Below are 72,089 nucleotides of genomic sequence, written 5' to 3'. Positions count from 1 at the left end.
AAAAAAAAAAAGTGAAATGAATGGCCATAGGTGAAAGGTGAGATAAATGAAATATCAGGTTGTCTCTGAGCTACTGGTGCCAATTTTTTCCTTTGCTATCTTTTACTTTCTGTTTAACCTACGTTCAACAACCTTTAATGGAACTCCAATATCTACTGAATAAAATCCTAATACCCAGCTTTGTTGTAAGGAATGCTGTTGGGAATTCTTCCCGATTCCCCAGGCTTTGCCATTTCACAGTTTGCAAATCTGAATAACAAATATTAATCCTTGCATCTCTTTGCCTGGGAGCTTTGTCTAGCCACCAGCGTCCCCTCTGCTTTGCACATGGAAAGGCAGGAATACCAAGAGATTAACACTTACTATAGAAGTAGCTCTCAACCAATGACAATGACTGAGTGTTGATATATAAAATACACTTCTTTACTCCTGAGAAACAACAAACTTGAGGACTATGGTCAACACTTTTTTCTGTATTCCCTCAGTGATTAAGCTTCAGTTGCCTAGAGTAGTTTAGTAATTCACCCTACAGTGGCTTCCTCATCTTCCTCGTCTCACTTCCTTACTCTACCATTGGTGTTTCTGGAACTTTCTAAATTAACATCTTGCACTTGAATGCTTATCTAAGGGTCTGCTCTTGGAGAAGCCAAGATAAGACACATAGCATTAATGTCATTTTCATCAAGCCCCTTATTGTTCATTTTCAAATGCTGCACGTTCTGTGAAGCATACCACTAGCCCTCCAAAGAGAATGTATTCTCAAGGAGAACTTTGTGACTTTCATGATACTGAATCATACATACATCTGTTTCTGCCCAATGAGTGTGACCTTTTGGAACACAAGGAACTGTGTTCTATCCACATCAGTGAGCCTAATGTTTAGTACAATGCATAGTACATATAAGATGTGATGTTTTATTTTGTGTATTAACTTGACAGAGCCGTGAGGTATTCAGATATTTGATCAAATATTATTCTGTGTATGTCTGCGAGGGCATTTCTGAATAAGTTTAACACTTGAGTTGGCAGATAGAGTTAAAGAAGATAGCCCTCCGTAATGTGGGGTGGGGCGGTGGGAGGCAGGTTGTGCTCACCCAGTCTGTTGAAGGCCTGAATAGCACAAAAAGGCTGACCTTCCTGCAAGTAAGTGAGAACTCTTCCTGTTTGACTGTCTTCAATCTATAACATTGATTATTTTTCTTCCTGCTTTCAGAATCGAACTGAAACATTGGATCTTTCTAGGTCTTCAGTATACTAACATTTGGACTGTAACTGTACCATTGCCTCTACTGTTTCTCCAGCTTGCCAACTGCTTCTATTTCTCTGAAAGACCTAAAAACCCGAATGCAAATTTTGGTACCAAGAGAGGTTCTAAAGGAATATAATTTTAAAGATGAGTCTTCTAAATTGGATCTCTAGTTTTTAGAATTTCCTCTTTAATCTGGTTAGATTTAAAGATGCTAATGATTCTGCTTCCAATAGTAAAGACAGCACTGATAGAATATGACATGATTTGAAAGAAGATATGGAAAATTATCACCATTGGATCCTCCTAATCAACCACTTATAAGAAACAAGGACCTGGGGTATTATGTATGTGATACTTTTGAACATTTTTGTCAAACTAATGAATATAATGAGATTTGCTGTTTGCTTCTAATGTTGCAGGACAAAGTGGGAAAACAAAATGAGACAAGGATTCAAATTCTCAACTCAAGTTCTCCATGAATTACCTGAAAGTTTCTATTTGTGCCCTGAAGGAGGTCCTCATTTCCTGTACCTGCAGGGCTGAGTCTACTGAAACCAACCCATTCTATGACTGAATGAATAACAAAATTAGTTAAACTCACAGCCTTACATAGTGTGGAATGTTAACGTGAGGGCACTGATTGGAAAAGAATGAGATCATAAAGATGAATGGAAATCGTAAGACCCTGTTGGAGCTGGAGATGTTGAACAACTAATTCTTTTTAAAATTTATTTTTAATATTATTTTTATTGATATATAATATTTGTACATATTTGTGGGGTGCATGTGATATTGTATCACAAGCATAGACTGTAAAATGATCAAGTCAGGTTATTTGGGGTGGCTGTCACCTTCAATATTTATCATTTTAGGTATTGGGAATATTTCAAGTTCTCTCTTCTAGTTATTTTGAAAAATATGACACATTATTGTTAACTGCAGTCACCCTACTCTGCAACCAAACATTAGAACTTATTCCTTCTATCTAACTGTATGTTTGTACCTACTAATCAACCTCTCCTTATCCCCGACTCCCACTCATACACCCTTCTTAGCCTCTGGTATCTGTCATTCTACTCTCTACCTCCATGAGATCAACTGTTTTCATCTTCCACATATGAGTGACAGAGAATATGGAAAATGTATCTTTCTGTGTCTGGCTTATGATACTTAACACAATGACCTCTCAGTTCCATTCCTGTTGTTACAAATTACACAATTTCATTCTTTTTTATATGGCTGAATAGTATTCAATTGTGTATATATACCACTTTTCTTTGCCTATGCATTAACAGATACTGTAGTTAATTCTATATCTTTGCTGTTGTGAATAGTGCTACTATAAACACGGAGGTACAGATATCCTTTTGATATACTGATTTTTTTCCTATGGCTATTTGGGCTTTTTTTGGTTCCATATGAATTTTTGGATTATCTTTTCTATTTATGTTCAAAATGATATTGGTACTTGGTACTTTGGTAAGAATTGCATTGAATCTGATGATTATCTGGGCAGTATGGTCATTTTAACAATATTATTTCTTCCAATTCATGAGCATGGCATGCCTTTCCAAGTTTTGTGTTTTCTCCAGTTTATTTCATCAGTGTTTTGTAGTTTTTCTTATAGAGGTCTTTCACCTCCTTAGTAAAATTTATTTTTAGATATTTTATTATTTTTATAGCTGTTGTAAACGAGATTGCCTTCTTGACTTCTTTCTCAGCTAGTCCATTATTTGGTGATAGAAATGCTACTGATTTTTACATGTTGATTTTTTATTCTACTTTTTACTAAATTTATTTATTATATCTAAGAATTTATTGATGGAGTCTTCAGGTTTTCCTAGGTATATGATCACATCATCTGCAAAGAGGCACAGTTTGATTTCCTTTTTTTCAAAGTAGATGGCTTTTATTTCTCTTGACTGATTTCTCTGGCTAGGACTTCCAGAACTATGTTGAATACAAGTAAGAGCACTACATTGTAATGAGTTTCATCCCTAGTTAGAGTGGTCTCTCCACTTCTATCTGCGGGGATTAATCTGATTTCCAGAGAAATGGTAGTGGCCTCTCCAGAGGCAGTTGCCATGCAAGACAATGCTGATTTTCCTCAAGTCTCATCCCACTACCCTTTTCCTTCTAGACCTATAACCAGACTCACGTCTGATCAGGTCCTTAAAGGTGAGAAACAAAGTGGGACCCATGTGGAGATGTGCCATACTCCAAAAGAATTACTTGAGTTTCCTAATTTATGTAGACAAAAATTCAAGAAACATATGTGGAAAAGATATTAAAGGTGTGGGATAGTGATAGAAGACACATAAAGTTGTAGCAGGATGAATTTATTGATATGGACTTTATGAAATTTATTGATATGAACTCAGTAAGCAGACAACCTGCATTCACTGTTTCAGATTGGGGTGAACTTGAAAGGACTCTAACAGTTTGTTTGATTGGTTAGTTGGTTGAAAACTGAACCAAAAGGTGACCTACAGTAAACAAGTTAGAGATACCATACTTGCTTTGGTTTAATGTATAGTAAGGGATTCACAGGCTTAGAGAGATCGGAATGTTAGAGTGGGTTTGTCACTTTCAGTTTAATGTAAAGACACATGCACATGTATGTTCATTGCAGCACTATTCAAATAGTAAAGACATGGAAGCACCCTAAATGCCCCTCAAAGATAGGCCAGATAAAGAAAATGTGGTACATATATACCATGGAATACTATGCAGCCATAAAAAAGAATGAGATTATGTCCTTTGCAGGGACATGGAGTTGGAGGCTGTTATTCCTAGGACACTAACACAGGAACAGAACACCATATACCGCATGTTCTCACTTATAAGTGAGAGCTAAATGATGAGAACACATGGACACACAGAGGGGAACAACACATACTGGGGTCTTTCAAAAGGTGGAGGGTGGAAGGAGGGAGAGAATCAGGAAAAATCACTAACGGGTGGTAGCTTTAATACCTGAGTGATGAGATAATCTGTACAACTAATCCCATGACTCAAGTTTACTTATGTCACAAACTTGCACTTGTATCCCCGAACTTAAAATAAAACAAAGTCTATTTGCCCAGTCTGGGAAGACCCAGAAGACATACCTTTTGCCATGGCTGTGAGAAATAAATTTGTGAGTGGAGTCCTTTCATCCTTGAAGAGGTCTCTGTAACTCTTCTCTGTCTGCCAGACCTTACAGTGAGAGCTGTGGACAGTAGGAACTTTGGTCACTGAATTGGAAAATATAATTCAGCTGGAGTAATTTGATCCTGGCAAATTGGCAAGGGACCATTGGTGGCAATCAACCACTAAAAGTAAGATGGGAGTGGTTATTGTAATAGCAGAATCAAAGCAGCAATCAGAATAACCTGATTTTCTCAGACCCATGGTGTTGGAGCAAGATGAATTTATTAATACTGCCTAGTTTATCGTGGCATTTCTAGAAGTGAAACAGATAGGAAAAATAGTAAGTCCTCAATTTTGTTCTAGCAAAACAATTCTAGTTCAGTGAATACAAATCTAACCAGAATGATAAAACAGAGGGTCACTGCCCCTCAATCAATTCCCAGACTAAACATGTTTACACTTCCAAGACCTATTGTATGAATAGAAGGTCAAGTCCCCTTGAGAAAGGACACTGTTTTGGTCTATCTTGTGTTGCTATCAAACAATACTTGAGGCTAGGTGATTTATAAGCAAAAGTGGTTTATTTGGCTCACAGTTTTGCAGGCTGTACAAGAAGCATGGTAACAGCATTTGTTTCTGGTAAGGACCTCAGGAAGTTTTCAATTCTGGTGGAAGACAAGGGGAATGCAGGCACATCACATGGCAAAAAAAGGAGCAAGAGTGAAAGGAGGGAGGCCAGCCTCTTTTCAACAACCAGCTCTTGAGTGAACCAGCAGAGCAAGAACTCCTTTATTCTCACAAGGAGAACATGAAGCCATTTATGAAGGATTCACCCTCATGACACAAACACCTCTCATTATGCTCCACCTCCAACACTGGGGATCAAAATTTAACATGAGGTTTGGAGGAGACAAATATCTAAACTATATTAGACTCTGGTACACTGTCAAAAATTTGTGTTGCTATTTTTTTTCTCCTAGCCTTCACCAAAGTGATCTATGACCTTTTACCAGGATAACTGTGCATTAAGAAAAAAGATATAGTCTTTTTGCACTACTAGACAGTTATTCTGGACAAATCCTATTTTCAGGAGATCTAAGACATCACTGTTGTCCACCAGTCAGATTAGGGGCTTATGGAAGTCAGGTAACCAAAAAGGTTTCAGCTCAGATTCTTCTCACAGAGGGACAAGTATGTCCCTGACCCCAGCCTGTAGTTATTTCCCTGGTTCTGGAAGGCATAAGTGGAATAGGCATAGTTAGCAAATAACAGAATCCCAACATTTGTTCCCTTACCTGTGGTGTGAAGGCTACTATGGCAGGAATGGCCAAGTGGAAGCCACTAGAAAAATCTCTATCTAGGAAAGTAACAAATCAGAAGCAATCGAAGTATTACAAAGATTAGTGCCACCACAAGGAACTAGAAAAATGCAGGGGTGGCAATGCCCACTACATTCCCATTCCTAAGCATGACTATTTGGCTTGTGCAGGAGACAGATGAACCTTGGAAAACGACAGTGGATTATGGCAAGCTTAACAAGGTAGTGACTCCATTAGCAGTTGCTATACCAAATGTTATTTCATTGCTTGAGAAAATTAACACTTTTCCTGATATTTGATATGTACTATTGATCTGGCAAGAGCTTTTTAGTCTATTCTTTTCAAAAGGACCATAAGAAGCAGTTTTCTTTCAGTTGGCATGGCCAGCAATCCTTCTTCACTGTCCTATCTCAGAGGCATATCAACTCTTCAGCCCTATGGCGTAATTTAGTTTGCAGTGATCTCAACTGAATTTCCCTTGCACAAGGTATCATCCTGGTCCTTGACATCGGTAACATAATGCTGATTGAACTTGGTGAACAAGAAGTAGCAACTATAAGTCTATTCTAGACATATTGGTAAGACATTTGTGTGTCAGAGGGTCGTTTTACCACACTTTCATTACCTAGGGGCCCAGGGGTATGGGGCATACTGAGGAATTTCTTCTAAAGTGAGGGATAATTTGTTTCATCTTGTCCTGACTACAACTAAAGAAGAGGCACCACAAGAAAAGTGGACCTTATTGGATTTTGGAGGCAACACATTTCTCACTTGGTGTCTTGCTCCAGCCCATTTACCTAGTGATATAAAAGCTATTAGTTTTGAGTGGGACTCAAAATAAAAGATGCTTCTGCAACAAGTTCAGGCTACTGTGCAAGCTGCTCTGTCATGTAGGGCACATGCTCCAAAAGATCAAACAGTGCTTGAAGTGATAGCAGCAGATAGAGACATTATTTGTAGCCTTTGGCAGGACTCCTAAAGGTCAATCACAGAGCAGGCCCTTAAGATTTTGGAGCAATATCCTGCCATGCTTTCCTCTGTAGTTAACTACTCTTTGTGTGTGTGTGTGTGTGTAGCAGTTCTTGGCCTGCTACTGGGCCTTTGTAGAGGCTGGGTGCTTAACATGGGCTAGTAAGTTACCAGGTGACCTGAGCTTCCCATCAAGAACCAGCTAGTATTTGACACACTATTCCATAAATTTGGATGTGTACAACAGAGCTCCATCATCTAATGAAAGTGGTATATACCTAATTGGACCCACACAGGCCCTGAAGGCTCAAGTTAAGTTACACAAAGAAGTAGAGAAACTGTCCATGGTCCTCAGTGCTGCTATATTACTGTGTCTTTCCCAGCTTGTACCTATGGCCTCATGAGAAGCTTCCAAAGGATAAGTGGACAGGGGAAGAGAAGATTTGATGTCTAAATCCATCCATGCTGCTGTTAAAAAGTACCTGAGACTGGGCAATTTATAAAAAATAGAAATTTGTTTCTCACAGTTCTGGAAGCTGGAAGATAGAGATCAAGGCACCAGCAGCTTCAGTGTCTGGTGAGGGCTCAGTCTCTGCTTCCGAGATGGCTCCTTGTTCCTGTGTCTCACATGGTGGAAGGGCAGAAGGGCAGAAAAAGCCTAGCTGTTTTGTTCTAGTTCTTTTATAAGGGCATGAATCTCTTCAGGAGGGTAGAGTTTGCATAGACGAATCATCTCCTAAAGACCCCACTTTTGAATACTGTTGCATTATGGATTAAGTTTTAACATGAATTTCAGAGGGGGCACAAACATTCAAAGCATAGCAATTGGGATTCATTCACAGATGTTTCTGCACAATATGAATGCAGCATCCAAATGGACAATTAGAACACTGCAGTCAACCTCAAAGGCATTCCTGAGGAATAGAGGAGAAAAAAAATATCCTCCCAATGGGCAGAAATGTGAGCAATCTACCTGGTTGTTCACATTGTTTGGAAGGAGAAATGGCCTTATGTATGACTATACATCAATTCATGGGATGTGGCCAGTGGTTTCACTGGATGGTCACGGACTTGGGAGAAACATAACTAGAAATTTGAGGAAAAGGTATGTGAATAGGTATCTCTGAGTAAGCAAATAATGTGGAGATATTTGTGTCCCATATGGATGCTCACCAATGGATTACCTCAGCAGAGTAGAATTTTAATGATCAAGTGAATAAGATGACTTACTCTCTGCATATGTGTCAGCCTCTTTCCCCGTCCACTCCTGTCATTGCCTAATGAGCTCATAAACAAAGTAGCCATGGTAGTAGGAATGGAGGTTATGCATGGGTTCAACAACATGGACTTCAATTCACCAAGGCCAACCTGCCTATGACCACTGCTGAGTGTCCAATCTGTCAGCAACAGAGACCAACAATGAGCCCCCAATATGGCACCATTCCCTTTGTTGATCAGCCAGCTACCTGGTGACATGATGATTACGTTGGACTCTTTCCATCATGGAAAGGGCACTGTTTCCAGTACTTTCTTTCTGGAATATACACTTATTTTGGATACAGATTTGCTTTCTATGCATGCAATGCTTCTGTAAAAACTCATCTGTGGGCTTACAGAATTCATCAGCCACCACCATGATAATCTGTAAAGCATTGTGTCTGATTAAGGAACTCACTACCCAATAAATGAAGTGTGACAATTACCCATGCTCATGGAATTCACTGTTCCTCATCATCCTGAAGCATCTGGATGGACAGAACTGTGTAATGACCTCTTGTATACTCAGTTACAGGGCCAGCTAGGTGGCAATACCTTGTGGGACTGGAGGAAGATTCCCCAGCAGGCTGTGTGTTGTCTGAATCAGCCTCCAGTATATGGTACTACTTCTTCCGTAGCCAGGATTCATGAGTCCAGGAATCAAATGGTGGAAATGGGCCAGGTACTGCTCACTAATATCCTCTAGTGAGCTACTAGAAAGCTTTTCTTCCTGTTTTCATGGCCTTATGTTCCCCTGACCTATAGATTTTAGTTCCACAGTGGGGAACATTGCTACCAGGAGAAACAGCAATGATTTCACTTAACTGGAAGTTAATGCTACATGGTCACTTTGGGCTCCTCCTGCATCTGAATCATCAGAAAGAGGGAAATTACTGAATTACTGTGCTGGGTGGGGTGATTGGTGCTGACTACCTAGGGGGAAATTGGACTACTTCTCCACAATGGTGGTAAGGAAAAATATGTCAGGCATGCAGCAAATCCCTGAAGGCATCTCTTAGTTTTACCATGTCCTGTGATTAGGGTCAAAAGAAAATTATAACACCCAATAAAAGGAGGACACTGATATCCATACTTTTCAGGAATGAAGGTTTTATACCATCAGGTAAAGAACCACCACAGCTGAAGTGCTTGCTGAAGGCAAAGAGAATACAGAATGGATAGTAGGGGAAGATAGTTATAAATACCAGCTATAGCCAACTATGTGACCATTATCAAAATGACGACTGTAAATATCATGACTATTTCCTCCATATTTTGTTATGAATATGTTTGTGTGTATAAGAAAACAATATCATTTAACCTCCCTCACTTATTCCCTTATTATATAACATAAGATATATTGACTTCATATATTTGTGTTGTTAATTTTATGTTATAGTATTTAAGTTATAAGATATCAAAGAGAAGAGTAAAAATCACCCAACACTTTACCTGCTCTTTAGGGGAAGAAACTGGTGTGGTTTTAGTTATGTGCAGAATAGTTCTATCATGTTTTATGAAATTATGGCCTTGCTATGTTCTTTATTTGGAGATTAAGTATGTGTACTAGTCCATTATCAGACTGCTAAGAAGAAATACCCAGGACTGGGTAATTTATAAAGAAAGAGGTTTAATTGACTCACAGTTCTGCATTGCTGGGGAGGCCTCAAGAAATTTAGTCTTGCCAGAAAGCAAAGGAGAAGCAGACACCTTCTTCACAGGATGGCAATGTGTCCGGAATTGGTGGGTTCTTGGTCTCACTGACTTCAAGAATGAAGCCGCGGACCCTCACAGTGAGTGTTACAGTTCTAAAGGCGGCGTGTCCGGAGTTTGTTCCGTCTGATGTTCGGATGTGTTCGGAGTTTCTTCCTTCTGGTGGGTTTGTGGTCTCTCTGGCTCAGGAGTGAAGCTGCAGACCTTCGCCGTGAGTGTTACAGCTCTTAAGGCGGCACGTCTGGAGTTGTTCATTCCTCCTGGTGGGTTTGTGGTCTCGCTGGCTTCAGGAGTGAAGCTGCAGACCTTCGCCGTGAGTGTTACAGCTCATAAAAGCAGTGTGGACCCAAAGAGTGAGCAGTAGCAAGATTTATTGCAAAGAGCAAAAGAACAAAGCTTCCACAGTGTGGAAGGGGACCCGAGTGGGTTGCCACTGCTGGCTCGGGCAGCCTGCTTTTATTCTTATCTGGCCCCATCCACGTCCTGCTGTTTGGTGGAGCCGAGTGGTCTGTTCTGACAGGGCGCTGAATGGTGCGTTTGCCATCCGTGAGCTAGACATAAAAGTTCTCCACATCCCCATCAGATCAGTTAGATACAGAGTATGGACACAAAGGTTCTCCAAGGCCCCACCAGGGCAGCTAGATACAGTGTCGATTGGTGCATCCACAAACCTCGAGCTAGACACAGGGTGCTGATTGGTGTATTTACAATCCCTGAGCTAGACATAAAGGTTCTCCACATCTCCACCAGACTCAGGAGCGCAGCTGGCTTCACCCAGTGGATCCTGCACCGGGGCTGCGGCTGGAGCTGCCTGCCAGTCCCTCGCCGTGCGCTCTCACTCCTCAGCCCTTGGATGGTTGATGGGACTGGGCGCCATGGAGCAGGGGGCGGCGCTCGTCGGGGAGGCTCGGGTTGCACAGGAGCCCATGGAGGGGTTGGGAGGCTCAGGCATGGCGGGCTGCAGATCCCGAGCCCTGCCCCCGCGGGAAGACAGCTAAGGCCCGGTGAGAAATCGAGCGCAGCGCCGGTGGGATGGCACTGCTGGGGGACCCAGTACACCCTCCGCAGCCGCTGGCCTGGGTGCTAAGCCCCTCATTGCCCGGGCCAGCAGGGCCGGCTGGCTGCTCTCAGTGGGGAGACCCGCCAAGCCCACGCCCACCCGGAACTCCAGCTGGCCCGCAAGCGCGTGCGCAGCCCCAGTTCCCGCGCGTGCGCAGCCCCAGTTCCCGCGCGTGCGCAGCCCCGGTTCCGCTCGCGCCTCTGCCTCCACACCTCCCCGCAAGCTGAGGGAGCCGGCTCCCGCCTTGGCCAGCCCAGAAAGGGGCTCACACAGTGCAGCGGTGGGCTGAAGGGCTCCTCAAGTGCCACCAAAGTGGGAGCCCAGGCAGAGGAGGTGCCGAGAGCGAGCGAGGGATGTGAGGACTGCCAGCATGCTGTCACCTCTCAGCAAGATGGAGTGAGTACAAGCATGGGAAATGCCAGACACTTATAAAACCAGCAGATCCCAGTCCGTCCAACATGGTGACACCCCATCTCTACTAAAAATACAAAAATTAGTTGGGTGTTGTGGCAGGTACCTGTAGTCTCAGCTGCTCAGGAGGCTAAGGCATGAGAATCACTTGAACCCAGGAGGCAGAGGTTGCAGTGAGCCAAGATGGCACCACTGCACTCCAGCCTGGGTGACAGAGTGAGACCCTGTCTCAAAAAGAAAAAAAAAAAAAACAAAAACACCCCGAAAACAAAAAACCCAGCAGATCTCACATGATGAGACTCACTCATTAGCAAGAGAACAGCCTGGAAGAAACCACCCCCATGATCCAATTACCTTCACCTGGTCCTGCCCTTGACACATTACAATTCAAGATGAGATTTTGGGTGGAAACACAGCCAAACCGTATCAGTATGGTTTAAGGAGAGGCGTTATATGTGCCGAGATGAGAAGGGGGTAGAATTGTGATAGTAAAGTTTATGTATTAGCTTTGCTTGGCCATGGAGTGGCTAGACGTTAGGTCAAACATTCTGGGCCCTTCTGTAAGGGTGCCCCTGAATGAGATTAACGTTTGAATAGGAAGACTGAGTAAAGCAGATTGACATCTCTAATGTGGGTGGAACTCTTCCAGTTAGTCTAAGGGCCCTAGCGGAACAAAAAAGTTAATCCTCCCGCAAGTAAGAGGGAATTTCTGTCTTAGTGCTGGGACATCAGATTTTTTCCTGCTTTTAGACTCATATTGAGACATATTTTCTTTCTGGGTCTTGAGCCCACCAGCAGTTTGGACTGGAAATATGCCATAAGCTCTCTTCGGTTCCCAGTTTGCCAACTGCAGATTGTCAGCCTCCATAATCACATAAGTCAATTTCTTATAATGCATATCTATCTACAAATATATAATGAGTGTGTGTCTGTACATAGACACGCACACATATAAGTGCATCAAGAGATTCAGTCTACCCATTCAAATGTTAATTTCATTCAGTAGCACCTTCATAGACATGTCCAAAATGTTTGACCTACATGCATAGAGAGATTCATTATAAGAAATTGTGTACACAGACACAAACACACATCAGTTCTATTTCTCTGGAAAAACCTAATACAGATTTCAGAATTATTTTTTATTTTGAATTAAATGAAGTTCAGTTCCTTAGTTGGGATTTGCAGAAAAAAACTGTATAAGTTGAGAAGCATTTAGGGCTTTTTATTCTGGAACTTAAACAAGCTGATTCGAGTAGTAATTTTGTGCCTCCACATGTCCTGGAATTTGAGATTGAAATTCAAGGCTGCATTTGGTTTACCTGTGAAGCCTAAGTCCTAATCACATTTCAATAATAGAGATGAAAATCTGGGTGGGGAAACATCATCCAACAACTGCACACAGTGTGCCAACTTTGTATTAGATTCTGAAAGGTGCATAATGAGGAAAAGTGACCTCATGGAACACTGTACCTAGTGGGAAGGGAAGACCTTCTCCACATAAGTGCACAAGTAAATTCATAACCACAAATGTGAATACTATTTCAAGGGATTTAGTAAATCACCTGAGAGTATTTGTGATAGAGGCTTAATTGCCTCTAAATGATCAGAGAAAGCTTGTTGAGGAGGTGACAGGTAAAGTAAAATCTGAAGGACGTGGAAGAAGTGACCAAGTGAAAGGCGGAAGGAAGATTATCCTAGAACAAGAGAAAGTTTGTGGAAAGACCCTAGGGCAAAAATAGAAGGACAGAAAAAGTCATTAAGGCAACAACACAACAATGAGTAACTGGATATTTAATTATCAGAACAACTATTTCAGAAAGTCTATTTATTGTTGCATCTTCAATTTGCCTAATTATGAATACTTATATATAAATATATTTGTATGTGTATATATAAAATAACATATACGTAAATGTTATACAAGTGTTTGAGTAAAAATTGTATGGTTTATACAATTGCTCAGCTGTTTATTCATAGATATAGTTGTAATTATTTATACACATATTTGTAAACAACAAGAAAAACCACCCTCCCTGTTTTAAATATCTTTACTGGCAATACCTGAAAATACCACCAGATGGTGATGTTTCTCCTAAAAGAATGATACTTCCTATTTTTTTTTTTTTTAAAAAAAGATATTAATTAATTCAAAATTTAATGGTGTCCTTGTCTGCTGATTCTAACATCTGAGGGAGTTTAGGATTCATTGGGAAGGATTGATTGACTTTGTCATAATGAATTGTATCTTTCTGTTCTTTGCATGCCTGTAAATTGTTGGTTGGATATCAGATATTGTAAAGTTTTGCTTCCTGGGTGCTGAATATTCTTTGATTTATATTAATATGCTTGAATTTTGTTTAGGAATACAGCCAAATTTCTTATTTAACAGTAATAGTTTAATCCTCCTGAGTCTTGGTTTTGAAATGTGTTAGGTGGCATGAGCACACTCAGTCTGCTTCTGATTGTTTCCCATTACTAAGGCAAGATCTTTCTGTGCACTCTACACAGCGCCCCTTGAATCTTGAGGTTTTGTAACTAACCTGGCTGATGGGAATGGGCACTATTTCCAATCTCTTGTGAATCCAGTTAGAAAGGACAGTGGCAATTTTTTCAGGTGGTTCTTTCCTCAGTCTCAAGTAGTTTCCTCATATACACAAACAAATCAAATACACAAGGGAACCCTCCGCAGAACTCCAGAGTCCTCTCTCTCTACATCTCTCTCCTCTCTGGTACTCTGCCCTGCCAACTTCAGCTACGTTGTTCTCTGCAGACTCTCAAATCTAATATCAATAAGGAATTTGTTGAGATTTTCCTAGGTGCTCAAGGCAGCCATCTGGGGTAACTGAAAGACTCATCTCATTTGACTTCCATCGCTCAGCAATCACTCGCCCTTCTTGCCTCATGTCCAGTGTCTGGCAGACTTTTGTTTCGTATGTTTTGTGTTTTTCAGTTGTTCTTCCTTGGCCAGAAGTAGAAGTCACTTTCTTACTTTTTAACCAAAGATTTTTGATAACTTGTTTTGGGGAGGGGGTGTGTGTGTGTAATTTTAATTTTTTTTTTTTTTTTTTTGAGACAGAATCTTGCTCTGTCACCCAAGCTGGAGTGCAGTAGCACCATCATAGCTCATTGAGGCCTGGAACTCCTGGGCTCAAGCAATCCTCCTGCCTCAGTCTCCTAAGTAGCAGGAACTTATAGGTGCATGCCACTATGCTCGGCTAATGTTTTGTTTTGTTTTGTAGAGACAGGGTCTCACCATGTTGCTCAAGCTGGTCTTGAACTCCTGGGCTCAAGTAATTCTCCTGTCCCAGCCTCCCAAAGTGTTGGGGTTACAGGTGTGAGCCACCACACCTGGAGTCTGTTCTATTGTTCTTGATATTGACTCATTCAAAATATACTGTCCAATTGCTGTGAACTACAATAATGCTAGGCTGGGAATATCAATGTGATCCTGTAACTGGACAAATTAAACACAGAAATGTTTAGGTACAGAAATAGGAAGGTAGATTTTTTTTGCTTGCAATTCACAATCATGTGCCTCATAACAACATTTAGGTCAATGATGGACTTTATATACAATGATGATCCCATAAAATTACAAGACAGTATTTTTACTGAACGTTACCTATGTTTAGATATGCTTAAATACACAAATACGTACCATTGTGTTACAGTTGCCTACAGTATTCAGTACAGAAACATGCTATACGGGTTTATGGCTTAGGAGTAATAGACTATACCATATAGCCTAGAAGTACATCTAGATTTGTGTAAGTACACTTTAGGATGTTCATACAAGGGCAAAAATTACCCAACTGCACATTCCTCAGGAGGTATTATCCCCCTCATTTAGCAACAAATGACTGTAGTTTTGTTTTATTGGATTTTTCTAAATGATTATTAAAAAACTGAATATTTTATGAAGACAAAGGTAATGACACTAAAGTGAAGGCTTCTTTAGAAGACGGGTCATGTCACATAATTCTTTAGTTTAGAAGGTTGAAGTGGAAATATTGAGTGTTATAGACCAGAACTTCTCAACCTTTAACATGTATATGAATCATGATCTTGTCAAAATGCAAATTTTGGTTCCAGAGGACTTGGATGAGGCCTGAGATGCTGCATTTGTAATAAACTCTCAAAGGATACAGGTGATCCTAAGTGATGTACTGAATTCAGCAAATAAGAGTCATCTGTGGCCAGGCACCGTGGCTCATGCCTGTAGTCCCAGCACTTTGGTAGGCCAAGGGGTGGATCATTTGAGTTCAGGAGTTCAAGACCATCCTGGCCAACATGGTGAAACCCCGTCTCTACTAAAAATACAAAAATTAACTAGGCGCAGTGGTGCGCACCTGTAATCCCAGCTACTAAGGAGGCTGAGGCAGGAGAATCGCTTAAGCCTGGGAGGGAGAGGTTGCAGTAAGCTGAGATCGCGCCATTGCACTCCAGTCTGGGCAACAGATTGAGACCATGTCTCAAAAAAAAAAAAAAAAAAAAAAAAAAAAAAAAAAAAAAAAAAAAAAACCGTGAAACAGTATGCTGTTTGGGATTTATGTACTATCTATTTATGTTTTTCAAAAGCCTTACACAGTATATTGACTTATGGAAGTTTTCAATTATATTATGGCGATAAAGTTTCCTTAGAGAAATTTTATCCCATGACTCTTAATATTTTGGTCATATCTACTCTTGTAAAAATCAGTAAAAAAAAAACAACATGGTCTGACAAGCACCAAATTTTTATTCAAATACATGTATCTTTACACTTTCTAAATTCCTTCCATAGGGCTTCTAAGATTCTTAAACCCCTTAATTTTTATACATGCTGACACTGTTAATGAGCAGAAATCTTAAGTTATTACTGTAAATTCCAAAGTTGATCATTGGCAGAATTTTTATTATCTCCCGAGTCTGTAAATTTTGAATGATTTTTTCCCATGCCTTCTATTATACTGTACTCTTTTTCAGAAAGGAATACATTTTCCATTCCTAAAAAAGAGGATGGATTCTATTGCATAAGGCTAAATGAGCTGACTACTGGGAGTTATAATTTTGTCATGGGTTTACTGGCCTGGGAATGTACAGTATAAGCATGTGTTGTTCCCTAGGGGAATGGTTTAAGTGCAACTAGGTCCACCTGTTGCTAAATGCTTCCTTGAGTAGCTCTTAGTACCAAAGGGGATGTCACCATTAATGTGTAGTTGCCTTCAGTCAAAGTGAAGTGGGGAGTATATACTTTTATGCAGATGACATTAGCACATAGACATTTGCATCCTAAGATATCAAAAGAATTAGTGACATTCTCCCTTTCTCATTCTCAATAGGGTTATACAGCTGTAGCAATTGCCTGTGGGCTGTAAAAATAGACACTAGATGTTCTGGACCATGGGCTTATGAACCATGGGTATGGAAGAGTATTTTGAAAACCCTTCATGTGTAGAATCTGAAATAAATGTGCTTGTTGAGATTCAATAATGTTTGCCGATACCCATGTAGGTGCTGGGGGAACCTAAGGAAGAACCTTAGGGAGGCTGCCTTTTTGTGTGTGGAAGAGGAAGGAATGTTTCAGGAATTTTCCCAACAAAATTCAAAAGAAAATCTCTGAAAGTTGTTTTGCTGAACCCATGACAACTATTTCACTGTACTGACAATTTAGAAAAACAAGACACACGCACACACACACACACATTCCCCAGAGCAAAAGTGGACATGAGAGTATCTAGAAACAGAAAGTGATTTCTCACAACACTGCTTCCATAATGAACTCTTTAATGTCTTTTGAAAAGTGAGGTCTGCCTCAGAACCACAAAGGCATACAAGTGCTCAACCATTTGTTGGTCTTTTGTTAAGATATTGATTAGATTCTTGTTCATGTCTTGTTCAAGCTTCCCAGTTTAGTCTATTGATTTGTCTAAGCTTTTTTTCTGAGAGTCTTGAACTAGGTCATCGGAATAACTCTTAACATTTAACTAGAGTCGTTAAAAATAAACAGACATTTGAGAATAGTGTAATTGGTTGTGAAGGCATTTCCAAGGTGGAAAGGCCAAAGGTGGCAAGGCAAGTCCTTGTGGGCATGTTGTCTTTGAGACCTGACTTACTCAGCAGTTCTCCAAGACAACTAAAGACTTCCTATAGCTTCAGGCACTAATTTGTCCAAAGACTGTTGTAAGAGTTTGGCTAAAGAAAACCAGAAAGCCTATGAAAACATGGCTTACTAGTAACACATCCCAGCTGTTTGCTCCCTGTTAAAAAGTAGAGAATGACGTGTTCTGGAACAGCTTAAGTGCTCTACTGGGTATGTTTTTAGAACTGTGCAGAGTCTTAACAGCATGAGTCCTGTTCATTTTAATCAGAGTTGTGTAGTTTAAACTTGTCTCTGAATCCAGCTTTTTGCTATTGATATGTCATGTTTAGTGTATAGTCTCTGGAATTAGGTTATTGCCAAATTTCTATTGTGTTTTTGGTGATCATGATCCCTATGATTTTCTTACTCATCCAACTCAAGTAGAAAGATATCTTTACATCTCCTGTTAGAGCATAGGTTCTTTGAAGACAATATATTACTCATGTTTGTCTTACCATGAGCAATAATCCTCAAATCACTGCATGCACAAGAGCAGTAGAAGAATCACCTGGAAGGCTTGATAAATCACATCTCACTGGGATGCTGCATGAGAGAGTGTGATTCTGTTGGTCTGGGGTGGAGACCAAGAATCTGCATTTTTAACAAGCTCTCTGCTACCAATTCTGAGACCACATTGAAATAGCACTGCCTTGGAGCCCTGGTCCACAGCCCTATCAGGCCCCTATTTATATGAGATATTTTATAACACAGGCTTTACTACTCTAAAATGAAATTCAAAGATAATATAAACTACCCACATACTTATCTTTAAGTCAATCTAATGGTCTAATTATATTGTAAAAAGAAATTGCAAATGAAATTAAGAGGAAAATAATTTATGATAAAATAAGTATTTCAACCTGTTAATGTTTGGGCATAACTACATTGGAAGATATAATTAAGTTGTCATGCTTATACTCATTCATAGGATCACCTTAAGTGTCAGTTACGGATGTAGATATGTTGTGTAGCTACTAACAATAATGACTAGGGTTGCCTTCTGTGATGTGATTTTCTGAAATAGCAAAAAATTCTTGAGAAATTGCCAAACAAGATAAAGAATATATTTTCTCAATGTGTCTGATAGTTGCTATTAATACAGTGTAAAAGAGATACTTTCATTACATGTAAAATGAATTTAAGTTTTAGGCTTAATATATAAATACGTTTTTCACCCACATGAATGTCACATGAGACCAGATTCATTCTTCATTGTGTGAGACTATTCCGCACATCGTAGAACATCTACAACTCTAGGTCCTACTCACTGAATACCAGTAGTGCACCTCAATTTCCAAGTTCTTCTAATGCCTAAAGATACACCTTAACTAGTATATCTTCCTTTTTTTTTAAGTCCCGGTGTACATGTGAAGGATGTGCAAGTTTGTTACACAGGTAAACGTGTGCCATAGTGATTTGCTGCACCTATCAACCCATCACCTAGGTATTAAGCCCAGCATTCATTAGCTTTTTCTCCTGATGCACTCCCTCCCTCCAAACCCCCAAAAGGCCCCAGCGTGTGTTGTTCTCCTCCCTGTGTCTATGTGCTCACATTTTTCATCTCCCACTTATCAGTGAGAACATGCTGTGTTTGTTCTTCTGTTTCCGCATTAGTTTGCTGAGGATAATGGCTTCCAGCTCTGTCCATGTCCTTTGCAAAAGATACGATCTCGTTCCTTTTCATGGCTGCATTGTATTCCATGAGTAAATGTACCATATTTTCTTTATCCAATCCATCATTAATGAGCATTTGGGTTGATTTTATGTGTTTGCTATTGTGAATAGTGCTGCAATGAACATATGTGTGCATGTATCTTTATAATGGAATGATTTATATTCCTTTGGGTTTATACCCAGTAATGGGAAATGTGAGAAAAACTTTGCTATCTATTCATCTGACAAAGTCTAATACTCAGAATCTACAAGGAATTCAAACAAATTTACAAGAAAACAAACAAACCAATTAAAAAGTGGACAAAAAAACATGAACAGATGCTTCTCAAAAGAAGATATTTATGTGGCCAATAAACATATGAAAAAAAGCTCAACATCACTGATAATTAGAGAAATGCAAATCAAAACCATAATGATATATCATCTCACACCAGTCAGAATTGCAATTATTAAAAAGTTAAGAAACGACAGATGTTGATAAGGCTGGGGAGAAACAGGAACACTTTTACACTATTGGTGGGAATGTAGATTAGCTGAACTAGTATATCTAACCTTACTATCTTTAGTACCTTAAAGATAGTATTTATTTTAATTTATTATCTTAAAAAATGAAGAGAAATGCCCTCCTATGCTGAGTAGAGGTTGGTTATCAGACTCTTTTTTCTTGGATGTAGTTTATCGAGTCACTGTTTCTTTGAAAATAAAAACTCAACAACAATGATCAATGGTATTTTTCTTTACACTAGTTATTTTTACCTAAAATGGGCATTGGACATCTTCATCATTGTGCCTTTGCATCATTATTTCAATCAGCTTGTAAATCAGCTGACAGCAGAGTAGCCTTTGAGTCACATTCGGCAGCTGGACTGGGAAAATGGCTTGAATCCAATTGCATCCAGCTGTGGTCTATACCTAGGTTGTTGGTTTGCCCTGATTTGCCTTGGACAGTTCTGGTTTACACCTGTGGTTTTGCTGTAATTATAAATAATTACATTCATTCTCAAAAGTGTCTCTATTTGGACAATAAATTATATTGTCACCGCAGTTATACCTCACTAATAATACCAGGTGCTAAAGAGATTTTTTTTTACTTTGTGTAAGATAAGAAAGAAGTTTCTAAATGGAAACACCATGGCAAAATTTTCTGCAATAAATCAAGACTTGGCAATTCTTAATGTTCTGAGATTTTAATAAATTGCTCTATATAGAAGCGATTTACTATAAACTGAGTAGGATAGGATATTTTCATTACCAACCATCTTGATATACAACACTTGTATTTTTTTTACTTCTTTTTGACCTTTTCTTAGTCTGACTGTGTACAGTCATATCCCAGAACATTGAATGTGTGCCATCTGCTTCCTCTGAAATTTAATGGCTAAGCTGAAGTTCACTGAGAGAAATTAAGAGGCTGTGACTTTTCTTTTGTCCAAGTCTTTGAAAGCAGCAATCCACATCCAACCTCATGTTCTTAAATCCTTTCATCTATCACTGGATCCAACTTGATCTTGGAAGGAAACTCGGATGTTTATATGACCATTTGGTGGTTTCAACATCAGTCTTGCTGCCCTAATCCTCTTTACTGGAGTTAGCCTGGGAACCCACAAATCTCTTAAGTGCAGCCTTTCTCCATGCTTGCCTGGATCTTACAACCAAATTTCTGAGTCTTCTCAACTATTCCTACTAAATCTCAGCCTCTTTAGTGAATCCTCAAATACCTCTTACTTTCTCTTTCTTTCCCTTGTCTCTGATAATCATCTTTATTCCTGTCCTCATATCCCCAGGCTCTGGCAGAGTTTATTGCTTAATTCTGTGTAGTTATCGCAGTAACAATGGGCTGCCAATTACACACACACACACACACACACACACACACACTCAAAGAGCAATAATTGCTTTAGGTTTAAATATATTTACTTAATTGTGATCTAAGGTCAGTTTTTATTTTTCTCTTAACCTGATTTGTCTCAAAGTAATTCACAGATAGATCTTAGTCTCTAAGGTAAAAATCAAATGACACAATATGTGTAAAGCATCTAGCACAGTGTGTGGTACAATGTGAATATTCACCAGGACAAAAATATTATTAATAGTAGAAACAGTTTTTTCATTCATGATAAGTGAATTTTCTAGGTCCAAATTTTAGGGCAACCCTTACTACAGCACTGGAATGAGAGAAGCGTTCCATGGATGGCTTTTTTTAAAAAATCATGTTTCCTATATAAAAGCACTAAGTCCAAAACCCCTCCAATAGCAAAACACTCCAGGTCATTGCTGTCCTATAGACATTTCTGCAGTAATGAAAATGTTCTATATCTGGGCTCTCCAGTATGGTAGCCAATGGCCACATGTGGCTATTGAACACTTTGTATGTGGCCTATGTGGCTGAGGACCTGAATTCCTAATCTCAACCACCTGAAATTTAAATTTAATTGCATGTGATTAGCAGATATAATATTAAAGAGCCCAGTTCAACAAAGATCATCTTGACTAACAGATGTTTATTAACAATATTGTCCCTTATTCTCTGCATACTTATTAGGTTGCATATTGCACTTTTATTGTAACCATCTATTTGATTTTCCCCTTCAATGCTGCAGCACTTATTCATTTTAACCAGCTGTCTCCTGCATCAAATTCTTGGAGTAATTAGCATCTAGAAATGAAAGTTACCTTTGACCCTTCATAACAGTTGTAAGATTATGCCCCTCTGGAGAAACAATCCCTACGGATGACCTGTTTGCACAGCTCTTCGTTTAGTGGTTTCAGTGTGAACTGTGAATGCTTGATACCTTGGCATACCAAAGGGATGCAAATACTGTGTCCAAGGGCATCCTGCCAGGGTTGTGTGCAGGTCACCCTGACCCAGACAGAAAGCTACAGATACCATGGCACATAACCTGGGTCCTTATTGAAGGAGTAGTTTTAAGAAATTAGCCAATCTTTTTATAATAGAGAGTTCTCCCAAGGCTTGATAAATGTTTATGCTCCTTGGGCCATCCGAATGGCAAATGACTTCCTTAACTTTGATAAATGCATTCCTCTGCTGTAATGATGAAAGTCACATGCTCTGTTGGAAAAGATCTAGCCAGCGAACAATGGATGCTAATACCAACATCCTGGAAATATTGATCCTCTTGAAGGCCCTGCCAAGGATAAGAAATACCTTTTAAGTTTTGTATATTTATAGATTCCAATAAATATTTTTTTCCAAGAATCAGGAACAATTTACATGTTTAAAGAACAAGATGGTTCTAGTGTAATCTTTTGTTAGAAGGTAGTATATTTGTGTTATAGATTCAAAATGATTTTTTAAATATTTACTTGTTTCGGTAGTTATTTGTGTTTTATCTATAAGTCTCTTACATGATATATCACTGTCACAGGAAATATTTGTAATAATTACATAGGGAAAATCCACTAAATTTTCAGGTTTATTTAACTAAAAAAAGCTGGTTGAGGACTTTAGAGAAAAGAATAAAGAAAACAAAATGCAAAATAAAAAAATCAGTTAAAAACAAAATATAGTACTCTTATGCCTAACTAAACATTTATAAATTGGAAAAACATTGAATTTTGTATATTCCAAGTTATTGGGCAACTGAGGTGGGAAAATGGCTTGAGACAAATATGTACTTTAGCAATTAGTAAATATTTCAGCTTCCTGGTATTTATTCCTACCTGAATGGTAAAAGAATCTGAAAGTTTGTTGTAGGTTATTACACATACAGCAATTGTATACCAGTCACTGACATATACCCAATTATATACCCAATTAGATTGATTGAGTACTCTAAAACTCTGAGATCACTATAGTAGATTAGATTATTACTTAGGAAATATTTACTCTCTCCTTGCTTTCATTGGAAGAGCACACTGCTCACTCCATTGTTTTGGGGCTTGACTGGTGATAGCCAATGAAAAGTGATATTGTGCCAGTTCTGAGTATAAGCTTTCTGAAGTGTCACATGTTTCCACTTAGGACTCTCAACAGAAGTAAAACATGTGTCAGTTGACCACACTAAGACATATGGGAGAGACCTACAGCCAACTTACAGACTGAAATACAACCACCCAGCTGAGCCCATACCAGCTGAACCATATTCTACTTGCTGTTCTGTGAACATGAGAATATGTTCATTGTTTCATGTCACTGAGATTTTCTGGTTGTTGTTTATGGTGGCAATAAGTTCCTGATACATTGGGGGTGAGTCACTTAAAATAGTATGCCTTTCTGTATCATACGCACTGCTCCAGATCTGTGCTCTTCACTTTCATCTGCTCCCCTTCACAGGTTCTACAGAGCTGCTCCTTCCAACTCCACGAATAGCCCTGCTCTGGCAGTTTCACTACCACATTGAAGATTGTTAAAAATACAAATTCTCAGGGCTCCCCCAGACCCTGTAGGGGTGGGGCTCAGGGGTCTGTTTTTAACAAGTTCTGCAGGTAATTCAATACACACATTAGGTTGGCCACAGTTTGCCAGGACTGTTTTGATCTTAGCAGAGTCAATGCTGAGAAACTCCTTGGATGGTTGATCACTCTGTGAAAACCTATGCAGTAGCTTACTGTATTAGTCCATTTTCATGCTGCTGATAAAGACATACCTGAGACTGGGCAATTTACGAAAGAAAGAGGTTTATTGGACTTAACAGTTCCATGTGGCCAGAGAGGCCTCACAAACATGGCAGAAGGTGAAAGTCATGTCTCACATGGCAGCAGACAAGAGAAGAGCTGTGCAGGGAAACTCTCCTTTTTAAAACCATCAGATCTTGTGAGATTTATTCACTATCACAAGAACAGCATGAGAAAGGCCCAGCCCCCCCATGAGTCTATTACCTCCCACTGGGTCCCTCCTACAACACATGTAAATTTAAGATGATATTTGGGTGAGGACACAGCCAAACCATATCATTCTGCCCCAGAACTGTCCCAAATCTCACGTCCTCACATTTCAAAACTAATCATGTCTTTCCAACAGTCCCCCAAAATCTTAACTAATTTCAGCATTAACTCAAAAGTCCAGAGTCCAAAGTCTTATTTTAGACAAGGCAAGTCCTTTCTGCCTATGAGCCTGCAAAATTAAAAGGAAGCCTGTTACTTCCTAGATACAATGGAGGTACAGGCATTGGCCAAAAACAGCCATTCCAAAGGGAGAAATTGGCCAAAACAAAGGGGCTACAGGCCTCACGCAAGTCTGAAATCCAGTGGGGCAATCAAATCTTAAAGCTCCAAAATGGTCTCCTTTGACTCCATGTCTCACATCCAGGTCATGCTGATGCAAGAGGTGGGTTCCCATGGTCTTGAGCAGCTGTGCCTCTGGCTTTGCAGGGTACAGTCTCCCTCCTGGCTGCTTTCACTGGCTGGCATTGACTGTCTGTGGCTTTTCCAGGTGCACAGTGCAAGCTCTTACTGGATCTACCATTCTGAGGTCTAGAGGACAGTGGCCCTCCTCTCACAGCTCCACTAGGGAGTACCCCAGTAGGGACTCTGTGTGAGGGCTCCAAACCCACATTTTTCTTCTGCACTTCCCTAGCAGAGGTTCTCCATGAGGGCCCCACCCCTGCAGCAAACTTCTGTGTGGGCATCCAGGCATTTCCATACATCTTCTGAAATCTAGGTGGAAGTTCCCAAATCTCAATTCTTGACTTCTGTGCACCTGCAGGCTCAATGCCACATGGAAGCTGCCAATGCTTGGGGCTTCCACTCTCTGAAGCAACAGGCCAAGCTGTACCTTGGCCTCTTTTAGTCATGGCTGGAACAGCTGGGACATAGGGCACCAAGTCCCTAGACTGCACACAGCAGAGGGACCTTGGGCCCAGCCCATGAAACCATTTTTTCCTCCTAACCTGCAGGCCTGCGATGGGAGGGGCTGCTGCAAATGTCTCTGACATGCCCTGGAGACATTTTCCCCATTGTCTTGGTGATTAACATTCAGCTCCTCGTTACTTATGCAAATTTCTGCAGCCTGCTTGAATTTCTCCCCAGAAAATGGTATTTTCTTTTCTATTGCATTGCCAGGGTGCAATTTTTTTAAACTTTTATGATCTGTTTCCCTTTTAAAACTGAATGCCTTTAATAGCACCCAAGTCACATCTTGAATGGTTTCCTGCTTACCACAATGAGATACCATCTCACACCAGTTAGAATGGCCATCATTAAAAAGTCAGGAAACAACAGGTGCTGGAGAGGATGTGAAGAAATAGGAACACTTTTACACTGTTGGTGGGACTGTAAACTAGTTCAACCATTGTGGAAGTCAGTGTGGCGATTCCTCAGGGATCTAGAACTAGAAATACCATTTGACCCAGCCATCCCATTACTGGGTATATACCCAAAGGACTATAAATCATGCTGCTATAAAGACACATGCACACGTATGTTTATTGTGGCACTATTCACAATAGCAAAGACTTGGAACCAACCCAAATGTCCAACAACAATGGACTGGATTAAGAATATGTGGCACATATACACCATGGAATACTATGCAGCCATAAAAAAGGATGAGTTCATGTCCTTTCTAGGGACATGGATGAAACTGGAAATCATCATTCTCAGTAAACTATCTCAAGGACAAAAAACCAAACACCGCATGTTCTCACTCATAGATGGGAATTGAACAATGAGAACACATGGACACAGGAAGGGGAACATCACACTCCGGGGACTGTTTTGGGGTGGGGGGAGGGGGGAGGGACAGCATTAGGAGATATACCTAATGCTAAATGACGAGTTAATGGGTGCAGCACACCAACATGGCACATGGATACATGTGTAACAAACCTGCACATTGTGCACATGTACCCTAAACTTACAGTATAATAATAACAAAATAAAATAAATTAAAAAAGAAAAAAAATCACTGAGCTAAGTGAAATAAGCCAAACACAAAGGACAAATATCACATGGTCCACTGATATGAAATAACTAGAACAGGCAAAATCACAGAGACGTAAAGTGGATTAGAAGTTACTAGGGGCTGGGGTGAGGGGAGAGTGGGGAGTTATTGCTCAGTGGTTACAGAGTTTGTATCTGGAGTGATGAAAACATTTTAAAAATAGTGATCATGGTTGCACAACACTGAATGTAATTAATGCTATTAGGCACTTCAAATTGTTAAAATGGCAAATTTTAGTTTATATATTTTTTATTAAATACCACCATAAAAAGCTCAAGTTTAATTTAAAAAAAAAGAAATTTCTTCCATCAGATACCCTAAATCATCTGTCTCAAGTTCAATGTTCCACAAATCTCTAGGGCAGAGCAAAATGCTCCCAGTCTCTTTGCTGAAACATAGCAAGAGTCAGCTTTGCTCTAGTTCCCAAGAAGTTCTTCATCTCCATCTGAGACCATCTTAGCCTGGATTTCATTGTCCATATAACTATCAGCCTTTTGGGCAAAGCCATTAAACAAGTGTCTAGAAAGTTCCAAACTTTCCCACATTTTCCTGTCTTCTTCTGAGCCCTCCAGACTCTTCCCACCTCTGTCTGTTACCCAGTTCCAAAGTTGCTTCTATATTTTTGGGTATCTATAGTAGTGCCCCACTCTACTGGTACAAATTTACTGTATTAGTCCATTTTCATGCTGCTGATAAAGACAGACCCAAGACAGGGCAATTTATGAAAGAAAGAGGTTTACTGGACTTAGAGTTCCACATGGCTGGGGAGGCCTCACAATCATGGCAGAAGGTGAAAGTCATGTCTCACATGGCGGCAGACAAGAGAAGAGCTCGTGCAGCGAAACTCCCCTTTTTAAAAACCATCAAATCACATGAGACTTATTCACTATCATGAGAGCAGCATGAGAAAGACTAGTCCTCATGATTCAACTACCTCTTACGGGGTCGCTGTCACAACATGTGGATATACAAGATGATATTTGGCTGGAGACACAGTCAAACCATATCACCTACAATGGTGGGACTTCTGCAGTCTTAGGAAGACACAGCTTTCCCAAAAACTTTATTCTGAAAATTGAAGTTGATATGTCTTGCCTTTGGCTATTACCAAACAGAAATTTGTCTCACTAAGTTGTAAATCTTTACAGGAAGAGAAGATGTTGAGTGTTCCCAAGTGGTGTGTATTGCTTCATGATAAAAGCAGCCTTTTTAGATAGAAGGGAGCAAGGATTTGTAAGTTTCTAATAGAAGCTGTATTTGTACAGTATAAGTAGATGAGATTTTCAGATTCTTGCCTATGAGCCAGTCTTTGCACTGAGCATTGGAACAGGGGCTAGAGACAGTTTGGGGTCAGACAAACATAATGAAGAAAAAACACTAAACACATATGTTTAATACTTAACAATTTCCCTACTCCAGCTCTTACTTTCCTACGTACCTTTCTCCTTCTTCAGAAGCAAAATGTGGTCCCTTTGTTCCAATTTACTTAAGAAGCTGTAGAATTAACTTACGTTCTACTGCACATTGGGTATGTAATTCCCTGTCTAGGTGAAGCTGTGGTACGTTGTGATTTCAGGGTTCTTTCTTTTAGTTAACCTCTCTTACCCTCAGTTGAAGCCCATCAGACTTTGAAGCCCATGGCAACCCAACCAGCTTTGAGTAGAATCCACCTAAGAGTTCACCTTGTGCCCTGAAGTTCTGCATATGTGCAAGACCCACAGGAAGGCCAGGATCAGAGGGACCTGAGAGAGCCTCAACAGGGCTGCAGGAACATCGTGTAATTTACCCAAACCATCTGCAAGTGACATAAATACCAGCCGCTTAGAACACCTGCACCAGATGACTCAGCATCAAGTTGGGAAGCCAGTATGGGGTTGATATAAAAGAAAACAAAAACTTCAGTGACTGGAGCAAAACAAATCATCACATTTTGGCACCAGCTGTACTGGAAAAAAAAAGGAAAGAAACAAAATGATTTAGCAAATTTTAGTCCACTTCCAATCAGAGGGATCTGCCAGCTGGAAGTGTCAAAGTTTGCATTACCAGGTGTGAGTAAGGGAAAGGGTTAAAAGAAAAAACAAACTGTAAGAAAGATTAAAGCCAAGAAACCTCCAATAGTAGTTTCAGGATACCAGATAAAGAACAGCTGCTTAAGACACAATACGTTGATTATGACCTAGAAGGAATGGAGAAAGAGGGGCCCTTTGATAGTTAAGAGCAAGGGAGCAGGTGTGGACGTTACATGTGCCGCGCCATAGCCAGCAAGCCCAGGAGGTTCTGTTGGGTTCTTCCTCTCAGCTATGAAGGGAGCTGTTTATTTAGACACAATCCTTCAAAAACTATCAGAAAGTCCCTCTGCAACCCCAGCCACCACAAAGAAGGCCTTCCATACAATTTCAAGACATGAATATACCTTCAATAGGAAAAGAAAAACATGATTGCCTGTAAGCTATTCTAATGAGGCCGTTTCTGGAATTTCAATTACCCTGAGATGCCTCCTGTTTATGGCATTGACCTTGTATTTTCTTTGGTAGACAGGAGGGATGTAATGAATGGAGGGCACACCGCTTTGTGCCTCATCCACCAGATGAATGGCCACAGATATTCTTGGCATCTGAAGTGGCCCAGGTGGTCCCTCTGGCCTGATTTCTTTGGCCAGTTTTCCTTTCTCATCTGGGAATTTTGACCCTCCTGCTTTCCAACTAATTGTATCATATTATCTCCTTTCTGTTTAAGACTATTCTCTCAGCAAAAAGTTGCAAAAACTCAGATTATTAGGATAAAAAGTCTCAATTAACCTCTGACCTTGCTTCAGTGCCTGCGGCCCGGAGTTATTCCTTACACCTCATTGTGGGCCCATTAACAGGTTGTCTAAAAACAAAACAACACACACACACAAAAACTGTTTTGACCAGGCTGTAATTGCTGCTAAGTGACACTTAACAATGGCTCTCTTGTACTATTGCTAACTGGACAGTGTGGGCTACTCTGACCAAGCCTAGACAGTGAGATTTACTTGTCATAAGGGCCTCCCTGTATCTCTTTAAGTGCTTTGTCCAGCAACTCCCTTGATTGAAGGGTGGTCATTTTTTGGATTGCCAGAACCGACAACGTGGCACAAAGCATGAAAGACAACTCCCACGGAGGACCACGAAAGCCTTCCTCCCCTCCTGCTGCAAATATAATTAGTTTATGTTAGCTGGAAAAGGTCAGAGGTTGTCAAAGGGTAGCAAAGTCTTTGTTTTTAGGCAAGATAGTGGAATAATTGCTTGATGCTCAGATCTGCAGGTGCTGTAAGGAGCTCATTTGGGCTTGGCAGCCTGCAGGGAAAGCTGATTTCCTCTGGAAAACCATGGAATTCCTCATGACAGAATCTATTTGCTGTGACAGGAGTGATTATGCATTCATGGCCTCAGCACAATACCTGCCACACTCTGCCCTCACCTTACCCCATTTTCACACACTCCAGGCATTGAGCCCCTTTCTTCTCTTTCTTTATGAGAACAGCCGAGGCATGAGCAGACAGACCAACCTGGTTGATTTCATGTGAGGGAATGTCTAGGGTGTCTTAGGAAGCAGAGAAGAGAGAAAAACCTCATGGAGCAATTTATTCAAGATAAAGGAGAAATAAAAAAATGAAAAGGAGAAAAAGATACATTGCCATGAAAAACAGTTAAATGTCACAGTAGGTTTTAAGTGGAAGAATGAAGAGTGAGGAATGAGGAAATTCTTTAAAAAGTGGGTTTGCTTCAAATATGCTCCATCTTTCCCCATGCTAATCACCTTCATTTTGTTTTGCTTACCTGTCTCAAGACAGGAGCACATTGCAATGAGATCCCCAATTAAAACAGATTGCAATATCTTTAAAAACCAAGGTAAGCTCTCTGCACTTATTCTGCAGCGCACTCACTTTGGCTGAGGTGAAGTCCTTTTCCAGTTAGTCTGTGGATGTTTTACATATATGACAAGGTCATGCATCCAGCCATCTGTTGAGAAAGCTAAGGAAAGTGACTATAGAGCCAGATAAACCAGATACTCTTGTACTTGCTGGTTGTGTGAACTTGGGCAAGGCATTCAACTTCTTTATTACACAGTTGAATTTGAAGAAGTTCAACTGTGGAATGAGAATAATAATGCCTTATTATATTTCTTGCCCAATTGATCTAAGGTTCAAATATTGCATCTCAAATTTCCCATTTTACCACCCAGTTTACATGTGATCAATCTAACGTGGGTTATGGATTTAGTATTTTTCAAATCCTTGTTGCTGATGGCTTGGGCCAAGGTCACCTCCCTGATTGGAAACCTAAGCCCTGGGGGCTCTCATTAAACCCTAGACTGTGAAATTGAAAGATTGGACTTGATAACTATTGTGCCCTTGAACAGTCCACATGACAAGACTTGCACTGTTTCTTTCTACTCCTCAGCTCTGTACTTTTACCTGGAATCTCTATAAAGGTCCTCCAATTATTTGCAAACCTGACATTTCTTTGGCCTCTGCATAAATTATTCAGAAAGTAGAATTTGGATTAATGTAGAATTTTAAACACATATAAATGAGATGAGATCAATACCAAGGGCACACTCAAATTACCCATATCTTGACCAGTAAAATGGCTCACGTGACTAACTTAGACAGGTTTTAGCTTTGTGGTGGCAATGATAAAAAGCTCAGTACCCTGCTGCTACTTCAGAAATAACATGTCTAAAAACAGACTTACCACTGCCCCCAAAACACCAGCTTCCTTTCCGAAATGTTTCAGGTCTGCCAAAGCCCACATCTTGTCCTAGAAGTCCATGCTGAAGGGGTCATGAGGTTGGATGACATCTATATATATGGAGTTGTATGTAGTTAGAAATATGGCATTGTAGATATGTGAGAAAGATAACATCGTTGGTCTTACGAATTTGAGAGTTATAAGCATATAGTCTTAAAGAAAATGTGGATGAATGCAAAATACAAGTTAGTGGTGATCTCTGGGGAGAGACAAGGGCTGCACATTTTTATTTTGAAAGGCAACCATATTTATAAAGCTTTTTATTGTGAGATATATGGCATTCATATATAACATATGTATGTGATTTTTGAAAAAATAATAAAACATATCAACCAGATTATGGAAGATTACCAATAACTTTGAAGATTATCCCTCAATTATCCTCCCCATATGTAACACCTTGGGTGATGGTAGCCAGGGAGGATTTGTGACTAAAATGAAATTTGACCTAAAATTGTTCCAAAGGTATAGATACAAATATAGAAAAGAAACACTCAAATTTTTAAAATGTATTTAAGGAAAGGCAAAAGTGTACAATTTATTCATTTTTCTACTCTAAAAATATCAATTGGGTGACAGAATGTTAATGATAAATAAGAGAATACACCACTGCTTTCATATAGTTTATATTCTAAGAGATACAAAATGACCAAACAAAATAATCAGAGAAAATGTTTTCTCAGAAAGTAATGAAATATGATGGCTTGATAGACTTCATCTTGAGTAGAGAGATGACAGTTGGAATAGAACAGTCAAGAAAGACTATTTGAAAAGATCACATTTAGACAGAAGCTAAATGATGAGAAACTGCTTTGTATAATTATAATGGAAAACATGCATTAACTTGTAGAGAATGTGAGGTTTCCACATAAAAGGACAGAAGAATACAATTATGAATTTTATTTGGGGGTCATATTATAGATAATAGTCAGGTAACAATGCTACTAGCCATAATATAGTGTCACCAAGTGCTATTTAGCACATTTTCAAATGCCTGTGTTAATTTGACTAACACTTCATTCCCCTATTTGCTTGAGATTTTCTATTTTGAAATATCTCATTTGCCTGTACAAAGCCTATTTATTTTATAAATGTACAGGTAGTATTTAGCCATATAAACTCACTTATCTGGTTCTTGGTGATGAAGGAAGGTGCATCTAAATTTGTAAAAGTGGTGTATCTACTATAGCTCTTTATTTGTATTTATATTTTGGGTTGTTTCAGAACCCAAAGAGAAATTTCCTAAACCATAAGATGGGAAGATTAGTGATGGAAATAGAAATCACAGAAGTATAATTGACCTAGGCATGACTACATCCAGGGGTTCAAACAGAAGGTACCAGGGCTCAGTCTCCTGTCATCTTTCAGCTCAGCGTTCATCTGCATTGACTTAGCTTTTGGAGAGAATTTCCCTACATATTGACTGTGAGCTTCTTGTCTGGTAGTTTAAGAACTTTCACTTTCCAATAGTTTCTAGAGTTTCCCTGGATTGGATTTCAATTTACTGCCAAAAGTCATATGTCCAACATTGAATAGCTCATTGTGACCAAGGTAATAAAATACATTGCTGGGGCTAAGAATACAGAAGAGACGTTTTGCACAAGAAAATCAAGATCCACTTGTAAAATTTTGGTGAAATCTATTCTGAGTAGGTACACATAACAGCTACTGACTACAGCAATGGTTCTCAAACTGTTTTTCCTATTCCAAGAGTGTCAGCATCATCGGTTAGAAATGAAAATTCTTGCTCTAACCTAGAAGCAGTAAGTCAGAAACTCTAGTGATGGACCCAATAACTTATGCCTTAGCAAGTCACTCATGTAATTCTAATCCACATGAAACTTTGAGAATCATTGTTTTACACCATCATACTTAGAACAAAATACATAGCCCTTTCCATGATCTGTAAAGACATATATGAAATGGTCCTCTTCTACCTCTCAGACCTCATGCTGTATAATTTCCATCTTTCTCACTTTGTCTTCTTTTTATTACTCAACATTCTTAGTAGCTGTCATCTCACAGCATTTGTGTGTGCTGTTGCCTCTGTCTAAAGTGTTCTTCAGGTGGCTCGCTATTCTCATAACTATGGTATCCCTTCAAAAGCCATCTCTCGGAAGCCTGACTACACCAACGTATCCCTCTCTTAACCCATACACCTCTATTACATTTTATTACTTCTGTTTTATATCATAATTTAATATTAGCTTACTCATTGGTATATATATTCATTGAGACAAATATTAATATAGATCATTGATTTTTGGTTTCTCTGTTCAATATTCCTAGAATGTCACCACTGTGTGAGCAGGAGTACAGAGTTGGCATTTGGCTCTAATAGCCTTAGTACTTAAAACCATTCCTGCATGGAGAAGGTGCTCACTGAATACTTACAGAATGATTTACTAAATAATTCATTGAATATACTGTGGTGGTTCCTGCTGCTCCACCATCTCTGCCAGTCATCAAATGAGGTAACAGAAAAGCTGAGTTATTAAGGATGGTAGGGGGTGGGATGTCCCAGAGAGAAGAAAGTACTAAAACCACAAGCACAGTGTCTAGTGATTCAAATTGATGGGGCTCAATTTATCAAAAAACACACAAAAACTATCCTGCCTTTCCAGCCATGAAGACCACATCCTTTCAAATGGCTGTGCTAAAAGATAAAAGGGAGGAATTATCCCTTTCAGAAAATAGGGTAGAATGTTTAACTGAAGGTTTTCCTTCATTTGCAGTGCATTTTCATAGATTATAGGATACCACTAGCTTGGGAGAGAAGGATGGCAGGATAACTTATTTTAAACAATGTAAAAACTGAGGAATTTGATCCAAGATTCAAGTCAGAAGAATACTATACAAGGAAGTAACTAAAATGGAAACTTAGGGATGTAGATAAATATTCCTATGTGGGTGAGAATAAATAGATTTCCAAATAAATGTTTGAGAATAAAAATAACAAATTGTCTTAAAATAGTCTTCAAAATTGATTTATGCTAAGAACTCACAAATATCATCATGACCCTTCAACTGTAGCATGTGCCTGTGTGTGGTTTCCTAGAAATAGTTTCAGCAGTCCTCAAAGAGTGACACAAAGTATCACTTGGCATTCAAAATTTATTTCACCATCTATTTGTCCTTGTAGATATTCCCACATTTTTGATATTACAGAAACCTAGGTGGTCAGTCATTGTTCTTAATTGTTCCAAATATGTGTCACAATTCATTTTTGAATAACTCTTGAAGTGGAGTAAATGGATGAATAAAAATTCATCAATAAGCTTAACCCTCCCTTTCTCCATTAGTTTCAACAACCTCTTCAGAAAAATAATTTAGAAGTTTAATATACAAGTTGTCAAATTGAATTCCATAAACTTAAGCTTGGTGCATCCCTTTGGCTTAGTGAAAGAAGCATCTATGATAACATTTTTAATTTGTTAGCACCGTAGATTTGGAGGATAAAACCTTATGAGGCAGAAAGGGATGCTCTCTCATTTGTCTGCTTTATAGAAAGGAAACTGAGTTTATGCAACATCCGAACTCATTTAAAGTTAGTAGCTAAGCTGTGACTAGAACCCAGGTACCCTGCCCCATGTTTTCCTGTCATTATTACAAAAAAGATTTATAAGCCACAAATTAGACAAAACTAAACAAAAACAACAAAACAAATAAACTAAAACCAAGATTAAATTACAGTGGATTGACAGAAAACCAGGCAAAGCCAAGTTAGCCAATTTAAACCTGAGTTTAACTTACAACACAACAGGAAGGTAGAAAGTGTGGGCTCCAGACGAAGACAGCCAACATTTCAATTCTGGCTCAACCACCTGGACAGTTTTTCATCTCTGTGTGCCTCAGTTTCCTCATCTGGAAAATGGATTAATATTAATACCAACTTTACAGGCTTCTTATGAGGAAGTAACGATATAAGTGTTGAGAAAAAGAGCCCTGAACAAAGAAAGTGCATCAAAAGCATTTTGTTATTCACTAAGTTTAGTCTAAAATTCCTATTTTACCAATTGAGAATGAGAATTATTGAACAGAATGTTTTAACCATTTAGGTTTTCTCTTTTCTTTAGTGAAAGAGAGTGTCTCACCCTGTCATGCAGACTGAAGTGCAGTGGCATGATCATGGTTGGTTGATTGCAGCCTCGACTTCTGGGCTCAAGTGATCCTCCCACCTCAGCCTCCTGAGTAGTTGGGTCCGCAGGCATGTGCCACCATACTTAGACTTTTTTTTTTTTTTTTTTTTTTTTTTTTTTAGAGAAATAGGGATCTTCTATGTTGCCCGGGCTTGTCTCCAACTCCTGAGCTCAAATGATCTTCCAGCCTTGGCCTCCCAAAGTGCTGGGATTACAGGTGCGAACTGCCTCTTCAAGCCCAGTAATTTAGCTTTAATCTTCACCAAGGACAGAAATAAATACCAAAGAAGCTATCCAACAGGTGAAAGAATGTCCATCTGTTGCCCTAACCTGGAATTACAGCTGTAAAATATCAGTCTTCTACTGACTACAAGCAATGTTGCACCTTCAGTGATTTCATGGGAAGAAACCTTGCAGTTAAGAATCAGATAGACTTGCATTTTCCAAATTAACAATATTAAAATGTAAATAGTCAAAATAATAAGGACATGAAAATCTGCTTATAACTAAAGAGGCTACAAACTTACATGCATTCAAAGAAGTGTCTCCCTTCTTTGTTACATATCTTGCCCTTTCTTTCTGTCACACTTAAGAACTCACCCACTATTTCCATTTTTTTTGTGTGTGTATTACTGATTATTTTAAAAGGAATGCCAGGTACACATGTGGGAGATCTTTCTTATAATAAAATTGGATTGGAAAAAGCAAAACTATGAATGTTTAGCAAAAACAGACTTTGAAAGGAAACTCAACTTTTTTATTAATGTTTCCTTGGGCATTTTTCTAAAATCAGCCTTGTCTCTGCATAATATTTTTCTTGGTTGGGTAGAGGCTGGTTAACATATTCATTATTTTTTTAATGTACTATGCTGCTATTTGCAGCTTCAGGTAGTTAATATTTGTGTTTAAGCTTTGCCGTTCAAATGGGAAAATCCACCCTAAACAGCATTGCTGAACAGCATGAAGGAATCCTTCGAAACAGGAGGTCCCTTTCCTGAATACCAATCAGTGTGGCTTTCCTCTGTGGCTGAGAGAGGAAGCACTGACCAATGTTTGCACTCCACTATGTCCTGCATGTCACAAGCTTAATTTCTAACACTGGCCACCTTGTCGGCAGAATTTCCGGATGGTAGAATGAATTGAACCTCTGAAGAAGGACGGCGCTACTGTGTCTCTGGATGACGTCAACATCTTCTGGGACAACAGCATGAAAAAGCGAAATATAATCAGAAGGATCCTGGCTCAAGATTACCTCAGAGAGTGTGGGTGTGTAAATATGATAGGCCAGCACTACAAGAAAAATCATTAATGTTTGCTAACATGCAAGGCTTGAGTTAATGGGCAAGTATGAGTAGAAGACAGCAAAAGACCTTTGAATAATAACTAAAGAGGCTTTATTGACACCTCCAACTTCACATAAGCAAATTTAGATTGCAATGATCATTTTCTAGCATTTACTGTATATCAAGTCCATATCTCCTAGGTTGTTTAATACTGAGAATGGATATAAATTAATCAGGAAAATAGGAAGAGAAAAACTCAGGATCAGAAAGGCTGAAGTATACTTTTCCAAGATATAACAATTTATTCATTTTTTCCCAAATGTATTAATTAAGCATTTACAATGCCCCTACCAGGACAGACATGATTATGAGCCAGACAAAACTAGGACATGAATTCAAGTTTTGTGCAATATCACATACTGTTTAATTTTCACTTCAATTAGTTCCTTCGATTATCTTCTAGACACATTAATGTAATAAGTTATAATTGCTAACACTCATGTTATACTTAAAAGGATAAATATATGCCATATTTAGTTTCATGTTTTTTCTTATATGTTTTCTCTTTTTTTCTCTCATATGAAAAAGAAAGTAAATAACAATGTTATCCCTGTATAATCCCTATGTGTTACCTCTCATTCTCTCCACAATATTTAATTATTTTCCTTCAAGGACTCTGAGTTCAGCAAGTGTGAGAATGGTTTCTGTCCTTCCCAGGACAGAAAAGATGTAGTAAATTAAAAGATGAAAAATATAAGCTCAGTATCATAATGCTGGATGTGTGAGGAGGAGTAACTAGGAGTTTAGCAGATAAATGTGGGGAAAGTGAACAGGACAGAGATGGAGTTACTGTCAGGAGGCATTGGCCTCTTGCCAGTGAACCACTGAGATGACAGAGAGGAAGGGTGAATGTTGCTCTGTTGCCTTCTCCTACCATTTTGTTCCTTAACACATTTCCTTTCCCAACTTTGTCATTCTCTGTCCTGTTCTGGAACATCTGTACCCAGTTTGGCTAGGCAACTTTATATGACATGGCATCGCTACTCATTCCAAAACTGTATGTATTCTCAACAAAGAAAAGTTGTAGTTTCCTCCATCTTGCCTTTCTTACAACCCAGAGTTTGTTGGTTGTTTGTTTTTATAATAGCCCATATGTTTCAAGGTTGAGAGAAAATCTTGATGGCATTTTTGCTTCCGTTCGCTGCATCTAGTTCATTAACCCTTCTCCCCAATAACAACAACTATATTAATTCAGACCATAAAATGCAGCTCTTGCATCCTGTGTTGTTTGGCTATATTATATTTCCCTTTCCCCACACTTAACTGCTTAACTCCTGGTTACTGCCTCTCGCACATTCAGCACTAGACTTAGATTTTTCATCTTTTCATTTATTACAAGAATGACTCAACACTCTCCTCTTCCCTGACTGTATTTCCTTTGCCTTCTCCTTTTACTAGCTTTACCTCAGCTCCCTACTCAAACTGCCACTTCTTAGACCTTGTTATCTCATAAAATTGTTCTATCTGAAAACTTCAGGCACCCTCTTCCTGACTGCAACCCCCTCTTTGTCAATATTATGGTTTAAACTATTTTCATTATAAGTAACTTTTGGCTTCACAAGCCCCCCTTTTTCCATTCTCCCACACCTTCACTTGCCTCGTTAGCCAGTGGATACTTTAAAATGGCTTTACATCAATAACAGCCTTACTTATATCTTACATGGTCTTGCTTATCTGTCTTTCTGCACTTTCTTCATACATTCTAGCAATTCCCACATATAGTTTAAAACATCTTTTTGGTGTTCTACTTAAGCAATCAAATGTTGCTGGAGAAATCCACACAACGGAGCTGTTGGATTCCACTATCCAATGAAGTTAAATTATGTGAATGTGCTCTTAATACTATTGGTGACTTGTAGATTGATTGCATTAAGAGTCTCAATTCCTTGTCATTCGCTGTATTCATATCCACTTGCCACGTGACTTTATTGTTTCTCCCACTGCAGAGAAGATCTCCTTCCCCATTCTTTGATCCTGAATATGGGTAGGTGACTTGGTTTGGCCAATAGAATTAGAATATTAGCAAATATAATGCATGCATATGCTTGAAAATATGCTTGCACCTTCCCACTTCTGCTGCTGCATCTCTGCCTTGACCATGACAACTTCTTGGACTGGCCTGCTAGAGATGAGGGACATGTGGAAAGGAGTCATTTATCTCAGGTGACTCGATGAAGCCAGCCTAGGTCAGTGACAGCCAACCAACCTCAAAATATGCGATAAATCTCAGACAATTCCAGAAGCATTATGAAGCTAATTCACAGAAACACAAATTAAAGAAAAGCCTAGTGTTTTGAGTCACTCACTTTGGGTTGGTTTGTTATGCAGCACTGCTGCAGCAATAGGCAGCTAATACAAAACTCCTGCCTGATTTCTCTGTTATACTTCTGCTCTAATTCCCAATGCAATTTAATATTTTCACCCTCAAAAAATAGCCAAATGCTTTAGAGAGATAATGGAGGCCATATACTGCTAACTCCCTCAACTCACTTCTATGAATTTGGCAAACTTTTCAGCATCCATCCACATTACCCTCTCCTTTGTCTCTCAAATGTCAGTAGAGAGCTAACCCTTTTGCTGTCCATGGAACCTACACTTTAGGTCAAATTTCTTTTTACCATGATCCTTTCTATTTCATGTGTGTTCAGCCTTTCCTTCTTAACATGATATATTTTCTCCTCAACTGATTTCTACCTGGCCTTTAGCCCCTTCCTTCTATGTAAAAGAGTTACCTTGGGTTGCCAGTGACCCCTAGATTAAACGTTTTTCAATTCTCATTTTATTTTACCTGTAAGAATTACTTCGCACTATAGACTACTTGTTGATTCTCAAAATGCTCTTTTCTCTTTGTTTCCATGTCACAAGACTGTTTTGGTTTTCCCCGTACATCTTTGTTTACTTCTATTTTATCTCCACTTCAAATTTAATCTCATTTATCTGGCTAAGAAATGCTATTTCGCAAGGTTTGTTCCTACGCCCTCTTCTTATACTCTACATTTAAACAAAGAGATCCCATCTGGGCCAATGGCTTCAATTGTCACCTCACTATAGATGACTCATGAATTAGTGTCTCTATCACAGACTTTGCCTGTGAACCCCAAACCCATCCGTTCATCTGCCTCTTTGATATCACCGTTTGGGTATCACTAAAGCACCTCATATTTAGTAGTTTCAAAATAAAGTTAATTGTCCTCCTCTCCAACAAATTGACTCTACCCTCAGTGTTTTCTATCTCAGGGAATGACACTATCATCTATATGCTACAAAACCCCAAAATCTAGGAGTTATCCTTTATAACCTTCTATCAAATACAGCCAGCTGCATGCCCTGTAGATTTTGTCTTTTTCACATAACTCAAAGCTGGCTATTCTCTCTCCCTTTAAGGCTATTATCTTATTGCAGGCTAATGTCATTTGTTTTTAAGTTTACTGCCTTACAGTAACCTCACTGCCACCACAGTACACTTGGAATTTCCAAAACATTGCCCTCTTTTTTTTTCCTCTCTTACAAACACACATAGAGACATACACAAACTGGTATACTTAAAACATATCTAAGTCTTCATTTCACGTGGGATAAAGACCAAAACTCTTATGATGACCTGCAAGGCAATGCATGATTGGTCACTCCCAATTTTTACAGCCTAATTTCACACATGTATGCCCCTCTCTGCTGCTTTGCCACTCTGACAATTTCTTCAGTCTCTTGAACTTTCCATGCACCCTTTTGTCATAAGCCAGGTCTTCTGATGATTTCATCAGCTACATTCCCCAGGCATTACTCTGTCTCTGGGCAGAGGCATCACCTCTTATATACCACAGAACCTTCTAGAAGTTGACCACTGATCTGAACTATTCTATGCTTCCTGGTGCAGCAACTTCTTCCCATCATATGCCTTACCTACTCCAGTTCTCTTAGTTTCTTGGTTTCTATATACAGCCAGAGTGTACCATTAAAATATTTGGCACACATTTAAAATCATGAAATATTTTAACTTGTCTCTATTTTTATTTATAAACCCCTGGATCATTCCTACAGAAGTGAACATATAGGACTTTCAAAGAAACCCTTCACACAACCTTTTCTTTTAGTCTTGATACATTCTACAGTGTCAGGGGCTGTATCTATCTTGATCACTGATGCCTTCTCAGCCCTTAGAGCAGTGCCTGGTAGAGTAAGAACCAGTAAACATTTGTTGAATGAAAAAGAAAAGAAAGGATGAGGGAGAAAAGAAAAGAGGAAAGAAGGAAAAAAGAAACTCACATAGGATAAATACCATATTGTGATTTCAGGCTCCAGAATTCAAAGCTCAATAAACATGAGTTAATTCTGCCCATTCAGTTTATAATTACCAAAATAATCTATCCATAAAGAGGAGTGAAATCTGCCCAACCTATACACCCAACTCTTCTTATTGTGGTGTCTATTATTTCATTTAAGAAGAGTATAGATGCATGTTTCATTTAAGAAGAGTATAGATGCATGTTTCATTTAAGAAGAGTATAGATGCATGTTTCATTTAAGAAGAGTATAGATGCATGTTTCATTTAAGAAGAGTATAGATGCATGTTTTTGATGTAGCACTGGCAAGACAGAGTCTGAACTGGCCTCATAAATCTCCAGGAAACGAGGGTGGGTACAAACCTTCAAAGACTGTCTTGGGCTGTGCAGCATGTCCCAACAGCTCCCATCCAGTGCTGCAGCCACTTTGGAATGTAGCTGACCTCATGGAAATGGTTCCGTACCTACATGCTGAGAGTTTCTCCCTTGACCTTTCACTTTCCCTCTCTTTTGATCACTCATGTCACCTTTACATTTTGGCATGCAGTATATTTCTGTGTCTTGGCCTGATTCAACGAATATCTAATTTGTTGCCATGGTTGTGTTTTGGTTGTAGTTCATTGTCAACATTCTGAGAGGTGAGGTCGAGAAATCCAGACAAATTCTTTTGCTCTTCCTTGGTCATGAGATTTTGTGTTTTTGTTGTTCTCGACAGAGTGATGATTTCCAATTAATGCTTCTGACATAATCCAGTTCAACAATTCAACAGATATATACTTTGGTGGGAATGAGAGAGAAGAAATTCTGCCAGCTACATCAGAAGCTAAGTCAGAGCTCTGAGAAGAAGGTCTAGAGAAAGAGAAAGGGGCATACCAGAAAGGGCAAGGGGATTGTTTATACCATATTACTCCAGTTTAGAGGTCATCTGTCCCAGACTTGGCTCAATCAAATACACAAACCAAAAAAAGTACATGTTCATTTTTACATGTTCTCAAATTGTATTCCCTAGTTTACAATAGGAATGTATTTTGAAGAAGTATGTGTATACACAGTGCATACAGTCTATATACACACGTGTGTGTGTGTGTGTGTGTGTATCTGATTCTGTGAGTCTCTCCACCTGGCCAGCACTCTCCTATAATACTTTTCTTTAGAGAATTTAGGAGACTCTGACCCCAGTGGGGTTATTTGAATGACGATAAAATGGTGTGTCATCTCTCCCATTCTACTGACTGGGATGGGCCTTGGCTTCTGTCCAACAGGCTTGGTTTCTAATTCCCAACTTTACTACTAGATGACTCTAGGGATCTAGGCAAGGAAGATTATGCAACATCTCTAAGTCTCTGTCTTATCATGACTTAAAATGAGCTAATGATAAAAATCAACCTCTCAGAGCTTTTGTAAGATCTAATGCCTAAGGTGCCTAGACAATAGCAAGTTCTTAAGGGCGCTGGATTCTTTCCCACCCTTCCTGTGGAACATCAGACTTATAGCATCTTATAAAGTGGCATGGTTTTTACCCTGATTCAGGAAGCATTACTCATCTAAACAGAGAAATCTGGCTTTCTATAATACATATTAATTAAATCCTTCTTCCAGTAGAAAACTCTGATCCCCAAATTAACTCTTTTAATTATTTTTAAATGCCATTTGATTGTACTCTATTTGGTACCCATAATCATAAGGAGCTTAAGGTAACATGAAAACAGTACACATATTAAAATGTACAGAACTCTAACTGAATTGTAGAACATCTTAGTGTGTACATGCACACAATCCTATGAAAGATACTATGAGTAAGGTCAACACAATGTTCCTGCTTTTCAAAAACCTTATTCATTCATTAACATTTACCACACTTGAAGCATTGAATTAGGATTCAGTGACACATTGGTAACACAACAAGGTCCTTGCTTTTATAAACTTATAATATAAGGGAGTGAATAGATATTAATCAGGTAATTACACTAATATATAGTATGAGGCTGTGCCACTGCCATGTGTTCAAAGATTGGAACCATGCATGGTGCAAGAATTCAATAAATATTTCCTGAATAAATTATCTAATTAATAATTGCATGTTGACTGAAGTTGAGATCAGTATTCAAAGAGACAGAAATCTTGATCTTTGATTTAAGGAGTAGAACAGAGGAACTCAACTCACACTGAGATCTGAAAGATGATTAACAAGTTAAGAAAATGCTTCTGAGAATGTATATTATAGAAAGGGAGGGTAAAATAGAACCAACCAATAGTTCTCCAGAGATATAGAACTAGATATAGATAGATAGATGATAGATAGATAGATAGATAGATAGATAGATAGATAATACAGAGTCAAAATGGTGATGATTTGGGAAGACAGAAGGGAGACAAGTAAACAACAGCTGACATTTACTACATGCTAGGCAAAGTTTTAAAACTATGTAAGCATTAGCTCAATTAATCCTTGCCACAACTCTATGAATGTTCTCTCATTATTTCTATTTTACAGGTGAGAAAATGAAAGTACAGAGAAGTTAAGAGAGCCACACAGTAAGCAGCCGAGCCAGATTCTAAACCCAGGCAGTGGCTCTAGGCCCACAGGCTCAATAAGGACCTGATACTGACTTTTGAGAACACAAGTAAAAATCTCTCAAAGAAAAATGATCCTCAATTTATTAAGTGAGTGCAAGGAAGGAGGAGTCCTCTGATTAGGTCCAAGGATGTTAATGAATGGTCAGAAAAGACTTCACGAGTGAGACAATCTTTAATATAGGTCTTGGAGTATGGATCAAATTTTGACTGGCTGGTACAGTGAAAGAGAAAGGTGTTCTAGGTAGGAGAAAACTAGAGAATAAAAGACATAGGAGAATATTGAAAATCTAGAAGTGGGAAATCCTGGGAAGGATGTTGGTAAAAGAAAAAAATAAATGAGAAAAAAATTGTAAAAGGTAGGCTAAAAATTAACAAGTGCCAGTCTGACAATTCATCATTAATTTGTTATAAATTAATTAATTAATAGAATACAGGGTAGTTATTGCATATTTCTGAAAGGAAAATATTATATCTATATCAAGTTATATTCCCACAGCAAATAATTAGAGAAAGCATCTTAGTTCATTTGAGCTACTATAACAAAGATATCATAGAGTGGGTAGCTTAAATGACAAACATTTATTGCTTATAGTTCTGGAGCTGCAAAGTCCAAAGTCAAGGCACTGGCAGATTTTGCAACTTGTTCGGGCCACATTTCTGGTTCATGGATGGTGCCTTGTTGTGTCCTACATGGCAGAAAGGGGCAATATAACTTTCTGGGAGCTCTCCTTTTTTATTTTTCCCAAAGTCCAAAACTTTATTTTTTGCTAAGAACTCTTCAAATATTGTGGAGAATCAAGTTATCTGAGTTCAGTTGAATATTAATGTGTATATATCTGAGGTTTTAGTCATGTTTCAACATTTCACTTTTTCTCTTTCTTAGTACAGTGTCTTACCGATCAAGAGAATCAGAACTGCAGAACATCACATTTCTATGTTATCACACTGTTGACAAAATTCTTTCCCAAAGGTATTCAAAAAGGAAGAAGTCGAGTATTCACTTTCAGTTCTGCAACTGGAGTAGATGATGATTGATCACTGGTGATTGATAACCTAAAGTCATTAGTTCACCAATTCAGTTATTCATTTCATGAAGTAGAGAATTTCATAGCATACATTCTTATTCCAAATATATCCCTTATAATATTTTCTTTCAATTTTTAAAGACTCATATATATATATATACCAATTTAATAAATGTTTTTCTAATCAAATACATTGTATTAATTTGACCAAAAAAGTTTAAATTTTTATTTTTGTAATTTATCTCAGGTAACCTGTGAAATGTTTCTCCTCTTTCTTTCCTATTTAAGGATAAATGACAGAATATTTTTTCTTAGCCTTATACTGAAGCACCTCTGAAAATAAAACAATAGGGAATTATGCAACATTCAGAAGTATCACTCAGCTGTTTACTGAATGACTTGCTTTATTGGCTCAGTCAAAAACATGGACAAATAGTGGCTATATTTTGCTTTTGGCTTGTTCTTTTCCCCGAGCTCCCTCTTCTGCTTTTTAAATTGATATATAATATTTTAAACATTGATGGGATACATTTGATATTATTTTATATGCACAGAATGTGTAATGATAAAGTTAGAGTATTTGGAGTGTCCACCACCTCAAGTATTTATCATTTCTGTGTTTTGAGACCATTTAAAGTCTTCTCTTTTAGCTCTTTTGAAACACATATTGTCACTAACTATGGTTACCCTACTCTGCTAAGGAACATTTGAATATATACCTTTTATTTGACTACATGTTTTCACCCATTGACCAATCTCTTTTTATCCCCACCTCCCGCCCACACACTCTTCCCAGACGCCGGTATCTATTATTTTATTTCTACCTCCATGAGATCAACTTTCTTAGCTCCCACATATGAGTGACAACATGAAAAAATTGTCTTTCTGCGTCTGGCTTATTTTGCTTGACATAATGAGTTCTAGTTCATTCATGTTGCTGTGCATGACATGATTTTATTATTTTTTATGGGCAATACTATTGCATCATGTATATATACTTTATTTTTACCTATTCACCTGTTGATGAACATTTAGGTTAATTCCATATCTTTGCTATCGTTGAGTAATGCTACAGTAAATATGAAAGTACAGGTATGCCTTTGATATACTCATATCTTTTCCTTTGAATAGACACCTAGTAGTGAGATTACTGGATCATATGGTAGTTCTACTTTTAGTTCTTTGAGAAATCTGCATACTGTTGTCCATAATGGCTGTACTAATTTATATACCCACAAATAGTGTATAAGATTTCCCTTTTCTCTGCATCCTTGCCAGCATCTATTATTATTTTTTCTTTTTTATAATGGACATTCTAATTTGGGAAAGAAGGTATTTCATTTTAGCTTTGATTTGCATTTCCCAAATAATTAGTAATGTCAGCCATTTGTATGTATTATTTTGAGAAATGTCTATTCATGTATTTTGCCCACATTTTAATGGGACTATTTGTGTCTTTTGTTGTTGTTATTGTTGTTGAGTTCCTTGTACATGCTGGATATTAGCCCTTTGTCAGATAAATAGTTTGTAAATATTTTATCCCATTTGTCAGGTTGTCTCTTCACTCTGCTGACTGTTTCTCTTGCTGTGTGGAAGCTTTTTAGTTTAATGCAGTCCCATTTGTCTATTTTGTGAAGCTTTTTTTTTTTTCCTGTACTTTTGCCTAGACCAACGTCCTGAAGTGTTTTCACTATGTTTTCTTCTACTAGTTTTATAGTTTTGGGTCTTTCATTTAATTCTGTAATCTATTGTGAGTTAATTTTTTATAGTTACAGATAGGTTTATAGTTTCGTTCTTCTGTATATAAATATCCAATTTTTCCAGCACCATTTATTGAAGAAAGTATCTTTTCCCCAATGTGTGTTTTTGGTATCTTTGTCAAAAATACATTGTCTATCAACAGGAAGATTTATTTCTGGATTGTCAATTTTGTTCCATTGGTTTTTGTCTGTTTTTATAACACTATCATGATGTTCTGGTTACTACAACCTTGTGATATATTTTGAAGTTAGGTAGTATGATGCCTCCAGCTTTGTTCTTTTCACTTAGGATCTCTTTGGCTATTCAGTCTCTTTTTGGGTTCCATATACATGGTTTTTTTTTTTTTATCTATTTCTGTTAAAAATGGCACTGGTGTTTTGATAGGAGTTACCTTGAATTTTCAGACTGCTTTGGGAAGCATAGTCATTTTAACAACATTAGGTTTTTTCTGATCCTTGTGCGTGGAATGTCTTTCCATTTGTATGTGTCCTCTTCAATTTCTTTCACCCATGTTTTACAGTTTTCCTTGTAGAGATCTTTCACTTCCTTTGTTAAATATATTCCTAGTTATTTTTTACCTATTACAAATGAGATTACCTTCTTCATTTCTTTTTTAGCTAGTTCATTATTGACATACATAAATGCCCATGATTTTTATATTTGATATTGTATCCTGGTTTGATTAATTTATGACATCTAAAAGACTTTTGGTGGACTCTACATTTTTCTAGATAGAAGATTGTATCAACAGCAAAGAAGGAACATTTTACTTCCTCTTTTTCAATCTGGATGTCTTTCATGTCGTTCTCTTGCCTGATTGTTCTGGCTTGGATGCCCAGAACTGTTTTGAATATGAGTGATAAAAGTGGACATCCTTTTCTTGTTCCAGTTCTTAGAGGAAAGACTTTCAGCTTTTCCCTGTTCAGTATGATGTTAGCTGTGGGTTTGTTATATATGGTCTTTATTATGTTGAGGTATGTTCCTTCTTTGCCTAGCTTGTTGACAGTGTTTATCATGAGAGGATATTGAATTTTATCAAATGCTTTTTCTTTAGCTATTGAGGTTTTGTTCTTCATTCCGTTGCTGTGATATAACACATTTATTGATTCATGTAGCAATCTTTGCATCCTTGGGATAAATTCCACTTGACCATGGTGTATTATTTTTGTAATGTGCTTTTGGATTTTGTTTGCCAGCAAGTTGTTGAGAATTTTTGCATCTGTCTTCATCAGGGATATTGGCTGGTAGTTTTTTTGTTTGTTTTTGTTGCATCCTTGTCTGGTTTTTGTATCCAGGTAATTCCAGCCTGATAGAATGAATCAGGGAGAATTCCTTCCTCTTCACTTTTCTGGAATAGTTTGGGAAGAGTTGGTGTTATTTCTTCTTTGAAAGTTTGGTAGAATTCAGCAATGAAGCCATCCAGTCCTGGACTTTTCTCTGTTGGGAGACTTTTATTGCTGATTCAGTTTTACTGGGCTAAGTGTATCTGTCCTTGGGCCCCAGGGCAGTGTATGTTGGCACTGGTATTACTGAATCCAGGTAGGCTAATTCTTGGGCCTCCTGGTGGCTTACTTTAGTGCCAAGAATGGCACCAGTGGGTTGGGCGGAGTGGCAGGTTCTCAAGCCCTTGACAGTGGATGTAGCATGGGCAATGGCAGTAGCAGTGGTAGGACAACCCTCTGGGACCAGAGCGGTCTGCAGTGGTATTAGTGGTAGCTACATTGGGTTGGGCAGGTCAGTTCCCAAACTCACAGTTGGTGCATGTGGGTGGGTGCCATCTATGGTGATCGCAGCAGGTTGAGTGGGCCCCAGCTCATATGGGCTGTCTTTTATAAGGTCACTAATTCTATTCATGGGAGCTCCACCCTTATGAGCTAGTCACCTCTCAAAGACCTCATCTCCTAATATCACATGTGGGGTTTAGGATTTCAACCTGTGACTTTTCGGGGAACACAAATATTCAGTTTATACAAAACAGGAAGAGACTTGTAATAAGGGGAACAGGTAGGAAAATTTTGTATTAGTTGAGTGAGAGGCAACAAGGCCTTGAATAATGTACCAGTAGTGGGGAGGAGGGGGAGGCCATTCAGTTTAGAGACATGGAAGCAACAAAATGTATACCTTCCAACAATCAGCTTGTTGTAAGGGAAGAGAAGATGGGAGAAGTGGATTCAGGTTTTGTGATTATTAAAATATTAGCAATAAAAGGGAAAAAATAAATTAGGACAGGTGTTTAGGTACATAAAAAGTTAGAGAAGACAGTATTTTAGGTAAGTAAATTTTTAATAGTTATTATTTATAAGATTTAATTTTAAGTCATTTTAACTCAATGAATTATAGTAGTGATCTTTTTAAAGAAAAATTATTGGAAATGTTACTGTTTATATTTTGTTAAGTTTATGGTATTTCCAGGAAAAGAGAGCTATTCTTACCTTCAGTTTACAAATGGGCCAAAATAAAGCATAAAGTGAGGGGTTAGCCTGCAAACCAAATATAAAAGCATATGCTGTTAAATAAACAACAGCTCTTATATTATTTTAGCATTTGTCTGTCTTTGTGCATCCCCTTTGTGACTGACACCTGATGTGTGTGTAGTCTGGTGGGCCTGAGCCCTTTACTTGTGGGTGTGGGGTTTATGTTATCTCTGGATGGTCAGCGTCAGAATTGAATCGAATTGTTGGATATTCCGTGAATGTCAATGCAAGTGACAAATTTGTGGTACTGGAATCACAGTGGCCCATCCAGTGTTTTTTAGGCACTAAAGTTTAAGGTCACCTTCTTTCTTCCATCCTTTTTATTCTGCCTTATTCTCCTTTTCCAGGTTAAATATTCACCATTTATGATTCCCCTTTAAACCTCTAAAATTGAGAGTAAATACAAATTTTCACAATATTCTCTTATAGAAAGGTAATAACCTTGTAACTTCCTATTTTTCTATTATTATCTGGATTAGTAGACTATCAAAGAATCTTTTGAGCAAAACTTTTTTTTTCCCAATAATGTTTCATGTTTCATGGACTACAATAGCACTGTAGTTTATATGTTTCTTTAGTCCCTTAAATATGCTAGCTGATTTCTCTAACTTGTCCTCAGACCAACACGGTTTATAAAATAAGAGGTTTATTGTACATATATCATTGTCTAGTGCTAAGTATTCAGTGGTGAATGGATCAGACATTGTACTTGTCCGTGAAACTTATGCTTGCTCTACTAAGGATTTGTTTGGTTTTACAAGGAGAAACCAATTCTTCAACTCTTTAACACCAACTGAGTATCCAACAATTCAATTCAATTCTGACGCTAACCATCCAGAGATAAAATAGATCCCACAGTTTAAGGGCTCAGTCCCACTAGACTGCACACACGTCAGGTGCCAGTCACAAACAGGACTTTTAGACTACTTGCGCTTCTGCCTACTATAAATTATGGGGTTTTCACAACCCCCTTGGGTTTTATAATACTCTGGAACAATGCACAGAACTCAGGAAAGTATTATACTTACAATTACAGTTTTATTATAAAAGATATAGCCTAAGAAAAGCCAAATGGAAGGGATGCATAGGTGAGGTGTAGGGGTGGGTGAGTTTCCATGCTCTCTCCACGCACCACCTGGTCAGCATATCTATGTGTTTTCCAACCTGGAAGCTCCTAAATCTCATTGTTTAAAGTTTTTATCACAGTTCCATTACTTAGGAATAATTGACTAAATCATTGGCCACTGGTGATTCAACTCAATCTCCAGCCCCACTCCCCTCTTCAGAGATTGGAGGATGGCCTTTCTGGTGACCAGCCTCCATTCTGAAGCCATCTAGGGTCCTCTTCCCTGCCTTGAGCCACCTCCTTAGCATAAACTTAGGTGTGATGAGAAGAGACATGCCATGAATAACAAAGACATTCCTAGCACTCAGGAGAGACTTTTGGGAACTCTGTTCTAGAAACTGGAGACAAAGACCATTTTTCTTCCCATTATAACAGAGGAATACAGATAAGCAGTCAAAAAATAATTTTAAAGATTTGCTCTCTCTGACATCATCTCGAATCCACTTGACTGCACCCACTTACTACCAGCTGTGCCAACTCCACTTCTCCCCATCCAGAGCTTGTCTCACCCTGTGTGAGTTTCAGTGTCAGAATCTGAATTAATCAGGTATTTGTCAAGTCCAGTAGGGAGCAAAAGACACTCAGATGGGATTCTGAATAAAACTTTAATTATTGGTAAAAGATGGTGAGACTCTCGGCAATTAACAAGAGTGGAAATCAATTAATACTGTAGGACTTGAGGTCAGCAAAGTTGGGAAAATTGGTGGGAACTACTAAATTTTTATCCTAGTGCCAATATTCATAGTAAAATTGAAAATTACCAACAACCTAAGTGTGTATTGATAGGGAAATGAATAACAAAATTGTACATATTTCATATCATATTATCATAATAGCATTAAATGATGAAATTTGATCTATAGGTATCAATTTGGATGAATCTTGAAATAATGTTTCATGAAAATTCAAGTTGGAAAATAATATCATAGTATAATTTGTCTTATCAATAATAAATACTGGAAGTATACTTTAAGTATGTTTATACTTAAATACAAATATACAATTCATGGAAAATGTTAAAGATATAAAACGATAATGTTCTTATTATAGATACATATATAGAGTGAAAAAGTAGGTAGGGAACTGTAGTTTTCTCAGAATTAGAGGAAGGGGAGGTGGTGGGGCTGGGGAGAAAAACTTATCAGGGTTTCTGTTAGCCAATAAAAGTCCTTTGAACAAAATGTTAAAAGATAAGCCAGCTTCTTGGAGCAGATGCAGCCTCTCTCCAGAGTGTATGACTAGATTCAAACCCCCACCTGCCTGGCTGTACCTCTGGGAAATGAAAGAAGGGGAGAGGAGGGCCACAATAAGACTTCATCTCTACCTACATTGGTTTATTTTCTTAAAATGAAAAAGAATAAGATCTGAATAAAATATGTCAAATATCAGTGTATGACCATCCTTGTTGGTGAATAGATGAGTAATTGTTACACTGATTACTGTTCATTTTGGTAGTTAAGAAATATTTTAGTTTTGAAATCTTTAAATTTTGTAAGCACAATCCTGTATCAAGGATCAGTTATTTATATCATAGTATCAGTTCTTTTACACAGCCTATGAGATCCATAGACCTGCTTGGAATCTAGATAAGCTAATTAGTTACCAAGACTCCTTTCATTATTGCAAAATGAGACAATAAACCTATCTGCCTCATAGGATTGCTGAAGACTTGTCATTGATTGTTATTATTAGCATCAAAACTGGTAATGACTATACACACACAAAAATGTGATAATTCTTTTTCCAATGTGAGAAAACATAGTGTGTCTAATAAGTTTAGTAAATTAAATACTTCATTTTTCACAGTTAGTAAGATAGAAGATTAGGATTCCAATTGAGATCTGTCTGATGCAAAAATGTATAATTTTTATAGCAATACATACACCAAAAGGCATTACTTGAATGGTTCATGCATTAGGTAAAGGGACATAGACATTACAAGAAAGAGAAGAGTAATGCTTCTGTAATATGTTAATGTGTGAGCAGAGTAGAGAGTGGCTAAATGCATAAAGAAAAGTTAGCAAAATCTTATCTTCACATAGAAACTACATAATTACACATGCACCGGGGTCAGAACTGCAAAATCAACTCCTACTGAGGTAAATGTCTAATTCACACAAATGTGCCAAACCCATGTTTGACTCTTTCCTCCTCACTGTTTGGAGAAACAATGTGATTGACAGAAATAGTATCAATACATTTAGAGTAGGCATTCTGATAGAAAAAGCCTACAAACAGTTCAGCTTAAGCCAGCAGTATTCAACATCAAAGCCTATGATAAACAATATTTTTGTTAGCCTTACAGACTGCTGTTGACACCTTTAGTTTGGATAAGAAAGTTACCTCTTAAACTCTTACTACTCTGTGTCCATCACCTCCTGTATTTTATACAGTGAAAGTTTACCAAGGGTATAGGTATACCTCCATGAAGGTTTACATACTCAGCCCAGGTGAATTAAATGTACAATATCTGTTTCATAATGATTTGCAGACTAAGATCATGTGTTTTAAACATTAGCACCTGTAGATTTCTTGTTGAGCATGTTCTTTGTTATAACATAAATTTGTATTCAGATTTTGTTGTATTTTTCAAAATGAATTGACATTTGAAAGCTAATTGAAGATAATCTTTAAAACAGAAAATTAACACTGACACCAAGAATGTGTTTAATAAATTTGCTCCAAGTCTTAAAAATTCAAAAGTAGCTTTTTCTTCACTGCTTACTACAAAGTACTACATTCATTAGGTAAATAAGAAAATATCAATTTAACAATTCCATTACCATTCTCTCTTGCAAATAAGAAAATATTTTATTTCATTTCAAAAAAGAAAAAATAGATTGAAAGTAATTTTAAAAAATATTTATCAGGAAAAAAAATTCATGAATTTAAAAAAATTATTACAATTTATTTAATCAAATAATTCAACAATACATATTCTGACCTTTCCACCACCAAAGACCTTTAAATCTGAGTATATTGAGTACCTATCCACAGAACTGGTGTAGGTACACTTCTAACATCAACACTTTCCACAGCCTTAGTTGAGAATCTAGAATACACTGGAGCCCATTCTGTAATATGACCAAGGGGTTGGAATTTCATAGTTCATAACAGAGCATGTGTTATACATATACTTAGCAAGTACACACACACACACACACGCACTGGCTCAAATACCTTCTGTCCAAGTATTTAGAAGCAGTAGTTATAAGTGCTGAACAACACTGGTACTACAGTCAGATCACCTAGATTCTAATTTGATTTTGCCACTCCCCACAAGTGTGATTTGGGGTTTCTAATAGCAATTCCTTTTCCCTCCTCAGTCTGCAATCTTAATCATTGGCTATGCAAATAGAGTATTGGTATTCATCCACACATCCCAGATAGGAGCTGGCATTTCTGAGGTGTACACTTCTAAATAATATATTTACCCCAAGTCACTAAAATTGTATCTGAAGAGAATATAGACATTAAATGACTCACTAATACTTGTTTAGATCTAAGAAACAACAGGGAGGCCAAGAGACATATGTTTGTTTATATTTTATACACACACATACATACTCACACATGCCCATATTTTTTTCCCAAGTGAGGAAAAAAAGACAGGCTCATAGTAATTCATAGGAATAACAAAGAGAAAAAAATAAGCCTTCCAAATGCAGCCAAATTCTTGTTAGTCTTTGAAAAACCTAGTCTACCAAGGCCGTTTTGGATCAAAATGAATGCTTCCTAGATTTACTTTAGTGGGCCAAGGCAAGTGGTGTCCAGTTGGAAAGACAGAGGAAGTGAACCATTTGTTAAGGAGAATTAAGTCTTTGTCTGCTGGACAACCCAGATAGATTTCCTTCCCAAGTTCCCTTTTGTTTCTTGGCAATGAGCTGGCTCAGCAGCAATGGAACTGGGATTTCTACACACACTCGGCTTCTGTATGCAAACTCCATTAAGGATCTGAAGTTCAAATTCCAAGAAGGTCAATTTACCTGATTGAAAAGCAACGAACATCACTGTAAACATTTTAAATGGCAGCAGAGGCATGAGGTTTCTCTCCTGATCATAATCCACAGTGTACTCAGACCTGCCTGTCTTAGTGTGCCTTCTTATAACATGCGAGACACTGAGCTTGACTTGTGTTCTGCTGATTCTTTGCCCTACTGATTTCCCCAGGAAATCTCCACTGATGACTACATCTTATGACTAGCGGTGTTTGTCTCAATCCTCAGGATTAAGTCAGAGGAATACGTCTGAAAATTAAATCATGTGGGGTTTTCCCCTCAAATCCTATTGTAGTTACGACTCATAGGCACTTTCCTATTCTAACTAAATCCACGAAACCTTTTCCTTCTGAATTTCAAAGGCGGATGTCTTAGTTATTTATGTTGCTATAAACGAATACCTGAGACTGGATAATGTATAAAGAAAAGAGGTTTATTTGGCTCACAGTTCTGCAGCCTGTAGAGCATGGTGCCAGCATCCACATCTGGTGAGGGCCTCAGACTATTTTCACTCAAGGTGGAAGTGAAGGGGAGCTGGCTGGCCTCATCACGAGAAAGGGAACAAGGGTGAGAGGACATTCCCACTCAGATGTGTTGTCAGCTCCTCTCATGTAACCCATCTCAAGCTGAACTTACAATGTTTCATGTCAAACCTGCTCTGATGTCCCTTCGTAGTAAGTGCATCATCTCCTTGTCATTTGCCCAAACCTGAAACCTGGGAGTTATTCTTGTTTGCTCCAACGTTCTATGTCAACACTAAATTCCGACATTGTGTGCCCTAAATAGTTTTAAAGGGTAGCTTTGTTGCCCTGGTACCAGTGCCATTGACCCTGTTCAGGCCACACCCTCCTTTCATGTCTGAATGGCTGGGGCAGTCTCCTGACTCCTCTAATGTTTCATTCTCCACACTAATTCCAGGGTGAACTTTATAACTGTAGGTCTGATATGTCTTTCTCTTGTTCTAAACGTTCCAACCACCCTCCCCTTATTGCTTTTAGAATGTGGTACAAATTCTAACACAAGGGAGTCCCAGCTAACTGCATCTTCTAGCAATCCATACAGAAAACATTTTGAACTACATAAGAATTCCATGTGCTCCTTAGACTTAACCCTGACCAAATCTTACTCATTCTTAAAACTCAGCTTACTTGACTCTTCTGCACTAGTCAGCCACTACAGTGGTTACTTTTGCCATTCTTCTTCATATGCCTATGTGGTACTTACTGTACTGTACTAATAACTAGTAAATGTGGCTGAGAAGACATACATACAAACATCTTCGTAAATTGCATTTAACAATGGTTGAGAAAAGATAGATGAACTCAAATAGGAGATGTTTATTTTGCCGGAATAATTTAGAAGAAATAATGGGGGCTCAGGACTTGATAGTTTACAAAACAAAACAGTATCTAATCTCTGGTATTTCCAATAGACAAAGATGTTTTAAATAAAGATGTCACCTCAGGGCAAGCATGAAACCACAACTGTGGCTGTAAGAGCCTTTGCTAAACTCTCTGAAAGACTTAAGTTGGTATCTAGTAAACCCTTTCAGATAGACAAAAAGGCATTTAGGAAATTAAGAGCATCATTACATGGATCCCTAATTCCAAAGTGGCTCTGAAAAAGTCTAAGAAAGAAGCCACATAAGAATCATGGGTGTGATTTTTGTTGAATGGAGTAGACTATAATCCGATACATACGGAAGCCAAAGTAATTTATAGGAAGTTGTAGCACCTTGACATACAAGTAGACAGACAGGCCCCTGGGCCCCCAATTTTCACCAAGCAGGAAACAGGATGAGAAAGCATCTCGGTAGAAAGTACAGAACATATCCTTTGGAATAGGAAAGACAGTGCAGAGTGCAGAGCAAACATTCTAGCAGGCAGAGTAAAAGCCCAAAGGGCAAACCAGTATCTAAAGACAACAATGGACTAGAGAGTTAGTCCCAAGGAGCAAAACAGAGCCTTAATCACAGAATATTTTCAGCTTATAGAGTATAAAAACCTGATACTGTGTGCTCTTTCTATATTGTTGTGCTCCACTCTCTGCCATGGAATTTTTGTTCCTTCTCTTTTTGAATGGCACTGCCTACAGTAGTGATTATGCCATCATCTCAGTATCGTGTATTGGGAATAAGGCAGCAGATATTGCATATTTTTATAGGTCTACTAATCAAGGGAAGACATAGTCAAGAAGCCCCATCTACATCTGATATGGTTTGGCTATGTCCCCACCCAAATCTCATGTTGAATTGTAATACCCAATGTTGGGGGAGGGATATGGTGGGAGGTGATTGGATCATGGGGGTGAATTTCCTCTTGCTGTTCTCATGATAGTGAGTTCTCGTGAGATCTGATGGTCTAAAAGTGTGTGGCAATTTGCTTGTCACAGGCGCTCTCTCTCTCCTGCTCCACCACGGTAAGATGTGCTTGCTTCCCCTTCATCTTCTGCTATAATTTTAAGTTTCCTGAGGCCTCCTAGCCATGCTTCCTTTATAGCCTGTGGAACTGTGAGTCAATTAAACCCCTTTTCTTTATAAATTACCTAGTCTCAGGTGGTTCTTTCTAGTAATGCGAGAATGAACTAATACAACATCTGAACTAGATGCCCTTTTCTATATGTTCTACTTGGGTCCAATGCTGTGATTGAATGGGATTTGTGGGCAGTGTTACGTGGGTTCCAGCTCATTAACTCCTTTTAAGAGCTGATCGTAGACATCTTTTCCCAACTGCACTCAGTGATGCCATGTCAGTAGCTTGAAATTAGGCATGGTGGTAGTATGTATACCACAAAAATGAGAAAATGCTCCAAATCTGGGCTCTTTTTTTTTTTCTCAAAAACTCTTTGTTATATACCACTGTTTTCAGGGATCTTAGGAAATGGTGTGTTTTGCATAAAAGAAGAATATAAATAATTGTAGCCAAGGAGAAGACTGTGCTACATTTAAAATGGCCACACATTATTTTTAGCTTCTCTCTTTGATAGGTGGAATTTTTTTTTTACCCTTTGGATCTGGGCTAGCCTTTTGACTTGTTTGAACAACAGAATATTGTGGAACACAGGTTGTATGGCTTCCAAGTGCAGACCCCAAGAGGCCTTGCTACTTGCTCTTGTCCGATTTGGACATACTGTTGCCATGTAAGCATGCCCAAGCCAGCTAACTGGAGGTAAGATCAGGAGGACCAAGGACATGCTGTTCAGCTGAGGCACCTTAGCCCTACTAGGCACCAGACAACTCTCCAGCGGACAGCAGTTATATCAGTGGCACCAGGGAAGGTCAGAAGAAAAAAAAATCACCCAGTTCAGCCCAGTCCAAATGCTGACCAACAGTATCATAAGCAAATAAAATTGTTGTAGCAGGTTTATTATTCACCAATGGATAGCTAATAAAACAATGACTTGTTATGCAGCACTCTTTAAGTTATTTGAATCCCAGCATTGAGCTATACATTTGACGGGATTGATATCTTACTACCCAAATTATATTAATAGGTCAGTAAAAGAGGATCAAGCTCTGATCCCAATATGTAACCTTGAAAATCTCCTTCCAGATGTCAGTTCCAGACATCTGTTGATTAATAGGCAACTTTTGGATGATTATACATCTTCTTCTAATTTATTAAGTAACCTACCATTTATTAGGTTACATATTTTTCTATAAATATTAATTTAGAGTTTTTGTATTGTTTTTATTTCTGCTTTTTATTTAAGCAGTACTATTAAATAGGACCAGGTAACAGGATTTTTTACTAATCCTTTAAAATTTGTTTGCCATAATTTTTGTTTCTGAAAACTTTAAAGGAATAATTTTGAAACTATGCAACTAGAGAGCTATTAGAAGTCTGTGTTGTAACATTGTCATGATTAATTCATTAATTTATGTGTAAAATCCTTACAAGTATCTGAGGGAAAACTACATCAGTCCCAGACATACCTCAGAGCTTAAGTTGGCTGACTTTCCTGAACTTGACAAAGTAATGCTAAGACTCATTTAAGTCTATTACATCTAAGACTTTAAAAATTCTCTCTGAAAGCTAAGTCAAACCTTCTACTTTAGTTTAGCAGAAGAGAGAGCCAAGGGGGTAATGTGAACTCTTAGCTTTGACTATTAATCTTTTGAATTTAAGTGTATTTATTTAAATATCTAGGTCAAAATTCTTAAACTCATGTCTAATAGCAGGAAGCCAGATGTGTACATGTTTTCCAGAATCACGTGCAAGGTGCTAAATACACATTTACCAAGGGTAAGTATTCATAGGAGGACCTACTTCAAATTCACTGGTATCTCTTAATTCCTCAACGTTATTACTTTTATTTTTCATGTCTTTGCTATTTCAATTTAAATTTTTGTTGCACTCATAGAATTAAAAGGAAATAAAAATATTGTTCATGTTTTCTTCCTTCATTCTCCCTGCAGTGGAGATCTATTAGAAATAAGTGCCATACAGGGAAACATTCAGGTTAAATTCAGATTTTACAATTTTTTATTGGATAGTTTTTTTGTGCATTTTCATGGTAAAATTATTTGTTACGGAAGTTATACAATCTTTTTATTCTACAAACATTCAGTATAATCTATGAACATTAAAATGCTCAAATCTTAAGCATACAGTCCTATCTTTGGCAGATGTATACAACCATAAAACTATTTTCTAGATAAGAATGTGTTTTCATTGCTCCAGAAAATTTTCTTGTGTACCTTTTCAATCAATATTCACTCGAACCACAAGGTAACTACTGTGCTGACTTCTATCATCATACAATAATTTTGCTTTTTCATGGATTTTGAATAAACATTGTATATACTCCTTTGTGCTTCACTTATTTTGCTCAATATAATCTTTTAACATTTAAGCATGTTTTTGTCTACTAATCGTCAATTGTTTTTATTTCTGTGTAGCATTTCATTATATAAATATACCACAGTGAGCTTGGCCATTTTTCTTTTGATAAACATTTGTATTACTTTTAGTTTCTGGCCATTATATGTAAGACCAATATGAGCACTCTTAGCCATGTCTTTCCAGAAACATAAATATTTATTTATCTTGTGTAGAAATGAAATAAAATTGCTGGGTTGTGAGACAGGTACATGTTTAATAGAAACCTCCAAACATATTTCTTTTGTTTAAAATGTTTTTCCTTTATTTTAAATGTCTCTTATTACACATTTAGCTATAATCAATGTTATTTTTGAATTGTCCAATATTTATATGGATTGTGTCATCTGTATAAATCATACATCATTCTCCTAATGTATACATTTTTAATAACATGTTCTTAAATTTAATTACACATATTCCAAACAATATTTTTATCCATTCCCCTATGATAAATATTTGTTTTCACCTTTTTGCTTCTACCTTCAAATTACACATTATGTCTCCTGATGCAGACAGGCAAAGGTTTCTCTATTCTGTGAAATTGTTGGTTTATAATAGAGCATGGGCATTTTCAATTTATAAGAAAGTGATACATTGTTTCCTAGTTTAGGAAATTGTTAAATTAATTTTAACTTCTAACTAAATAAAAGAGAGTTTCTTATTAAACGAGGCTCAAAGAATGTAGTCACCTTACCAAGTTTATACTGCTAGTAAGTAACACATCTAAGATTTGCACTCAGGTACTCTGATATCAGGTTCTCCACCCTCTTCATTGCAGCTCTGCCACCTGTGGAGTACATAAAAAATCTATCTTGATTTCTCATTGACATGTGATTAGTCTAATGTTTGATATGTCACTCAAGCCAGGAGAGGGTATCATTGAATATTGTATGGAAGTAGCTATTGCATACTATAAGGGACCGCTATAATTGCTCTTTAGAGCAGAAACAATAGGGAAACATTTGCAGCAAGCAGAACCTTAGCAAGAAGTACACATCTGTGTCCAGGGATGAATCTATATTTATAAGTTAGCATTAGCTTTCTACTACCTTAATGCCTTCAGGACTACCACCAATCTGCCAGCTCATTCATTACCTATATCCACAGTTTTCTATTCTCTCCAACCTTTGCCATTAAAATTTCAACTGTTCCCTCCTGTATGCCTTTAGTTATTTACATAGAGTCAAGTAATTTATACATTCATTCATGATGAAATAACAATGTAAATTATGGGTTAATTTAATCCTCTTTCCAGTTAAGATGTTAGCATAGTAATTAATCTAGCAAACTCGGTTTAATATTGGATCTTAGGAATTGTGACTGATTAATGAGTAATGAAATATATTTGGTGAGGTTTCTTTTCAATGCCTTCAAATTGTTCTACACAGGCTTAATCATCTGTGTGGAAGCTATTTCCAGCCAACAAAACTATCTTCATATAGTCACAAATACCATCCATTTCATTAAATCTCATCAATGTTTTGCAGACACCTCATAGGTAAATGATAGCCACGGGAACAGGCTGGTAGGTTAGTAAATAGTAAAGACTATTTTAGTATTTTAGTGTCTATGACATTATTTTACTAATAATGTAAACTAATATTATGATCCACATAAAATATTTGTTTTGTTTTCAAGAGGGTTCTTTCTGATCCTATCTTCATAAGTCTAATTTCTAAAAGGGAACATCATTAATAAGATATAATATCTATCACTTACCTTGAATTGATCCATACAGATTGTATACATCTATCAAAATATCACATGTACTTCCAAAATATGTACAACTATAACATATCAATAAAAAATACCCCATAAGTGTATATGTAATATTTTCTATTAGTTTGCTTTTGAAAGCAATCCCTACCAGGAGGTTTGGACAAGTTGAGTAGACAGAGTAGAGCATGGAACATTCTAGAACAAATACTACTTATAAAATTTAGTCATCTGTTCCCAGTTGTGTCATAATATCAAACTTAAAAACAGAGTCTTACCAAGACTGCCTAGTTGCTAATCAAACCCATTTTTTTCTTTTTCCTGAACACAGAGTTACATATTTTATGGCTTTCTCAGTAATTAAGTGTGATCATGTGACTATGGACTAGCCAATAGAATGTCAGTGTTGTTCATAGCCTTTCTAGGTCTAGACCACAAAACCTTGCCACTGGAGAGAACAAAGTACAAGATGAAAAGAGTCCTGGTGTGATTACTACCAGAGAGAAAAGAGTAAAACCTTTGAAAAACATAAAAATGATTCATGGAAAACAAAGTATTTTTTAAAAACACTCAAATTAAGCATGCTATTGCATCTGCAAATAATAAAATGAATCAATTGAAATCTAAAAAGAATGGACATTCTTACAGCTTTACAGGTGTCTTTGGTTTCTCATTTGACATAAATTAAGTAATTGAAACTTGAAAATCATGGCCAAAACAATATGGGTTACACTATTACAAGAAAGATCTAGAATAACTTCAGTTATTCAACAATATACTTTAAAAAAATCTCTTGACCCTGCAGCAAAAGATTAGAAAAGGAAAGCACATCTGCATGTTTTAAGTTAAAATAAAATGTTAATTTATGCATGTACATTTTTATTAATTCTACTTTTAAACTGTTGTTGTTGTTGTTGTTTTGTGGAGAGGGTATTTATCTAATTAACCACTGCTTCCAATTATATGAAATTATAAAGCTTCCACGGAAATTGTAATATGTGGATAGTGTAATTCCATTTATATAACATTTTAGGAAATGCCAACTAATGTACAGAGACAGTAAACAGATCGCCGGTTGCTTTGCAGTGGGGAGTTGCAAGGGAGCTTGGGAAGAGAGTTGGAAGGAAGGTATTACCAAGGAGAATAAAGACAATTTTAGGGGTGCTAGAACTATTCACAATAGTGATTGTGGGGTGATTTCAAGGATGTAGGAGAAAACAAGTTGGAAGCCAAACACTGAGGAGGTTTAGCAAATCAAAGTATGATGGGATTTTAACCACAAAATACAAGTGTGTGTAATAAACCTCTACTGTTAGGATCAAATGGCTCCCTTTGCAACTCTTCAGAGAGATACCTGCACTCCCCTCACTGAATAATAATCTATTTTGATGGATACCTGAGGAAGAGTTCAGGAGTTCTTTTGCAGGCTCAGTAGAACAAATCTGGGTTTCCCGACAATATTCTAATGAGACTTTTAAGATTCCATTTACAGTCTGTTTAGTTTGTAACTCAAATCAGTCAGATGAGATGCAATATTTAGGCCACAGCCACCTGAAATTTGCTTGGGACCAAAACTCTGCCAGGATGTGTCTGAAAAAAGCATTTGAGATTTTCTAAATGTAGATAATAAAGACCATCTAGATTTTCAAGGAAATATGGAAAAGGACCCTAACAAAAACTATACAAACAAATACACTTTTTTCACAGAGCCAGAGGGAAGGAATAGGCCAATTCAGATCAGTTAAGAATAATACATAAATGTTCAGCCCAACTTTCTCAAAGAGTGGAAGAGATACTACTGGGGAGAACTATGTTTTCCTACACATAAGCAGAGTTCAAGACCTTCAGTTATTTAGTGGTGTGAATGTACAAATTTGGGTGGCATGCAGGTGCATTTGAAATTGAAGGAGGTGATAGTATTTAACCTCGATTTAGAAATAATACAGGAAAATTCAAAGGACTTCCCAATTCTATGACTTTAAGAAAAAACACTCTCCCTCTCCAAAGAAAGGAATCCTGGTATGTCCAGGATGGTTCAATGCAAGTGTCTTTATGCTGTTCCCAGTATGTTCATAGGCAACAAATTTTTTTTTAAGGTAGGGTCTCACCAAATTTTTATTTTATTTTTATTTTTTTTTAAGGTAGGGTCTCACTCTGTCACTTAGGCTGGAGTGCAGTGTTGCTATCATCCCTTACTGCAGCCTCAACTTCCGGGGCTCAATTGAGCCTCCCACTTTTGTCTCCCAGGTAGCTGAGACTACAGGCATGAGCCAAAATGCCTGGCTAATTTTTTTGTAGAGATGGACTTTCAGCATGTTGCCCAGGCTGGTCTTGAACTCCTGGGCTCAAGCAATATGCCCACCTCAGCCACCCAAAGTGCTGGAATTACAGGCATGAGCCACTGCACCTGGCCATAAGCAACATTTTGATTTGCAAAAACTTACTTACTTTCTCTGAGTCACTGTCTGTATAACATGAACTGTTGACCTAGATCAAAAATGTTCAGTGGCAGGAGGAAGACGTAGATGTGTATAGTATGAATAAAGCTTTCCATATAATTGCAGAGGCCACTGGACCAGCTGATTTCACATGTGTACTCTATCAGTAATCTTCTACAGATCTATTTTTTAAATCAACATTGTGGTCATTCACCCTTCACTTGAATTATTATAATAGCTTTCTGGGTAGTATAAAAATACCAGACGTTAGTATCTTCTTATGCCAATTTATACTCCAGAGAGTTCCTTGATCGTGATTTGTTTTTATACTTGTTTAAAGGATTAACTCCTAGTTTGTTTTTTACTGCATCAAAACTAAACTTCTCTCCTGGCTCATCCTACTCTGGTTTCTAAATCCACAATTTGGACTTTCTTTCCTCCTTTCTTTCTCTTTTCTTTCTTTCTTTCTTTCTTTCTTTTTCTTTCTTCTCTTTCTTTCTTTCTTTCTTTCTTTCTTTTTCTTTCTTTCTTTCTTTTTTTTTTTTTTATTTTAAGTTCCAGGATACAAGTGCAGAACGTGTAGTTTTGTTACACAGGTATATGTGTGCCATGGTGGTTTGCTGCACCTGTCAACTCCTCATCTAGGTTTTAAGCCCCACATTCATTAGCTATTTGTCCTAATGCTGTCTATGGTTAGAATAAAAATGAGGTTGCTGCAAGGTCCTTTACAAAGACAACTCACTTCTGTAGACTTACGGCAGTAGGTCTGAATATGGATACCTTAATGGAGATATGAGTATTGTAGTAATATTGATGGTGATATACCATTTCTACAGGGATGTTGACAAGTAGAAGTGCCATGGTTATTGGATAGTGAGATATCTATAGTACTTTTCCTGGGATTGACACCTGAAATTCCATTTTTATGTAGGAGATGCCAATACCCATGAGAGCAAATTTACACATGTGAGTAGGCAAAGAGAGAAGAAAAAAGGATTACAGAAATCTGAAGTGGAAACATATACAGAAACATATAGAAAGAGATAGCTAGGGAATAAATGATGATCCAATTCCATGACTTCAAAATTTAACCTAGCGTGTGCCCTGATGCTGCCTATAATGTGTACAGAACAGATCACCTGTGCCCATCAAAGCAGCAGCATTCTTGTTTGCCTTCAGGAATGGTTTGTTTTACCGGTCTGAGGATCTCATGCAACTTTGCTTTTTCTTATTCACCTGTTACTCAAGATAAACCTGGTAATTAATAGTAATTAATATGTGTAGCATTTAGAACTATACAAAGCTTTGCTTTAAAATTCTTTCTGAAACCACACCTGGAAGTCATGGATTATACCATCATTAGAAGGTACATCACAAGACAATGTTTAATTCATGATTGAGGAGGTGCAGGTCTCCTGAACAGACAATGTGTGTTTGTTAAATAATGCTGCGAAACCAGACATTTTCCTGTTTTGTCCTGTTTTGAAATATTCAAAATGATTTTTCCAGGCTTCGCACATTTATTACTTTTAATGATGACTTTATTCAGATACCAATTATTTTCTTTGGGCTAAACAAGCAGTGTTAAGCCATATTTCTCCTGTAATTTAAGAAATTTTTAATGAATGTTAACTATGTTATTTTGTATACAGGATGAAATCCAAAAAGCTGAAGTGGAGAGTTGGGAATATTGTTTTCTGACAAGCTGAGATGGTTCTTCACCGATCCTTTCCTGCAAAGAACCCGAACAATAGGAAAATCTGCAATGCTGATTTCAGCGCTGAGAGATTTTCATTTTATAAAGTTCAAATTAATATGACAAGAAATGCTTTGGAGAAAACAAACACGTGCCTAAGATATGAGGGGTGCCGACAATCTGTGTTTTAAGCTTAAAATTCTGGCTTGGTCCTATACCAGTAGGTTTGAGAATCACTCTTCATTTCAGTCATGTCTGCCAGCTGACACTTGAAACTTCCTCCCTCCACTCTCACTGAGGTAGAGTATTTTTAATATATTGAAACAGTGTAGAAATTTCACAGAAGTTTTAACTCACCTGGCTGCATGAGAACTTTTGAATTGATAGAGTTGATGTCTGCTGGTGATAAGAACTTAACCACATGGAACCTCGCAACAATTGCAAAGCCCTTCCGCATCTGTTCCCTGATGCCCACCATCCCACTAGGGGTTGCTGGAGACATTTATTTAAATATATGTCAATCGCAGGTGTTATTTAAACAGCTGTTGAATTCAGGGAAAACACCTGATCGGGTATTTTCTATTTAAAACATGTTTGCACTAGGGTAAAAAGAACTGAAAATCTGTCTTTTAAAAAGAAGTTGTTTTGAGAGAAGAGAAGAAAGGTGGGGTGAAAAGGAAAGACAAGACGGGAGAAAAGACAGGACAAGGGAAAGAAAATGGAAAAGATTGGAGAGAAAGGAGACTGGAGAAAGGAGAGAGTGGATTGTGTAAGAAGGGAGAGATGGGAGAAGAGAGAAGCTGGAGAGGCAGGAGTAAAGAAAACCAAGAAAGGAAAGAATGATGAAGGAAACCAGGAAAGCAGGTAGGATCTGCCAATAGCAAATAAAAATGCTCCGTGCATGGCATCTGAAGATGGGTAAAAAACAGCTTTAGCTCAGGTGTGACAGGCCACCATAAGCATCCACATTTTAAAGAAACACCAAGACGTGCTCTCAGGGACAAGAAGATCGACTTTCCAGGAGTCAAAATGTTAATGACTGTCTTCCCTCTGCATAGATGTTTCCTCAGGCTGCCTTTCGGTTACTTCTTCCAGGTGGGTGGTTCCAGGAGACTGTGTAGGGGGTTATATAAGTTTGCTTGGGCTGCCATAGCAAAATACCGCAGACTGAGTGGCTTAAGTAACAGAAATGCACTTTCTCACCTTTCTGGAAGCTGGAACGCCAAGATCAAGGTTCCAGCAGGGGCGATTTCCTGTGGCGACCCCAGGGGACAGGTCTGCTTCCACACCTTTCTCCTTGGCTGGCTGGACTCTTGCTGTCTCCTCAACATGCTTATTCACCCCTCTGTGCACGGCTCTCCTGGCATCTTTCCCTTTCCTTCTAAAGACGCCAGTCAGGTTGGCCTTACTCTAATGGCCTCATTTTAACATAATCACCTCTTTTAGAATCTTCTCTTCAAATACTGTCACATTCTGAAGTACTGCAGCTTGAGAGTTTAACACATGAATTTGGGGACACAATTCAAGCCATAATAGTGGTAGTGGAGGAGTAAAAATCATATAGATAGAACATCTGGCTTCACTTCTGACTTTTCTTGCAATTACAACTCAGAAAATGGCTCTGCTGATCTCAGGCAGCACATACTCTGTTTTTGATGCCCCAAACATTTTCAAATTGAGTATAGTGGAGTGGAAAGTATGCTGACTGCAAATAGATAGCTTTTAGTCTTGGATTTATAATCTACTGGCTGTGTGACCTTATTCTGTTTAATTAACTTCTCTGAGACTCAGTTTCTCCCTGGGTAAAATAAAACTATTAATTGTTTGCTACAAAACAGGGTTGATCTAGGTTAAGTCTTAAGTGAGAGAACATTCTTAAAAAAATCTAAAAATTCTAATATCCATTTTAGAGCTTGGGAATAAATTTTATTAGTTTACTTCTTAAAATTCTTTTGAAAATATGACACATGTACCTGGTAATATAAAAATTTAAACAGTACAAAAATACACACAGTAAAATCTTGGTCTCCCATCTCCCACCACTGGGCTCCTGTTCCCAGAGTTAACTGCCTCTTGTGCTTCTTGTTCTTTCTTCCAGAATGAGTCAATGTTGATATGCATAAATGCATATTTTCTTTTTATTTACACAAATATGATAGCACGCGCTAGACATTATTCTACACCTTGCATTTTGCCCTTAATATGTCTTGGAGGTTAGCCCATGTCTATACATATGAAACCAACTCACTCTTTTTAACCAGTTGCATAACAATATTTGTATGGCTGCACTATCAATAAAAAAAAAATATGCTCTATGGATGGGCCATAGGTTATTCTTTAGACTTTTGCTGTAGTGAACTTGAAAAAAATATTGTAGTGAATATTCTTCAACATATGTCTCTATGTACATATATGTGTATTTGTAAGATAAATTCCTAAAATAAATATTTTACTCAAAAAAAAATCTAAAAATACCCTGGAAAGCCTCTATATACAATCAGGCTTTAAACAAACTGAAGGGATTATTATAATCATCACTGTGTATTTGATTTTAAGTGGTTGCCCATTTAAAATGCTTGGAGATTTAAATAGAGCCACATTTAAATCAGTCACCATTCATAGACTATTGTCTGTGCACGTGATTTTTTCCATAGGGGATGATAATTAACCATTGGTTCAATATTTATTAGTGAATGGTTTTAGATTAGTTTCTGTCAGTTACAAGTCTTGCCAGGACTATATAATGGATGATATCAATGTTTACTTTGGCAAAATATTAAAGAATAAGAAGACAAACATAATAAAGATCTCAATGTTTATTTTTTCCTTAGTGGGAACCATATAGAAACCTGAAGCAGGAAGAATTTACCTTCATCTTCCTATTCTCGTATTTTTGGCCTTGAAACTCCAAATAACCCAAGGCTTCAGAGGTCATCAGAAAATGGCCCTGATAATGGGACTCACAGGAAGGTACCCTCTTAGAAGAGGAGGCTTAAAGAAGGCTACTCCTTAGAAGGAGAATAATCACAGTGATTAAATCAGTAATGCTGGTGTGGTAGAATTCCTGACACCAGGATGTCAACAGGGGAGACAGCTGGAACAGCAAGACATTCTAGAAGACCGCATCACTCCTGTTAGACTGATACTGCTTTCTTCATTAAGCAGAAAATACTATCAACTTACAGCTTTCTAAAAAGTATTTATTTTAATTAACAAAAATTGTACATATTGATTATGTATTACGCATTGTTTTTAAATATGTATTTGTGTCTGATGTGGTACCTAGGAATCTGTATTTCTGCAAGTCCCTAGGTGAGGCTGAGGTTGAATAGTTAAATCGAGCTAATTACCATATGCTTTACTTCACATACTTTCATTTTTGTTTGTGGTGAAAGAACTTAAAATTGGCTGGGCGTGGTGGCTCACGCCTGTAATCCCAGCACTTTGGGAGGCCGAGGCGGGTGGATCACAAGGTCAGGAGATCGAGACAATCCTGGCTAACACAGTGAAACCCTGTCTCTACTAAAAATACAAAAAAGAAAAAAAAAAATTAGCCGGGAGTGGTGGCGGGCGCCTGTAGTCCCAGCTACTCAGGAGGCTGAGGCAGGAGAATGGTGTGAACCCGGGAGGTGGAGTTTGCACTGAGCCAAGATTGTTCCACTGCACTCCAGCGTGGGTGACAGAGCAAGACTCTGTCTCAAAAAAAAAAAAAAGAACTTAAAATCTACTCCCTTGTAAATTAAAACCAATGAGATACCACCTGGCACCTTAGAACAGCTACCCTCAAGAAAGATAACAAGTGTTAATATGGATATGGAGAAAAGGGAACTTTCACACACTGTTAGTGAGAACGTAAATTAGCACAGCCATTATGAAAAACAGTACGAACGTTCCTCAGAGAATTAAAAATGAAACTACCATGTGATTCAGCAATCCCACCACTGAGTATCCAAAGGCAATGAAATCAGTATGCTGATGAGATGTCTGTATTCCCACCTTCATTGCAACATTATTCATCATAGCAAAGACACGGAATCGGCTTGGACATCCATCCTCAGATTAATGGATAAGGAAAATGCAGCGCATCTACACAATGGAATAGTATGCAGCCTTACAAAAAAAGGAAATCTATCATTTGTGACAACATAGATGAACCTGGAGGACATTCTGTTAAGTATCTATTTTATGACCTTTGTAGTTAGTATCCACCTTAGAAATAAAACGTAATGTTAATTATTGCCCCCTTCTAAAACCTACATTTAAAGAAAAGCACTGACTATATACCCAAGACTAGGATTTTCATTCTTTACTGTACTGAGGAAATGCAGTAAACTTCCCATTATCCATTGACATTTGTTGATTTTAGTTGCCATCCCAATAAGATTGGCAATAAATTTCCTAACACAAATGTAGCAGAATGGACTGAGATATGAGTAATAAAACAAGTGACAGTTTAGAAATAATAAATAAAATATATGTGTAATGTATATTAATGTTATATATTACAAATTTTAATAGCTATACCTTGAATATAGAGATATTAAGTTTCAACAATTTGCTTATATTAATATGAACATACTTGGTACATGTAATATTTTTATATATTTTCTGTATGCCTTGCATTTACATATTTTACTTTTTAAAATGACTTTGCATATAATAATTGAATATAATTAATACATTATTATATGTTTAGTTATATATTTTACGATATACCGATATCTGATGAAATATTAAATATCAACATAATATATGTATTATATTAGTACAGTCGTTTATTGCTTAATAACAGGAATTCCTTATGGGAAATGTGTCATTAGGTGATTTTGTCATCATTGTGCAAACATCATACAGAATGCTCACACAAACCTAGGTGGCATAGCCTACTATACGAGGCTACATGTTATAACTGATTGCTCCTAAGCTACAAACCTATACAACATGCTACTATACTGAATATCATATATAATTGTAACAACAGTAAGTATTAGTGTATCTAACATGTCTAGACGTAGGTAATGAAAATAGGGTACTATAATCTTATGTGGGCACCGTCTTATAGGCGTTCCATCATTGACCAAAATGTTGTTATGCAGCCTGTGACTATGAACATATGAACATATATTCAAATATGAACATAAAACATTTTGCTTAAATATTTAAATAAACATAATATTGTATGTGCCTTACATGTAGATATTTCACTTTTTAAAATTATGTGAAAATTATTAATGTAATTTTGCCGTAAATATTGTAATTATTGTAGAGAAATATTTTACTAAATATAAAGGGAAATAAAATTATCCTCTTTCTTTTTACTTCTTTAAGTGATGCCACACATATTATATTCCAGGGGGTTTATAATTGTAACAATTATTTTTAAATAGCTTCTGTGTGCAAGTGACCTTAGGAGCTCTTCACATAAGCATAAGGTTAGGTACAGTAGTTCCCCCTTATCCCCAGTGGATCCCTAGAACTAAGGATAGTACTGAACCCTATATATGGTATGCTTGTTTCTACGTATACTTAACTATTAAAAAATTTATAAATTAGGCACAAAGGATTAACAATCATAACTGGTAATAAAATAGAACAATTGCAACAATATAATGTAATAAAAGTTTTGTGAATGTGGCCTTTCTCTTTCAAAATATCTTCTTGTACTGTACTTCCCCTTCGTCTTGTTGTAATGTTATGAGATGATAAAATGCCTACGTGATGCTGTGAAGTGAGGTGAATGACACAGGCATTGTGACATAGCGTTAGGCTACAGGTGACTTTCTGAAGATTCTCCAGTAGGAGGACCATCTGCTTCGGGTGATCCTGGATCGTCAAGCCACGTTGATGTTGATTGGATGTCAGGAGCAGACGATGTCCAGGACTAACAGGTGGGGAACATATACCCCACAGATATGCTGGACAAAGGAATGAGTCACATTAGGGGTGAGATGGAAGCAGGAATCATGCTACTGAGAAGAGTGCGCCATCTAAAACTTATAAATTGTTATTTGTGAACTTTTTCATAAAGGTCATAATATTTTCAGACCACAGTTGAGTGTGGGTAACTGCAAGTGTAAGAAACGAAACCAAGGATAAGGGGGAGCTAAAGTTCTTCCCCAAGCCTTCTTCATATACTAACAAACAGTGGACAATGTTAGCATTTCATCTGCAGCAGATTTACTCCAGGAAAATTGATGTAAAACATGATGTCCATCCAATATAGTGAGGCCTTTGGGGAAATGCCTGCTCCATTGTACTAGCTTGGGCAGGCTACACGCACTCAAATTCTCTCTGGAACCCCTTGCATGTAACTTAATTAATTTCATCCAAGTTGGAGATAAATGCTGAGGCTGCTGCTGGGACTTCGGTGGAGAAGTTAGGGGCAGATTCTGCTCAATCGTACTGATAGGAAGAAATGGTGAAAATCCCGGGAACTGGATCATCCTGATGAGAGGCCCAAGAATAATAAGAATGGGAGATTTCTGTTTAAATCAATCACAGCAATAATTCTCAAATGTAATTCCCAGACCAGCAGCCTCAGCCTCACCTAGGGACTTACAGAAATACAGATTCCTAGGTACCACATCAGACACATTGTGTTAGAAACTACGTCAGGTCCTGCAATGTGTGTTTAAACAAGCCGTCCAGGTGATCCTGATTCACTCTAAAGTTTGGGAATCTAAGAATCACTGAATTAGAGAACGAAAGGAGACACAAGTGTGAGCCTTTGAATTGCTGTGGTGAGTAGGAATATGTTTTGTTTCCGTGTATTACCCATTCAGTCAGAGCAAGGACTAACAGCCAGATGTATTGATGTCACCCAATTGACCCGTGCCCTATGACATTCCTGTGTTCCATAAAAACCGTTTCCAAGCATAGGTGCCTTTCTTCCTTCCCATCTTTCACTTTACAAACCACTGCCTTGTAAAGTACTATCAACAACAAGGGGAATAGGCAATATTGTCAGGAATTAAACCCAAGGAGAAGTCAAAAGCCATCCTTTTCCCGTAAAGTCATTGTGCACTTGCCTCATTTCCTGCTGACTGACTTTCTCTTGGGAATAGAAACCAGGAAATCTTTGAGGCAGGTGCAGTTATAACAGATGTTACAAAGCCAGAGACTGCTTCCCCTATTTGTTATTAACAGTATAATTCCTCCACACAGAAATCAGCTTGAGTCTTCACAGAGAAATGCCTCTTTCCTAGTAAGATTGTGCATTTTCCTCCACGAAGCTGTGCTTTCTTCCGTTTCCTCCACGAAGCTGTACTTTCTTCTGATATCTCAGAAAGCCTCTTCTGTTGCCCATGGACTGTCAGGCGGCATTAAAGTTTGTTTGGCTTTTGCTTCCATCTCATATAAACTGACCTTGCCTAGGTACTCTCTCAGCCTCACTGATATAAAACTTCAATTACCTAGAAACAGAGTGTTTCTTATAAGACCCTTCTACTCACCAGATGTTTTTCCTTTCAATTGACTGTAGCATAAAGAGACAAAAGAAGAGGAAAAATTTTCTGGAATTTATATTTTTAGAAGGCACAATAAGAGTTGATACACAGAAGCAAAGAAGGCAGAATGAAATCATTATTAAGCATGGGCTTTGGAGCCAGCTTGGCTTAGCTACCTAATGGCTGTGTAAACTTGGTCAAGTTATTTCACCTCTCTTTTTCTAAAGGATGGGGGTAATAGCTCCTGGCTCACTGGACTGTTGGGAGGATTAAATTGTTAACTTACAAAAGTTATTATTGATATTATTGACCTAATACTCCACAAGATACTATATTGAAAGAATGATCCAATTATATTTACCATTTCTTATTTATCAGTGCAGGGAAATAAGCTGCTGTAGAAAATGGGAAGCTAACCTTCAATATCTCTTTTTCAGAAAAGACATCGCCTTCCCATGCTGCCTAATTAACTCTCTTGTTAGTTAAATTTTCATTCACATTTGCCTTAACTCCTCACCTGAATTATCTGATCTTTGAGAGCAGGTGCTCCGCTTTAGTCTTCTTTGTACAAGCCAGAATACTAAGCAAAGCAACTTTCAT

The 72,089-nt window shown here is 37.9% G+C and overlaps 2 long non-coding RNA genes across 2 annotated transcripts in view; one reads left to right on the top strand and one right to left on the bottom strand.

Annotated features, from left to right (window-relative positions):
* Positions 1 to 20,829: 20,829 nt before the first annotated feature.
* Positions 20,830 to 40,957, bottom strand: LOC105740444. Its single transcript, XR_001116491.2, has 3 exons — positions 40,714 to 40,957; positions 29,613 to 29,795; positions 20,830 to 22,054 (listed from the first exon to the last, which is right to left on the bottom strand). It is a non-coding gene; the product is annotated as an uncharacterized LOC105740444 (long non-coding RNA).
* Positions 40,958 to 69,827: 28,870 nt separating this feature from the next.
* Positions 69,828 to 72,089, top strand: part of LOC105740450 — a 5,338-nt gene continuing 3,076 nt past the window's right edge. Inside the window, exon 1 of the long non-coding RNA XR_001116496.2 lies at positions 69,828 to 69,932. This is a non-coding gene — a long non-coding RNA (uncharacterized LOC105740450). The remainder of the gene's footprint in view (positions 69,933 to 72,089) is intronic.

Source organism: Nomascus leucogenys, chromosome 11 (genome assembly GCF_006542625.1).
Source record: "Nomascus leucogenys isolate Asia chromosome 11, Asia_NLE_v1, whole genome shotgun sequence".
Lineage (NCBI taxonomy): Eukaryota > Metazoa > Chordata > Mammalia > Primates > Hylobatidae > Nomascus > Nomascus leucogenys.
The sequence above is the reverse complement of the archived record's forward strand: the minus strand, read 5'-3'. Positions and strand labels throughout refer to the sequence as shown.